Source organism: Vicia villosa, linkage group LG5, assembly GCF_029867415.1.
Source record: "Vicia villosa cultivar HV-30 ecotype Madison, WI linkage group LG5, Vvil1.0, whole genome shotgun sequence".
Lineage (NCBI taxonomy): Eukaryota > Viridiplantae > Streptophyta > Magnoliopsida > Fabales > Fabaceae > Vicia > Vicia villosa.
The window spans coordinates 52,452,514-52,524,602 of record NC_081184.1 but is presented as its reverse complement, the minus strand read 5'-3'; the positions used below and the strand labels follow the sequence as shown (position 1 = coordinate 52,524,602).

General features: G+C 35.8%; 1 protein-coding gene, 3 long non-coding RNA genes and 1 pseudogene across 4 annotated transcripts; 1 reads left to right on the top strand and 4 right to left on the bottom strand.

The window, feature by feature from the left end:
• Positions 1-11,444: 11,444 nt before the first annotated feature.
• Positions 11,445-12,378, bottom strand: LOC131606626 (uncharacterized). Its single transcript, XR_009284928.1, has 2 exons — positions 11,915-12,378; positions 11,445-11,799 (listed from the first exon to the last, which is right to left on the bottom strand). It is a non-coding gene; the product is annotated as an uncharacterized LOC131606626 (long non-coding RNA).
• Positions 12,379-16,122: 3,744 nt separating this feature from the next.
• Positions 16,123-17,134, bottom strand: LOC131606625 (uncharacterized). The gene is made up of 2 exons (XR_009284927.1): positions 16,593-17,134; positions 16,123-16,477 (listed from the first exon to the last, which is right to left on the bottom strand). It is a non-coding gene; the product is annotated as an uncharacterized LOC131606625 (long non-coding RNA).
• Positions 17,135-44,656: 27,522 nt separating this feature from the next.
• On the bottom strand, positions 44,657-45,556 carry LOC131604666 (uncharacterized; annotated as a pseudogene).
• Positions 45,557-46,010: 454 nt separating this feature from the next.
• LOC131606624 (uncharacterized) lies at positions 46,011-47,635 on the bottom strand. The gene is made up of 3 exons (XR_009284926.1): positions 47,258-47,635; positions 46,324-46,714; positions 46,011-46,067 (listed from the first exon to the last, which is right to left on the bottom strand). It is a non-coding gene; the product is annotated as an uncharacterized LOC131606624 (long non-coding RNA).
• A 15,568-nt stretch (positions 47,636-63,203) lies between these two features.
• LOC131606623 (protein HIGH ARSENIC CONTENT 1, mitochondrial) lies at positions 63,204-65,218 on the top strand. The gene is made up of 6 exons (XM_058878814.1): positions 63,204-63,381; positions 63,461-63,541; positions 63,666-63,739; positions 64,379-64,449; positions 64,552-64,605; positions 64,695-65,218. The coding sequence occupies exons 1-6, from the start codon at positions 63,365-63,367 to the stop codon at positions 64,806-64,808; spliced, it is 411 nt and encodes a 136-aa protein (XP_058734797.1). The 5' UTR covers positions 63,204-63,364; the 3' UTR covers positions 64,809-65,218.
• Positions 65,219-72,089: the final 6,871 nt, after the last annotated feature.

The following is a 72,089-nucleotide window of genomic DNA, read 5'->3' as shown; positions in this document are numbered from 1 at the left end:
CTTTGTTATTCATCCGTTTGTCTATCCTACCGTACTTGAGCCCCGTTACAACCCAAAAGACCTCATAAAGTGTTTGGAATCTGTTTGTGTAGTGAAGATAGAGTAAATTCAAAATTAAGAGTTGATATTGCATACTTTGGTACTGTGAGTGCAAACACTTTAACCCCGAGAGATCTGGTGGGAGTGTGAAAAGTTTGCAGGTAAAGAAGTCCTCTGATATGAAAGTGTGGTAGATAGTTCGATTCAGGAAATCAGAAGCTTGATCAGGAAGGAAAAGCCAGGTTACGAAAAACACAGGCTGTGTTGTGGAGAGAGAAATTCGTGGGTGACCTCTGTTTAGTCTCAATACATTACTTGAGGACAAGCAATGAGATAAGTTTGGGGTTGTGATCGGTCACCATTTCTATTAAGTTATGTCTTTCATCCAGCACAAATTCATCATCTCGGTAACATATTCGGTTGTTTTATTGCTTTTTAAGTTAAGTTTATCATATTTATTAATTTATAGTATTTCATTGCATTTGGTTTAAAGTTTATGTCAAAAGATCTTCTTTATGCTTCGATTTGGTAGTGTTAGTGTTGCAGGTTGATGCATAGGTTCAAACGGACTAAAAGCTGAATGTTGGAAGCTCTGGAAAGCCAAAAGTTGAAAAATCAGGATCAACACGGGCGCCCGTGTTAATCAACACTGCCCGTGTTGATGGGCCTGCATCAAAGAAAAAAGCTACGTCAGCCAGTGAATCAACACGGGCACCCGTGTTAATCAACACGGCCCGTGTTGATAGGCCTGGGCAGAATTTCAACCTTACATCAGTCAGTGAATCAACACGGGCACCCGTGTTAATCAACATGGCCCGTGTAGATGGATGCGGACAGAAACTTCACTTTTTGATCTGTTTTACTCTGTCTTGTATTAAGGGTATTTTGGACTTTTTGTGGACACTAAGACTGATGCTAATACTATTTAAACAAGGTTTATGGAAGGAGTGAAGGACTTTTGACAGATTGGAGAAAAGAATACAATAGAAGATTGGAGAAAGCAAGGGTTTGGGAGAGAAGAAGATCTTCATGAACGGAAACAATTGAAGATTCAATCTTCTCCAATTTCTTGTAATGTCTTTATTCATTATTATGTTTTCTTTGAATACTAGGAGTAGCTAAACCCCCCAATGCTAGGGGGTGGCTCTGATTTCAATTTGTAGTGACTCTGAGTTAGCAATTGCAATAACAATCATGTTTTTCATTGTTGATTTATTCTCTTGATGTTTCTAATGCTTTTACTTTTGGACAAATTAGAATTGATGTATGATTATCGTTTAGGTTGGACAACCATTGATAATGCTTTCATGAGAATATGTTATAATTGATATTACCTAGGACTAGGATTACCTTATAGTAACCGGATATTCTTGATAACTTAATTGCTTGATTTCATTGTAAATCTCTAAGGACTTAGGGTTTAGGATGAAGGATCAAAAGGTTTTTTCACTAAGGACTTAGGATCAAACAACTTAAGAACCGGTAATTGATTACTGAAAACAAGTTGTTGCAATAGAGATTTTAAAGTTGTTACATTGTCAATCATCCACTATCCCTAGCATGTTACTCATATTTGTTAAAAAGTCAATTTCATTTACTGCTTATTTTACTTTTCGCTAAGTGATAATAACCAAACAAAACCCAATTGAAGTTTTTGTTTAATTGAACTTTGAATTGAACTCGTCATTCCTGCGTAGTCCCTAAGATCGATATTCGGGGAATTTTCCCTATTATTACAAGAGGCAAAATAGTACACCTGCTATTTTACCGATCAGAGATTTTTGAGTATGTAGGCAAAATCTTGAGTTCCCAAAATGCCCTTGAAAACTCTAACTTTGACTTTTGTTGACTTTTCGATTTTTGATTGATTTTTCTTGATTTTTCTTGGCCAAATGACTTCAATGATCATATGTTGATAGTATTGATCTTTAAAAGTACATGGTTGACCAAATTTCTTAAAAGGCAAAGCCAATCTTGTACAATTGACTTTTTCTTGATGAAGGGTAATCTTGGATTTCTGTGATGAGTCAAGCCCTCCTCCTCAAATGAATGAAGTGAATGGATTTTATTGAGTTATTAGAGGTCTTTGAATCATGTTTTGATTTGTGGAGTCATGTCCTGATTAAAAGTCAACTGTCTAGAAGAATTAGGTCAAAAACCCTAAATGTGGACCAGATGAAATTGATGACTGTGGATCTTGAATTGAAGTACAAATTACATTGGGTATTGATATAGGGGTTATTTTAAGAATATGGGATCTCTGAGATCATGTCTTGAAGCTCTTCAAGTATTCCCAAAAGTGATCCCTGACTTCAGCCCTTGATATGCTCAAAATCCTAGTTTGGTGACCTGGGTAGATTTGAGGCCTGATGCCTGGGGATTGGAGGTCATAGGTGGATGGATGAAAAATCTTGGGCTTTATGATTGTGTTTGAGGATCATGTTGACCATTGATTGATCCTTAGCCTGAATCTCATAGACTGGAAACCTTAATAGAATACCTAGTGAATAGGTAATTGCTCTGGGTATCCATACTGATCTGACTGGGAGATTGTTACATGTCAGGTGATGTGACATCTTAGGGGAGGTCAAAATTACGGTATGACAATCAGCCACTACGTTTTTCAGTGCCTTTCTTATCCTTGATTTCCAAATCGAACTTTTGTAAGAGTAAGATCCATCTAAGAAGTCTTAGTTTGGCATCTTTCTTACTTAATAGATATCTAATCGCAACGTGATCATTATAGATGATGATTTTTGCTCCTACTAAGTAAGATCAAAATTTATCTAAGGCGAACACCACAACTAAGAGTTATTTCTCTATGGTGGCGTAGTTCATTTGCGCATGGTCTAGGGTTTTACTCGCGTAGTAAATCGCATGAAGCTTTTTATCCTTTCGTTGTCCAAAGACAGCGCCTACAGCATAGTCGCTTGCGTCACACAATATCTCGAAAGGTTTGTTCAAATCTAGAGGTTGCATAATTGGCGCTGAGATCAATGCTTGTTTAAGTGTTTCGAAAGCACTCAAGCATTTCTCATCGAAGATGAGTTCAGCGTCTTTCATTAAAAGTTCAGTTAGGGGTTAAGTTATCTCAGAGAAATCTTTTATGAATTGTTGATAAAAACCAGCGTGTCCCAGAAAACTTCGTATTTCTCTAACGGTTTTCGGAGTTTGAAGGTTTTCTATTACTTTGATTTTTGCTTTATCTACTTCAATCCCCCTGTCAGACACAATGTGTCCAAGTACAATCCCTTTGTCGGACCATGAAATGTCATTTCTCCTAGTTAAGTATTATATGTACACTCACGCATCGTTTGAGTACCATTTCAAGGTTTGATAAACATCCTTCAAAACTTTCTCCATAGATAGAGAAATCCTCCATAAAGACTTTCATCATGCCACCCAAAAAGTCAACAAAGATCTCCATCATGCAACTCTGGAAGGTTGCTGGTGCATTGCAAAGTCCGAACGACATTCGTCTATATGCAAATGTACCATAAGGACATGTGAGCGTAGTCTTTTCTTGGTCATCAGGGTGGATAAGAATTTGGAAAAATCCTGAGTAACCATCAAGATAGCAGAAATGGAAATGTATAGCTAAACGTTCAAGCATTTGATCTATGAAAGGTAAAGGAAAATGGTCTTTACGAGTGGCTTTATTTAACTTTCTATAATCGATGCACATTCTCCATCCAACTTGAGTGCATTGTGCTACAAATTCGCCTTTCGTGTTAGTAATTACGGTAACTCCTCCTTTCTTGGGTACGACATGTACGGGCTAACCCATTTACTATCGGATATTGGGTATATGATTCCTGCCTCTAATAGCTTTTGCACTTCCCTTTTTACTACATCACTCAGTATAGGATTGATTCGTCTCTGATGTTCTCTAGAGATCTTACAGTCTTCCTCCAAAATAATGCAATGCATACAGATAGAGGGACTTATTCCTTTCGGATCCGAGATGTTATAGCCTAAAGCAGTAGGATATTTTCTTAGGACATTAAGTAATTTTTCAGTTTCTATTTGTCCTAAATCAGCGTTAACTATGATAGGTCGTTCGAGTTCTTCGTCTAGGAATTCGTACCTTAGATCTGTAGGTAGTGTTTTAAGTTCTACAGCAGGTTTCTTAGGGCCAGGAATAGGATCACGAGTCAGTGCTAGGAATTCACTTAGGTTATCGTCTTGGTATTCCTCACGCCAGTTATCATTTTCGAAAATAGGTGGTATCGGAATTTTCAACACTTCAGAATAGGTGTCTTGTTGTTTCTCCATTTCTTTAACACATTCATCAATGACATCTAAGAAACAACACGAATTGTCTATAGCAGGAGCTTTGAAGAATTGGGAGAGAATAAACTCTACTTTTTCTTCACCAACCTCAAAAGTTAGTTTTCCTTTCTTCACGTCTATAATGGCTCCAGCTGTGGCTAGGAATGGTCTACCTAATATAATAGGGATATTGGAGTCTTCCTTTATGTCCATTATTATGAAGTCGGCAGGAATATAGAATTGTCTTATACGAACGGGAATATTTTCAAGCATACCTACAGGAAACTTAACTAATCGGTCAGCTAATTGTAAAGACATCTTGGTTGGTCTTAATTCGCCTAATTTGAGTTTTTCGCAAATGGATAAGGGCATTAAACTAACACTTGCTCTTAGATCACATGGGCTTTGTCTATGAAAAAATTTCCAATTACACACGGTATAGAGAAACTACCAGGGTCTTTCAGTTTTGGAGGCATGTTATTTTGAATTATAGCACTACACTCAGCGGTTAACGTAATTCTTTTGTTTTCTATGATCTTTTTCTTATTGGGTAGGATTTCTTTAAGGAATTTGGCATATGAGGGCATTTGAGTAATAGCTTCTGCGAAAGGTATAGTAACGTTTAGTGGTTTAGAAGTTCTACGAATTTCTTGAATTGCCCTTCATTTTTTGTCTTAACTAGTCTTTGAGGATATGGGATTAGTGGTTTATATGGAGGTGGAGGCACATAGGGTTTTTCTTTATCTAATGCCTCTTCACTATTGTTTTCTCTTTCGCTTTTGTCTTCCTCATCTTCCATTTCATTCTCAAGTAGATTCTTCGGCTTTTTAGTCTCTTTACCAAGTTTTTGGTACATGGTCGGGTTTTGGAGTCTTGGGTCGATTGGTTCATCTAATGCAGATCCACTTTATAGTGTAATAGCATTAGCGTGTCCTTTAGGATTTGGTTATGGCTGTCTAGGAAAAGTACCGGTAGGTGCAACAGTACTTGCTTATTGTTGTGCTACTTGGGAGATTTTAGTGTCTAATATTTTGTTGTGAGTCGCTAGGGCATCAAACTTGTTTGCTAATTGCTTTAATTGTTCGCCGGTGTGAATATTTTGGTTTAGGAAATCCTTGTTTTGTTGAGCTTGAGTAGCAATGAAGTTTTCCATCATGAATTCGAGGTTAGACTTCCTAGGAAGGTTAGGAATGTTTGTGGCGCGTTTTTGATATCCTGGCGGAACAACAAGTGCTTGGCCAGGTGCAAATAAAGAATTGTTATTCTTGTACGAGAAATTAGGGTGGTTCTTCTAGCCAGGATTATAGGTATTGGAATATGGGTTACCTTAAGCGTAGTTAACTTGATCGACTGAGATTCCTGCCAATATTTGACATTCGGGGGCAGTGTGTCCAGGAACTCCGCATAATTCATAGTTTGGAGTTACAGCAGCCACGGTAGCCACGGGAGGTAAGGTCAACTTATCTATCTTTTGGGTAAGAGCATCTACCTTGGCATTAACTTTATATAGGCTACTAATTTCGTACATTCCGCCATTAGTTTGAGACTTCTATAAACCAGTTCTTTCGCTTCCCCATTGATAATGGTTTTGAACCATGTTTTAGATAAGTTGATAGGCTTCGTCATATGGCTTATCCATAAGTTTGCCACTAGCGGCGACATCTATTGACAATATTGTATTGTACAAAAGTCCAGTGTAAAATGTGTGAATAACTAGCCAGTCTTCTAATCCGTGATGTCGACACATTTGCATCATGTCCTTGTATCGCTCCCATGCATCGTAAAGTGAATCAGTATCTTTTTGTCAGAATCTATTGATTTGGGCTCGTGACGCGGCTGTCTTGCTTGGAGAAAAATATCGAGCCAAGAACACGGTCTTCAACTCTTCCTGCGTCGTGACGGAGTTTTATGGTAAGGATTGCAAGAAAGTTCAAGCTCTATCTCTTAGTGAAAAAGGGAACAGACGTAGTCTTATAGCGTCGTTACTTACACCATTTGCTTTCACTGTATCAGCAAACTGAACGAATTTTGTCAGGTATTCGTTAGGATCCTCGGTAGGATTTCCAGAAAATTGGCTTTGTTGAATGGTTGATATCAATGATGGTTTCAACTCGAAATCGTTTAAGGTTCATTGCAGGGGCAGCAATGCTCTTGTGAGGCTCTTGTTGTGATAGAGCAGTGTAACCTCTAAGTGAACGGTTTCGTGGTCCTTCAGTGGCCATGTCTACTTCTAGTTTGGATTATGGTTAAGTTTAAGGTTCAGATTCTGATTCGGAGATAGATTCAGAATCAGATTTAGAATCATACTTGAATTCTGGTTTAGGAAAAGAAATTGCGTGGTTAAGACAATAATTCCTGACTGCTTGTCTTACACTAAGGCGACGTTCAGGTTCGCTTTTCGGATGTTCAAGAGCTTTTCCTTGTGAGCAAGTGTTTGGCATACTACCGACGAAAAAGAAAAAGAAAATTCGTTGCTCTAGTCTATACGTGCAACAGAAAAATCTTACTAAATGACTAATCAGTCCCCGGCAGTGGTGCAAAAACTTGATCGGGACTTTATAAGTCTATCGGGATACTAATTGCAAGTGTACAGTCTAGTTGTTTTAGTTTTAAAAGATATTGAACCCACAGAGGCTGAGGATCAATATAGTACGATCTTATGTTTCTTATGCTACCTAAAGCTATCGATTTCTTTATTGTTGGGAATGGAAACTAAATATGACTTTAATAATAATATGCTAAGAGTACTGGTATGTAATAGCTAGATGTCGAGGTTTAATAAATTATCAGCCTAAATTAAGTTAGAAACACTTTTTAGAATACGTTATTTGTATTAAAAACCCTCTTCTCACACTATCATGTTTATTAATTTAGATTATAAAATCAACCCTAAAGTTTGCTCTCGCTAAATCATTTAATAACTGAATTTACTTTTTGAAAATCGAATATAATCAACTCTAAAGCGCTCTCGCAGTATTTAGAATTGATGTTTTGATATCTACTGTCTGGTAAAAGATTTCAAACTCTCGTTTTGATGATTTTAAACCTTAGTTTGCAGTTTACTTTCATAACAAAACAATTTAGCATTAATTTTAGAAATCAAAACCAGAATTAAGTTTAATTAGTGTTTTTAAGCTGAATCATTATCGAACCTTTCAGTTCAGTGACCTTACATACCAGCGCGTGGGAATTAGCTAGACATGCTTGTGAATTTAGACATAAACAAATAGTATTGAGATATAAATTCAGACATGGTAATTGAACAAAATAATATTGAAAGCATATAAATTAAAAACCTGGAAATTAAATGTATACTAGAATAATTCTTCGAGTACCAAAGTATTCTTCAATACCGGAACAAAACTCTTCTTCGATTACACTTGAAATCCAAAAATAACAACTAACCTAAGGTGCAATAATCCCTCAATGCAAGGAATTATTGCTTTGAATGGTAAAGTAAAAGTTGGAAATAAAGGGTGCAAAGAAATTGAAACTAGCAGTAAGAATTCAAAAATAGCAGAGGATTGAGTAAACCAAAATATGACGGAAGGGAGAGAGCTTCAAAAATCCTAACCAACACTCTTTTATAACCAATTTGTATGACCTAGGCTCCCTAGAATCTAGGTAGCATGACTTCTTTCGTGTGAGATTTGGTCCTGATCGTGTGAGGATTTGGGCTTTCTTTCAGTGCATGGGCTGCTTCTGTTTTCAACTGAATTTATCTGTGTGCCATTCGCAACCATGGTATGCTGAGGGGCACACCTTTCTTTTCCATGCCAGATGTAACAGTCCATGTTACGGTCGTAACAGCTCTGCTTAACAGCTTCTTAGCAGACACTTCTACTTCATAGCAGAAGTATATTGTTTTTGGTTGTTTTCTCTTCATTTCATTAGGTAGCTTCATTTTGGCTTGAATATTCGTAAATACCTGAAAACACAATAAAATACCAACGTGAAGCAATATATTTGATAAAAAAGGAGAAATAATTCATGTAAATTAAGCCTAAAATGTGATATGATTTGGTGTTATCACCAAGCCACACTAAAACCTTAAAAAGCCCTTATGATTCTTGCCTTTTTATTTTTAATATGATTTTTGAATTAATGCATAATTTAGTCTTTTGTTTGCAGATTGCTGGATGAGTGTCAAAGTCTCTCACCTTTGTGTGTTTTTCATCTATTGATGAATTTTGCTGGGTGTGATTCATGATGTGAGCTTGTATTATTTTAAAATGATTAACATGATTTTTGTACTTAGGATTGGTTTTGTTTATATGTTGCCCTTGTAGGATTGTGGTAAGTATTTACCTTGTTGTGCGTTTTTGTTTTAACCTTACATTTGTCTTTCGTTTTAAAAAACTTGTTGATTCACGATTCTTTGGTTTATTACTTTTAATTCATTGAGTTATTTGATTTTTGTTTGAGGACAAACAATTTTAAGTTAAGGATAATTTGATAAGTGCAAAAGTGTAGTTATTCTTGTATATAGTTTTATGGTAATTATCGTCTCTTTTTCCTTAACTTGTGCGTGAATGCGTATGTTTTTGTTATATTTGTACATATTAGGTATTCTTCGAGTTTTTGATTCATTTATGTATCATTTGATATTTTTTTATTCATTTATAGGTATTGATGCTTATTTGGAGCATGAGCAATAAAGTGTCGAAGATACCGCTTCAAACACGCAATTTTGAGCAATTCATCAATGAATAAGGCTCAAATTAATGAAGAGGAAATCATCAATTTTGTTGATATTTAGTCATTGTAAGATAGGAAATTGAATAAGCTTTCCAACTCTTCGAACCGGGCACAAATCGGAGTTACGGTTCTCTAGTTTTGGCAAAAGCACTAGTGCTGATTTTTTCATGACTACACAAACCACGTGAAGCGCGCCTTACGGATTTGGAATTCAATAAATAGGAGAAAAATCATATTTTTTTAGGTATGGGTTGGATATTTTCGAGTCCCAACACTATCACAACCATTTTTTAGTAGAGAGAGCTTGAAAACAACAATGAACCTTTCATTTTTTAGTAGAGGGATATATGGTGATTCAGACGAGTATCATAAGTTGAGTTTAATGGAGTGATAGGTTTAATTTTGTGACGAGTAGTTTACATTTTTTCCGGATTAGTTTCTCCTCTCGAAAGTGAATTTATTTTCTGTTTATAATTTACTTTTTCGCACTATACTTTAAAACCCAATCAAGCCGAACTCAAGAACTAAGAATCTGTCAACCAAAATTTCTTTCCAACCTATCCTTGTGGAGACATTAAATTCTCTAAATAACTTTTGCAAATATTTTTTTGCTTTCCCTCTACCGCTTCAACAATGACCCTGAATCATATGGTACTTACACCATTTTCTTACATCGTTTCTCATGAAGTATCTTCGGGAAAAGTTTGGCTTTGCAGTGATTTTGGTGTGGTAAACATCTTGTACAATTCTTTCCCTCCTGGTGTTGAGTGAGGTGAAGTGATCCAAGGGTTTTTAGGTGGGTTTGAAGAAAAATTTCTCAAGAACGGGTATGGTGCTCTGATTCTTCTTACATTCTGATGATTCTGGCTTTCATCTTTGCTCCTTAGAGTCTTTGGTTATTTGTTTTGGTGTTTCTTTCCTCTCTTTTGATATAAATCTTTCCCTATCCATAATTTCTTCCATTGAGGATGTATACTTTTGCACTAGGGATTCATTTAAGTGCCCCACCTTTAAGTCGTAGTGGAAAGTTCCTACAAACATCTCCTAGTTTGGATAGCTGACCTTGGTGGTTTCTTCATTGAAGCATGCCAAGTATTCTTCCAAGGTCTTGGAGTAACTACATACTTTTAATAGACTCATAATGGAACCTTTATGTTCTCGTTGGATGAGTAGTGATGGATCAACTTCCTCGTTAGATCCTGATAATTGGTGACGGAGAACCTTAAAAGGCTAATGTCCCATAAGAGAGATGATTCCATCAGTGATCCTGCCATGATATTGCATTTGAGAGAATAGGTAGCTTCAATGACGGTAATTTATTAATAAAAATAATGCACTCTTGGAGATCATTCTTTCCATCAAGCATAGCTAGGGAGGGTGGTTTGAATTTGTATGGACTTGTGTGTCCTAGATCTCCGTCGACATGGGGTGGGGGTCCACCAAGTCTTCTTGATCTTCAATGATAGGTTGAATTTATCGTTGTTGCAGGTCATGCACATTTTCTTGCAATGTCTCATTTTGGCATTGTAGGTCTTCCATATCAGTCAATATTTCTGATATGGTAACTCGGTCATGGTTGTGATTACGATTGTTGTTATTGGTGGTAACCCTCATCATTATGAAACTAAATTTAGTTGTTGTTGGAATAAGAGAATGTGTGGCCTAGTTCAATTTTAACAGGTCCTGCGATGGGCGTCAAATGGACATGCATGATACACTAATTTGATAACTCCACTGATGTTAGGCTAATGAGAACCGCAAGGGTCTATTTATGTATATCTAGGATATCAAAATTTTGTCTTATCAATGTGGTGTTCGCGGGTTTATATAGGGTTCTCACTTTCCTGGGTCCTTAATGACTGGTTTATTTGCTATTATGGTCAATGTTTCATTGTCCACCTGAGAGAGCTTAATGAGAATAAAGATCTTTGTCTTTCCATTTGAGGTCAACCTTTATGTGACTTGAATGCTCTATCTATGTGAAAAATGGATAATAATTAGCGGTGAGTTGTATCTTGTCGTGGACCAGCATTTTTGACTTGTCTTGTTAATGTTAACCTAGTCAAGCCCTCTCTTGCGTATGGGCTAAGTTAGGGATTGTTTCGAAATGGGTTACTTCTTGTTCGAGTAGGGAACTGTCCTAAAGGTATCATAATTAAAATGAATAAAAGGTACATTATTCCTTAAGCATGAGATACAAAGAAGATAAAGTGATTTAGAGGAGGGTCCAGAATATTCATCATACAAATTAGCTTTTAAATTTATCATAAAATTTGAAAAGTAAGAGAAACATTATTACTCCCTCCGTCCCAAATTATTTGTCGCAATGTCCCACTTCACACGGATTAAGAAACAATAATAAATGAAAGAGAGAGAATAATGACTTTACCAAATTATCCTGATTAACTATTAGTGTATTCGAAATAACATTAATATTAAGTGAAAAAACAATAAATTAAGAATATTTATTAGAGGGTACAATTGGAAGATTAAATATAAAATTGCATTGGTAATGTAAAGTGACAACTATTTTGGGACAAATTATTTTTTCAAATGTGACATTTATTTTGGGACAAAGGGAGTATAATTTAAATTAAAATATAAAGTACAAACATTATGACGTAAGAATAAATTTATATGTTTATTAGTGATATAATTACTTTTAAACTTAATCCTCGGCTATCAATCTATATTGACAATAATAGTCAATACATCTCATAACTAAAGGTAAAGTCTTCTCTGGACAATCAATGTGTTCAACGCAAGGAATGCGAGGAGGACCACGCCGACCTACATTTGTATTGTAAAAGGAATGAAAAACAATTAATGTTACTTAAAGGTGATAGGTATGATATCATGTATAAGATATATTGCAAAGTTTGAAAAACGTTTGAAAAGAACATACCACCATTGGTTACAACAAAAAATAGAGAAAAGATCTGAAGAACATAAACAAACATAATAATTTGAGCCATATTTTCCTCCTTTACATATGTATAGTAAATATAACTATTTTGCACGCTTTATAGAAAAGTTTCAGTCTTTGTCAACTTCAAATAAATAATATTAAATGTTGGGACTTATAAAAAGCCAAATATAAAATTAGAATTAATATTAAATATTTCGTATAAAATTTTGATGAACGTCCAAGTTTAAGATTTTTATTAAACTACATTATATATTTTATTTAACTTTTAGCTTTTCGTAATAGAAAGAAGCAAATCTAAAATAAAGAAAACAATAATAGATGAAGAAAAAATAAGTTGTATGATGTGAAATAAATATTTTTAAATTAAAAGTACTATGGGATGATTTATTTTTAATTTTTTTTATAACAAAGTTAATATTTATCAAAGTGTTAATGCAAGAAAATCTGCAATTGGCTACGGCCAAAACCGTAACCAATTTGTAGCTAACCTGTAGCAAATAAAGTTAGTTGGTGATTAACTTGATTAACTAATATATATATATATATATATATATATATATATATATATATATATATATATATATATATATATATATATATATATATATATATATATAATCCAACACAAAATTACAACTAAAAATTTAAATTTCCTAGCTAAACCAAAACTAAACTGTAGTAAAATAAGGATTTTGTGTTTCTATTTCTAACTATACAGCTACAACATTGCCACAATAAAACCATAGTAAATCTCTAGCATAATTTTATTAATTGAACTAATTAGGCTATAGGTGGTAAAAAAACTATTTTTTTTTAAGATATCAAATTTCAACTATTGATTTAAATAAACTGAACTAAAATTTTAAAAACTATTAATAGAATTTTTCATTAAACAAACTTAATTAGTATAATGAAAATTATGCTTAATTATTAGAATGAAATTTATATTTAATTACTAAAATGAGAACATAACTAAAACTAAAATGTAATTTCATATTTATATATCTTCATCTTGTATGGCTAACCCACTAACCAAGCTTAATAGAATGAGAAATGCTAAAAATACTCTCTTTTTAACATTCTCTTAAATCTCACTCTTTAATTGGTTGAAACATGTGTGAGTCCTACCACTTTATGTGAGACCTATTTCCAAAGTGAGGGATCCACATATGTTTCGACCAATAAAAAATTGAGTGTTTGAGAGAGTGTTAAAAAGAGAGTATTGCTATACTTTATTTAATACATTGCAATTTCAAAATGCATCCCTATATTTTATTTTACTTATGATTAATGATTCAAAACATAGAATTCATATAATATTATAACAGATTAAAAATATTTTAAAACACCTTTCTCGAAGTTTTGAAATCTTGGGAATTTTCTCAAAAAATATATTTCATGGTCCTCTGGAATGGTGAAGTTTTGCATCAAATCTGCAAGTTAGATGAACATACTAGAAAGGATTCAACCACTAAAATATTTATTTAATTTCTCACACAAACAAAAACATGTTAAGTGATCTAAGGTGTTGTAAAACATTCATCACGCATATGTATCTATAGTGAAACTACACTTCAGTAGACTATACTCTAACTATTATTAAATGCTCGCATACACATGAAATAAAAAGAGATTTAGTGGCCTACCGTGGCGTAGCCAAAGAGTGGTTGAAATTTCCAAGACATTTTAAATTGAAGGTAACTTTGCGAATGTTTTTTCAACTAACAAATGTTTTGAATTTTAATACCAAACTAACCAACCTAAGGCTCAAATTAATGAAGAGGAAATCATCAATTTTGTTGATATTTAGTCATTGTAAGATAGGAAATTGAATAAGCTTTCCAACTCTTCGAACCGGGCACAAATCGGAGTTACGGTTCTCTAGTTTTGGCAAAAACACTAGTGCTGATTTTTTCATGACTACACAAACCACGTGAAGCGCGCCTTACGGATTTGGAATTCAATAAATAGGAGAAAAATCATATTTTTTTAGGTATGGGTTGGATATTTTCGAGTCCCAACACTATCACAACCATTTTTTAGTAGAGAGAGCTTGAAAACAACAATGAACCTTTCATTTTTTAGTAGAGGGATATATGGTGATTCAGACGAGTATCATAAGTTGAGTTTAATGGAGTGATAGGTTTAATTTTGTGACGAGTAGTTTACATTTTTTCCGGATTAGTTTCTCCTCTCGAAAGTGAATTTATTTTCTGTTTATAATTTACTTTTTCGCACTATACTTTAAAACCCAATCAAGCCGAACTCAAGAACTAAGAATCTGTCAACCAAAATTTCTTTCCAACCTATCCTTGTGGAGACATTAAATTCTCTAAATAACTTTTGCAAATATTTTTTTGCTTTCCCTCTACCGCTTCAACAATGACCCTGAATCATATGGTACTTACACCATTTTCTTACATCGTTTCTCATGAAGTATCTTCGGGAAAAGTTTGGCTTTGCAGTGATTTTGGTGTGGTAAACATCTTGTACAATTCTTTCCCTCCTGGTGTTGAGTGAGGTGAAGTGATCCAAGGGTTTTTAGGTGGGTTTGAAGAAAAATTTCTCAAGAACGGGTATGGTGCTCTGATTCTTCTTACATTCTGATGATTCTGGCTTTCATCTTTGCTCCTTAGAGTCTCTGGTTATTTGTTTTGGTGTTTCTTTCCTCTCTTTTGATATAAATCTTTCCCTATCCATAATTTCTTCCATTGAGGATGTATACTTTTGCACTAGGGATTCATTTAAGTGCCCCACCTTTAAGTCGTAGTGGAAAGTTCCTACAAACATCTCCTAGTTTGGATAGCTGACCTTGGTGGTTTCTTCATTGAAGCATGCCAAGTATTCTTCCAAGGTCTTGGAGTAACTACATACTTTTAATAGACTCATAATGGAACCTTTATGTTCTCGTTGGATGAGTAGTGATGGATCAAATTCCTCGTTAGATCCTGATAATTGGTGACGGAGAACCTTAAAAGGCTAATGTCCCATAAGAGAGATGATTCCATCAGTGATCCTGCCATGATATTGCATTTGAGAGAATAGGTAGCTTCAATGACGGTAATTTATTAATAAAAATAATGCACTCTTGGAGATCATTCTTTCCATCAAGCATAGCTAGGGAGGGTGGTTTGAATTTGTATGGACTTGTGTGTCCTAGATCTCCGTCGACATGGGGTGGGGGTCCACCAAGTCTTCTTGATCTTCAATGATAGGTTGAATTTATCGTTGTTGCAGGTCATGCACATTTTCTTGCAATGTCTCATTTTGGCATTGTAGGTCTTCCATATCAGTCAATATTTCTGATATGGTAACTCGGTCATGGTTGTGATTACGATTGTTGTTATTGGTGGTAACCCTCATCATTATGAAACTAAATTTAGTTGTTGTTGGAATAAGAGAATGTGTGGCCTAGTTCAATTTTAACAGGTCCTGCGATGGGCGTCAAATGGACATGCATGATACACTAATTTGATAACTCCACTGATGTTAGGCTAATGAGAACCGCAAGGGTCTATTTATGTATATCTAGGATATCAAAATTTTGTCTTATCAATGTGGTGTTCGCGGGTTTATATAGGGTTCTCACTTTCCTGGGTCCTTAATGACTGGTTTATTTGCTATTATGGTCAATGTTTCATTGTCCACCTGAGAGAGCTTAATGAGAATAAAGATCTTTGTCTTTCCATTTGAGGTCAACCTTTATGTGACTTGAATGCTCTATCTATGTGAAAAATGGATAATAATTAGCGGTGAGTTGTATCTTGTCGTGGACCAGCATTTTTGACTTGTCTTGTTAATGTTAACCTAGTCAAGCCCTCTCTTGCGTATGGGCTAAGTTAGGGATTGTTTCGAAATGGGTTACTTCTTGTTCGAGTAGGGAACTGTCCTAAAGGTATCATAATTAAAATGAATAAAAGGTACATTATTCCTTAAGCATGAGATACAAAGAAGATAAAGTGATTTAGAGGAGGGTCCAGAATATTCATCATACAAATTAGCTTTTAAATTTATCATAAAATTTGAAAAGTAAGAGAAACATTATTACTCCCTCCGTCCCAAATTATTTGTCGCAATGTCCCACTTCACACGGATTAAGAAACAATAATAAATGAAAGAGAGAGAATAATGACTTTACCAAATTATCCTGATTAACTATTAGTGTATTCGAAATAACATTAATATTAAGTGAAAAAACAATAAATTAAGAATATTTATTAGAGGGTACAATTGGAAGATTAAATATAAAATTGCATTGGTAATGTAAAGTGACAACTATTTTGGGACAAATTATTTTTTCAAATGTGACATTTATTTTGGGACAAAGGGAGTATAATTTAAATTAAAATATAAAGTACAAACATTATGACGTAAGAATAAATTTATATGTTTATTAGTGATATAATTACTTTTAAACTTAATCCTCGGCTATCAATCTATATTGACAATAATAGTCAATACATCTCATAACTAAAGGTAAAGTCTTCTCTGGACAATCAATGTGTTCAACGCAAGGAATGCGAGGAGGACCACGCCGACCTACATTTGTATTGTAAAAGGAATGAAAAACAATTAATGTTACTTAAAGGTGATAGGTATGATATCATGTATAAGATATATTGCAAAGTTTGAAAAACGTTTGAAAAGAACATACCACCATTGGTTACAACAAAAAATAGAGAAAAGATCTGAAGAACATAAACAAACATAATAATTTGAGCCATATTTTCCTCCTTTACATATGTATAGTAAATATAACTATTTTGCACGCTTTATAGAAAAGTTTCAGTCTTTGTCAACTTCAAATAAATAATATTAAATGTTGGGACTTATAAAAAGCCAAATATAAAATTAGAATTAATATTAAATATTTCGTATAAAATTTTGATGAACGTCCAAGTTTAAGATTTTTATTAAACTACATTATATATTTTATTTAACTTTTAGCTTTTCGTAATAGAAAGAAGCAAATCTAAAATAAAGAAAACAATAATAGATGAAGAAAAAATAAGTTGTATGATGTGAAATAAATATTTTTAAATTAAAAGTACTATGGGATGATTTATTTTTAATTTTTTTTATAACAAAGTTAATATTTATCAAAGTGTTAATGCAAGAAAATCTGCAATTGGCTACGGCCAAAACCGTAACCAATTTGTAGCTAACCTGTAGCAAATAAAGTTAGTTGGTGATTAACTTGATTAACTAATATATATATATATATATATATATATATATATATATATATATATATATATATATATATATATATATATATATATATATATATATATATATATATAATCCAACACAAAATTACAACTAAAAATTTAAATTTCCTAGCTAAACCAAAACTAAACTGTAGTAAAATAAGGATTTTGTGTTTCTATTTCTAACTATACAGCTACAACATTGCCACAATAAAACCATAGTAAATCTCTAGCATAATTTTATTAATTGAACTAATTAGGCTATAGGTGGTAAAAAAACTATTTTTTTTTAAGATATCAAATTTCAACTATTGATTTAAATAAACTGAACTAAAATTTTAAAAACTATTAATAGAATTTTTCATTAAACAAACTTAATTAGTATAATGAAAATTATGCTTAATTATTAGAATGAAATTTATATTTAATTACTAAAATGAGAACATAACTAAAACTAAAATGTAATTTCATATTTATATATCTTCATCTTGTATGGCTAACCCACTAACCAAGCTTAATAGAATGAGAAATGCTAAAAATACTCTCTTTTTAACATTCTCTTAAATCTCACTCTTTAATTGGTTGAAACATGTGTGAGTCCTACCACTTTATGTGAGACCTATTTCCAAAGTGAGGGATCCACATATGTTTCGACCAATAAAAAATTGAGTGTTTGAGAGAGTGTTAAAAAGAGAGTATTGCTATACTTTATTTAATACATTGCAATTTCAAAATGCATCCCTATATTTTATTTTACTTATGATTAATGATTCAAAACATAGAATTCATATAATATTATAACAGATTAAAAATATTTTAAAACACCTTTCTCGAAGTTTTGAAATCTTGGGAATTTTCTCAAAAAATATATTTCATGGTCCTCTGGAATGGTGAAGTTTTGCATCAAATCTGCAAGTTAGATGAACATACTAGAAAGGATTCAACCACTAAAATATTTATTTAATTTCTCACACAAACAAAAACATGTTAAGTGATCTAAGGTGTTGTAAAACATTCATCACGCATATGTATCTATAGTGAAACTACACTTCAGTAGACTATACTCTAACTATTATTAAATGCTCGCATACACATGAAATAAAAAGAGATTTAGTGGCCTACCGTGGCGTAGCCAAAGAGTGGTTGAAATTTCCAAGACATTTTAAATTGAAGGTAACTTTGCGAATGTTTTTTCAACTAACAAATGTTTTGAATTTTAATACCAAACTAACCAACCTTTCACCATATTTTCCAAACTAACCATATTTCTAACCCAAAAAATGGATTAAAGAGGAGGCGCCACATGTAATGGCGCTTCCTTATTTTTAAAATTTTTTCAATCACATGCAGATTTGACGTTACTTGCGGATTTACCTGCAGAAAAAAGTATTAAAATTTTCTGCAGGTAAATCTGCAAGTAACGTCAAATCCGCAGATAAATCCGCAGGTAACTCGAAAAACTTAAAAAAAATATAGGAGGCGCCATTACAAGTGGCAACTCCTCTTTAATCCATTTTTTTGTTTGAAGCATGGTTAGTTTGGAAAATATGGTGAAAGGTTGGTTAGTTTGGCATTAAAATTTAAAAAAGTGGGTAGTTGAATTTTTTTTCTAACTATACCCAACTTGTCCACAAAGCATATCATTTTTTCCAATAACTAGAATTTTTTTCAACTAACCACTTTTTTAAAATTTTAATGCCAAACTAACCAAGCTTTTACCATATTTTTCAAACCAACCATGTTTCAAACAAAAATACTGGATTAAAGAGGAGGCACCACTTGTAATGGCGCCTCCTATATTTTTTTTAAGTTTTTTCAGTTACCTATGAATTTGAGGTAACTTGCGGATTTATCTACGAAACATTTTAATATTTTTGTCTGCAGGTAAATCCGCAATTAACGTCAAATCCGCAGATACTTGGAAAATTTAAAAAAATATAGGAGGCGCCATTACAAGTGGAGCCTCCTCGTTAATCCATTTTTTTGTTTGAAACATGGTTGGTTTGGAAAATATGGTGAAAGGTTGGTTAGTTTGGTATTAAAAAAGTGGTTAGTTGAAAAAAATTCTTTAATTGTAATAATAGTTAAGAAAATTGAAAACCAAGTGTCATGTCGATGCCGTGATTTCATTAAATGAGAAAGGGTTCCATCCTCAAAAATAGATAAAGTAAATTATTTAATTCCATAAATATGATATTCAAACCAATGACAAACAATAACATGCATACTAAATTCAACAATGAAGAACAAATGCATAAATTTATGAATGAAATTCAAATTACCACATCCAGTTTGGTACTTGTGCATAGAGGTGACAAAAAAGTCCTAAATGATAAAGCCCTAACATTTAGACCCCTTACATGGTCCTCTTTTTTCAGGCTCTATACAAAATGAATATTTTCTTGGCCCTTTATCAATAAGCCCCTTTATATTTTTGTTTTTTATTAGGCCTAAGTAAGTGACTCAAAATCTAATTTATTTGAAAAAAAATATTTGAGTTTTTTTGATTACGTAACTAAAAAAAATTTTGAAAAATAAAAAAAGTATTTTAAAGTAATATTTTTTACACAAAAGAAAAAATTGATTTTATTTTTTTTCAATAAAAAATTGTTTTTTCTGAAGAGTCAAAAAATCGATTTTTTTTTTAAAATAAAAAAAGTCAATTTTTTCCGAAAATAAGAAAAGTTGTTTTTTTTTTGAAAAATAAAAAAAAAAGTTAATTTTTTTAAAAAAAATAAAAAAAGTCGATATTTCTGGAAAAATAAAAACGTCGATTTTTTATCAAAAAAAAAGTCAATATTTTTCCAAGAAAATAAAAAAAAAATTATTTTTTCTGAAAAATAAAAAAGTCAGTTTTGCCAAAAATAAGAAAAGTCGGTTTTTTTCAAAAATAAAATAAACAATTTTTTTGAAAAGGAATAAATCGGCTTTTTTTGAAAATAAGAAAAGTCAACTTTTTTCAAAAATAAAGAAAACTCAATTTTTCTGAAAGTAAATAAAATTGATTTTATTCAAAAATAAATCAAGTGGATTTTTTTCAAAAATAAATTAATTGACTTTTTCAAAAATAAAAAATATCGATTTTTGTCGAAAATTAAAAAAATAAATTTTTTTGGAAATAAGTAAAGTTTTTTTTGGAGAATTAAAAAAATTGATTTATTTTGTATGTTAGGCATGATGTTGCATCTTGTGCCTACTTGCGTCTTTTTGTGCAATAGGGAAAGTCAAAGCATTTGTAGTTCCTCTTAAAAAATGTTTTAAAAGGAAAATACCAAAGTGGCAATAATGTTTTTGGATGCTAAATTTTAGAATTACAAAGTATGAATTTGAGTTACTAAGCTTTAGAAATGCAAAGCATAAATTTGAAATGCTAAGTCTTAGAATTACAAAGCATGGTTAAAAAAATGGGCTAAGGTTTAGAAATGCAAAGCAATGTTTTGGTGTTAAGTTTTAAAAATACAAAGCATAAGGGTTTTTGAATAGCTAAGCTTTAGAAATGCAGAGCAAATGGTTGGGTGCTAAGTTTTAAAAATACAAAACATAAATAAAGTTTAAATAAGGAAACATAAGATGGTGAGTACCTTGACAATTTTAGTCAATACCATCTTATTCCTTTGGATTGGAGGCACAAGCAACATCAATGGAGAATCAAGCAATTTGAATATCTCAAGCAACATCACGACAAAGTATTACAAGTAATTTCAAGCATCATTTGAATCATAGCATAGTCAACATCAAAGTATATCAAACATAAACAAAGTCAATCCATCACATGAATATGGTAATGTCAAAAAGGGGAACCCTAAAAGAATCATCAACATGACTCAAGAATAAACAAGTCATCAATCATATAAATCACAAGTAAACCAATACAAGTGAATTCATATAAAGTATACAAGCATCATGGTGAAAGATTATAAGCCCAAACAATCAATATGATCACTTACCAGGCTATAAACATCAAGCAAGTAAGTATGGATACGTATCAACCATATATGGACAAGCATCAAGCAATCATGATAAAGGATCATTTAAGAGCTTATGAACAAACATCAAGACAAAGTACCTCAAGAGACATCAAGCATTAAGATCATACAAAAGGTAAGGCATACAAGATCATGGTCAAAATGTGTCAAGCATATACATCAAGATCTAAATGTCAAGGGACTATGGTGAGAATAACACATCATTAGGGCAAGACTACAAAGCATATCATAAACTCATGGACAAGTATCAAGAAAATAACTCATGTTAAAAGATCTCAATCATACAAGCATGGAAAGATCAAGAAAAGACATTAATCACATGAACATGGTAAGATCAAAATGGAAGCCCTAAAAGATTATCATGTATAAACTCAAAAATAAAACAACTACAAATATCAAGTCTTGGAATCAAGTTCAAGCCAACAAAATATATGGAATTAGGGTTTACGATAGAAATACATATTTAGTCATATTTTTAACAATTTTTAAAAGAATAAAATATAATTAATTTATGGTGTAACACGGTGGGAGAACTGACTTTAATATTTATTTTGCAAACAAATGTTGCGGTGAGCAAGAGTCGCCACCGACTTTTATTTTGTCCAATTTCAGGAAAGGTAAAAAAGTATAGGAAAGGCATTTTAAGAAAAGAGTTTGGATTAGGGGGGTAAGTTATGAAAAGGGAAGGTATGAGCACCCTTTTCATCCGTAGTTATCTACGGGCTCTTAATTTGCTTAGCTCATTTGTTTTGTTTGAAAGTCAAAGTGTGTGTGTGTGTGTGTGTGTGTGAGTTAGATTCGATTATCTTATCTTGAATTAAGGTGAACTACGATTGTTTTTAGTCTTACCATACACACCTAATTACTAACAGTTAATATATTTACAGAAAATAAATTGTGGAAATTAAATCCTACGCTATCACATGGCTTCGGGGTGGGGTGTTACAATTTGCCAAGTGGGAAATAAAAATTATTACAAACCCCCAAAATGAAATTAAAGCGACAGTAAAATATATACGAAATTATAAGTATAAAGCTTGTAAATACCCATGAAGCCTCAATGATAGCACCTCGCAAAAATTAAGAGAATGTCAGGACGGATATATAGAATGATGCATGAAAAATAGTAGAGAAATGTTAGCAATTAATCGAGAAGATAACAAAAGATATCTAAGCAAATATTAAATATTTTTTTGATATTTTTAATAATATGGGAAGTTAATATTAGACTTAAATTAGAGAGATAATCTAACTAAATTTTAGAAACATAAGTGATTTAGCAAAATGTACAAGGAATAGGCCTATGGCCCAAAGGATCCTAAACCTAATTGATTTAAAATGGATGAGTGAATAAATAAATAAATTGGAAAATAATAACCAATTACCTCCCTTTGATTTCATTTACTAAGTCTCCGATCACTTAGTCATTGACACGTGGCGAGGCAATAAAGTAATAATAACAAAAATAAAAGGATGAATAACATTTGCATCAGGAAATCAAAGCAATACGTTTCCAGTATATTCACAAAAGAAACACCCAGAACCAAAACACAATATGTTTCTATACCTTTGACCAAATCAAATCCTACAAACCATTTTTTATCTTTATATAACAACCTCTACTCAAACATGAAAAGAAACAAAAAAATTAAATGAAAAGGAAGATCTAACCTTATCGGCGATGGCGGTCGGACCGGACGGCACGGGGAGCTCGAGAATGGTGGTTACGCCAGTGTGGAGGTCACGATGATATCGGCGGCTGCTACGCGGTGGCACCGGATCTAGATGGGATCAGGCCGTAGTGACGGCGGATCCGGTGATAGCCCATGGAGATCTATGGTTGTGATGGTGGGATCTCGTCGAAGAGCTTACGGTGGCTGTTCATGGAGGCCATCGAATGTGATGATGCTGATGAAGGTCGTTGTTCGGAGATAATGATGCATTGAAGGTATAGTCAGGTTGCGTGTGGCGGGATCTTGCTCGGTAACAACATCTTTTGCTTATGATTCTCTGCACACAAAAGGAAAACAAATTTTGTACATGTTAAATTTGTATAGGCGGAAGGATAGAAATTGTTTTTGTTAATGGTGATGACGTCGTGGTCGTGGATGATGTTTCGAAACTGTGAAGTAGTTGGTGTGTTGTTCTGAACGTTTGTTGAGTCATCGTATTCTCCCTTTTCTGTAGATAACAAAAAAACAAACTTTGATGAGTCAAAAACAGCAGAAGGTCGGAGGGTTGCGACGGTGTGGTTTGAAGGCGGAGGCGTGGCCATTCAGCTTCACTTGCTATTCTTTTCTGCAAAAAAGAAAAAAACACAAATTCAAACAGAGTTGTAAGGTAGATGATGATGTGCGATTTGTGCGAGGAAGTGCTTTGGTGTGTTGACGCGTTGAAGGTTCGAATCGCGTCGTGATGATTGTTATTGCCGACAATGCTTCACGGAGCTGAGTGATTGATGATGATCCGAAGGATTTGTGCGACATGGTTATTTTGTCGGTATTGAGGTGGAGTTCCGAGGATTTCATCGTCTTGCTTTGATGTTCTTCTTATTTTTGCCCTGCCCACTAGACAAAAACAACAGCACAACTAATCAAAGAAACAGAGAGAAGACAAAAAAAACAGCACAACCAATCAAAGAAACAGAGAGAAGACTAAGTGTATTGCAAGCGGCTCCTTGTGAATGCTTCCGAATATATTTTCTCTTTTTCAATTATTCTAATCTTTGGTTATTATGGGATGATATGGTGTTGGAGATTTCGTGAAATTGTTGAGTGTCTGAGTTTGATGCTGGACTGTTCTTGTGGGGTATGATATTGTATGTTGTGGATCCGTTTCGTAGTGGACTCGTCAACGACTACAATTTCAACTTGCTTCTTTGTTTTACCTGAAAAGTATGACTTTTGTACAAACAAATAAAAAAGATTTTTATGTGTGAAATAAAATGTACCAAGGATTATTTTATTTTAAGGGTTAGAACATGTATTTACAATATTTCCATTAGATTATTAGCGGAAAAAATAAAAGAACCATTAGTTAAACATCACATAGTTAAAAGTTAAAACAATAAACAAATTAATATTAGACCAAAAATAATAAAATTAACAGAATGGGGCCTTATTTAGAGAATTGTTGATGGAAAATGTTAGAATTGAGTGCTGTATTTATATAGTGAAATTTAGGTCAAAACGATCCTAAAAAGGAAAAGATCCAACCCAGAGGCCCTTTCTTGATGACCAAGATTGAGAACCTGGACGTAGAAATGCACCAAGCGAGAATTGAACCCGTGACCTTTTGTTTGCAAACCTTACTTCCTAAGTAACTGAGCTATATTATTTATTTGAAATAAAAAGCCAATTGAAAGTGTGTGAAGCATAGACAAGCATTCTTCTATTTCTTAAAATATAACAATTTAAGAGTAAACTACTATATTTTAAAATAGACCTTAGATCGAATATTTATAAAATTCAGGATGTTAATGTAAATGAATCCAAGATTTTATAAAATCCAATTTTAAAAATAATTTCGAAAAATTTTGTCACTAAAAATTGTGGGAAAATTTTGGGGTATGACAGCTGCCCCTGTTCAATCTTCTTAAACCTGAAGAGGTAGATTGGCGTATTCGCCACTCGTGATCTGAAGGTGGAAGAGGATTGAACACTAGAATACCCAGAAATTTGCGCTTGCTGATGCAAGAAATGAAGATGGAGATGAGCTTGAAGATGCCATCGAGGATGGGCTTAAAGATGCCATCCAGATGTAGACGGAGCGTTGTCGGAGATGGGCTTAGAGATGCCATCAAGATGTTTGTCTAAAGTAGATGCTTTTCAGACTGAATCATATGCATTGATTGTATATGAAGGAGAGATTCATCAAAATGAAGTAATGTCTTACGGAAGACTACCTAGAAAGGTTCCTGAATATGGTAGATCATTGACAGATGTAAAGGAGATTAGGCTTTAAACAAAGCTCGGGAAGAACTGTCTTAGAGAAGACTGACTGAGAAGTTCCTTGAAAGGGCAAGATATGTCTTTGAAAAGATTGGATAAATATTAGAAGAATATTACCTAAATAAGTTGAGATATGTCTTAAACAAGACTACCTAGAAAGGCTCCTAGAAAGGATATGATATGTCTTAAACAAGACTTCCTAGAAAGGCTCCTACAAAGGATATGAAACGTCTTAAACAAGACTACCTAGAAAGGCTCCTAGAAAGGATATGATATGTCTTAAACAAGACTAACCTAGAAAGGCTCCTAAAAAGGATATGAAACGTCATAAACAAGACTACCTAGAAAGGCTCCTAGAAAGGATATGATATGTCTTAAACAAGACTAACCTATAAAGGCTCCTAAAAAGGATATGAAACATCTTAAACAAGACTACCTAGAAAGGCTCCTATAAAGGATATGATATGTCTTAAACAAGACTAACCTAGAAAGGCTCCTAAAAAGGATATGAAACGTCTTAAACAAGACTACCTAGAAAGGCTCCTAGAAAGGATATGATATGTCTTAAACAAGACTAACCTATAAAGGCTCCTAAAAAGGATATGAAACGTCTTAAACAAGACTACCTAGAAAGGCTCCTATAAAGGATATGATATGTCTTAAACAAGACTAACCTAGAAAGGCTCCTAAAAAGGATGAGAAACATCTTAGAAACGATTACCTAGAAAGGTTCCTAGAAAGGATAAGGAGTTCTTTGATTGTTTTCGAATTATCTCTTAAGAATAATACAGAATTAAGCATCAAGATTGTATTTGTGTCTGGACTGAGCGCTAAGATTAAATCGTTGATACGATCGTCTTTGCATCGTATCTGGATGATAACGTTCTTTTGATTGTGAAATGACCTGAAAAAGCAAAAATTAGTTTTATGCAATGTCATGATGCATGTATTGTGTAATGTGGTTCTCGAAATAAATGAGAATGTTGTATGTTATGTATGTAATGTGAATGAGATTCTCGAAAAAAACGAGAATGCTGTATGTTATGTATGTATTGTGAATGATGCATGGATGGACTATATAGTCGAAGCATATTGGTAACTTTGTATAGAAATTGTTGGTTGAGAAAATAAATCTCTGTATGCTGCCGGAGATGATGACAAGGGGATTGAGAATTCCTGTCTTCCGTTCGAGGATATCCAGCCGGGGATTCTTTGATCTTCTCTTAGGGATGAGAGTAACTTGAGTTATCTGATCCTGATGTATCCTGGAGACCAGGGAGAAGAATAGTCTTCTGATGTACTACCTGATCAGGCTCAGTTGTGAGTGTTAACTTAAATGGGGATAGCGAGTTTGAATAAACCCTGTTGGAGAAGAAGATTATGTCGGAGAACCGGCAGTGTCGGAGCTGTAAGCTCCGTTGGGGAACCAAGTCTCTGTTGGGAAGAGAATATTTGGAGATAACTCCTCGAGGATTACTCTGTGGGGATGTTTTGTGAAAACAACTTTGTGGGGAAGATTCCCGGGAATTTCAAATTTTCCATTGCCCCACGTCTTTGAGTACTTGCTATTGGAAAACACTTTTTAACCATATATGGTCCTTCTCTTGTGGGAGCCTACCTGCCCCTGGATTCAATAACCCGGTATGCTTGATACTTGAGATTACGGGAACTAGAACTTTGCATGAGAGACTGATACTAACACCATGTGATACTGGTAGCTAAACAACTCTTGCTGAGATTGGGGACTAATGCAACATGCCCCCAGTGATGGACTAGCATTTATAGTTATTCAACTCCTTCGAGAGATTCTATGAATTGTGACCAGATTGCCCCTGGATATCTAAATGCTTACTCAACAGAGTATTTCGACTGCTTTTGTGCCCCTGAGGGTGATCAGAATTTAAGATATTCTTGCTCGGACTCAACGGAGTTCTGAAGACAACTTGTCCCTTGAGAGGATTAAACTTTTCATCAGCAGCTCATGATGGAAGCTTTCCTGGTGTCAAGTACTTGTTCATATGCAAATAATGTTTAGTATGAGAAATATAATTCTAATGCAAAGTTCATGTTTGTCTTGAAGTTTAAAGAAGATTTTTTTTTAAAGGATGTCAAAACATCGAATCTTTTTTTTTGTGAAAGGTGGTGTGATACCAACTCAAGCGTTTTAGCAGAACTCCTAGGAATCAGTTTACCGTATTCTCGTTACAGCATGCTTTCGAATTAACCCTGCTTCAATTAGGACTTTTGAGGGTTGTAACGTGGCCAGGTTCACGGTTTTTAGAAAAAAGGATTTTTAGGCTCAAAATTTTATTAGTGCCCACCCCCTTCGTAATGTTCTCCAACCTAAGTTCAGTTAACTTGATGCGAGCATTCATCCTTCAAGAGGAGTTTGAGACGATTGAGGAATCGAGGAGGTGTTTGGACATGGCAGCACTTACCTTTTATTCTTGGTGTCTGATCACACGATATTGAATTTATAGTCATGCAACTTTTCCTTTTTGTTGAGGATCTTTTTTATTTCCCTAACTTTTGCCTGGACAAATTCTTTTGAATTCCGAGTTTGAAGTCCAGCGGGATGTCCTAACTTTTGCCTAAGTCACTTGTTTTCAAGTTGTTGACTCAGCGGGCTTTCTTTTCTCTCTTTTTTTTATTCTTTTCTTTTTTTTTGAACAAGTCGTATGAGACGTCTTTGATTTGTTGGAAAGATTGTGACTGCCTCATTCCTTTGTTGACGAGGATATACCATTGTGGTATCGTCATATTTTGACCTCCTAATGTGAGGGATAACCATTGTGGTTTTGACTTTCCTCAATCTTTTGAAGGATAACCATTGTTGTATCCTTAGATGCGAGCTCCTGATGAATTTTAAACGCTCAATCAGGTTAACTAAACACTACACTGCCCCTAGGTTAAATGTGAGGGTTTTTTCGTATAGAAAAGAAACTCCTACTTCAAGGCTCAAGGGGGTTAACGAGGGTTTATCATCCTTATATCTCCAGTGTTTGGGAATTTGAAACAATGCCTGTACATCATCAACAGGATTTTACTCGAAAGCACACCATTTGAGATTATGAGTATTATGTGTTCGTCGTTCTCTCTTCGGAGTTATCATGCTTTATCATCGAGAGTTTGGTATCACAAGCAAAGAAAAACATGTTAGAGCGAGAGCGAATGAATTTTTTCAAGACAAACATGTTCAATGCATCATTATTATAGTTCAAAAACAAACAAGTATGACATATAAGCAGTATTGAAGCAAAACAAGAAAGATTACGCATGAACATGCATGATGATAAAGAGATTGTAAAAGTTGAGGAGATTTTCTCTGTATGGACTTATTGCTTCAGAAGATCCATTGAGTCGAAGGAGAACTTCAAATTTGGCTTTCAGGTGCAAATGATGATAACCTTTGTATCGATCAGGCTTTGAACCTTGTCTCGGAGTGGCTGACGATCATCAATCCAATGGTCAAGTTCCCCAGAGCGGGAGATAAATCAAGTGTTAATATCTGAAACTGAAGATTACTCTAGATTACTTCTAGGAAAAAGATTCTGACGAAGTCACACAAGAGTTGCAAGTGTCCAGCTCCAAGGAGAATAAAATAGTAAGAAGATGAGAAGCTTGTCCGTTGATAGCAGCTTCGTCTGAAGACCTTTGAATTTTCATCTTTGGACGTCCTTCTATAAGAATCAAGCTCACCATATCCAGTGGATCATAGCCTATGATTCGGAGTACGGTAGTTTTGAGCTTAAAGGCATGTGGCTAAAGGAAAATAAAAATCCTCTTGCCATTTGATAGGAACTGTACCCTTAAGTTTGAAGGCATCTGGCTAGAGGAAAATAAATCCTCTTGCCCCTTGACAAAAGTTTAGGCTCTTGATAGTCCTTCCATAGTACCTGGAAAGTATGCGCCATGAATCCCTAAGATCCTTGAAAAAGGTCAGTCAACATGTTAGGTAAAAGCATAAGGTAATATGGACAATTAAGTCCTACACACAAAACCTGCAAGGAAATCAAATCGTTAGGGTATGAACAAATCCTGCAAGAAGATCAAGTTGTTAGGGTATGAACAAATCCTGCAAGGAGATTAAGTTGTTAGGATATAAGCAAATCCTGCGAAGAGATTAAGTTGTTAGGGTATAAACAAATCCTGCAAGGAAACCAAATGGTTAGATAATGAATACAAACAAGTCACACAAGTATCGTTAGGTTTAAAGGATACATGAACTTCATAGGTAAGTACCCTCCCCGCTGAAAGTTAGTTGGTTCAACCTATCCTAGATAAAGATCGGGTTCTAGAGAGCTAATATCATTGACCTTTCTCGAAGGCACTATTTCAGTTCAGTAATCGAATCACCGACCAAAAACATCCTGAAAGTCCAGTCCATATGAGTGTAGCTTCGAGTATCAACCAACTTCAGTCGGAACCAAAGCCAGCCACCTCGCTACATCCTATTGGCCAAAGTCAAGTTCAACTAAGGTTCTAAGGGAAAATTAGTGCTTAATGACACCACACGGCAGCCAAATATTTCCCCAGACCGGATCCCAAAGAACATCAGGACAAACCAAAGTATCACACTAACGATGGCTACCATATCAACCATAGCGGTATATGCCGTATAGTCTCCTTGGTCTCATGCCATATACCTATGGTACACTAGATCCGGGTGTAGGATCTTTCACACAACAAAATACCCAAGCAATGCCCTAAAAAGTAAAGCAAACAAAACAAGGAAGTATTAAAGTGAACTAAACTCTAAGGTAACCCCTCTTTTTAACTAATCCCCAGCAAAGTCGCCAGTTCTATAACACAGTGGGAGAGCTGACTTTAATATTTATTTTGCAAACAAATGTTGAGGTGAGCAAGAGTCGCCACCGACTTTTATTTTGTCCAATTTCAGGAAAGGTAAAAAAGTACAGGAAAGACATTTTAAGAAAAGAGTTTGGATTCGGGGGGTAAGTTATGAAAAGGGAAGGTATGAACACCCTTTTCATCTGTAGTTATCTACGGGCTCTTAATTTGCTTAGCTCATTTGTTTTGTTTGAAAGTCAAAATGTGTGTGTGTGTGAGTTAGATTCGATTATCTTATCTTGAATTAAGGTAAACTACAATTGTTTTTAGTCTTACCATACACACCTAATTACTAACAGTTAATATATTTATAGAAAATAAATTGCGGAAATTAAATCCTACGCTATCACATGGCTTCGGGGTGGGGTGTTACAATTTGCCAAGTGGGAAATAAAAATTATCACAAACCCCCAAAATGAAATTAAAGAGACAGTAAGATATATACGAAATTATAAGTATAAAGCTTGTAAATACCCATGAAGCCTCAATGATAGCACCTCGCAAAAATTAAGAGAATGTCAGGACGGATATATAGAATGATGCATGAAAAATAGTAGAGAAATGTTAGCAATTAATCGAGAAGATAACAAAAGATATCTAAGAAAATATTAAATATTTTTTTGATATTTTTAATAATATGGGAAGTTAATATTAGACTTAAATTAGAGAGATAATCTAACTAAATTTTAAAGAATGATGACAGATAAAACCTAAAGGGGGATGTAGGTTAGAAACATAAGTGATTTAGCAAAATGTACAAGGAATAGGCCTATGGCCCAAAGGATCCTAAACCTAATTGATTTAAAATGGATGAGTGAATAAATAAATAAATTGGAAAATAATAACCAATTGCCTCCCTTTGATTTCATTTACTAAGTCTCCGACCACTTAGTCATTGACACGTGGCGAGGCAATAAAGTAATAATAAAAAAAATAAAAGGATGAATAACATTTGCATCAGGAAATCAAAGCAATAAGTATATTCACAAAAGAAACACCCAGAACCAAAACACAATATGTTTCTATACCTTTGACCAAATCAAATCCTACAAACCATTTTTTATCTTTATATAACAACCTCTACTCAAACATGAAAAGAAACATCAAATTAAATGAAAAGGAAGCTCTAACCTTATCGGCGTTGGCGGTCGGACCGGACGGCACGAGGAGCTTGCAAATGGTGGTTACGCCAGTGTGGTGGTCACGATGATATCGGCGGCTGCTACGCGGTGGCGCCGGATCTGGATGGGATCAGGCCGTAGTGACGGCGGATCCGGTGATAGCCCGTGGAGATCTTTGGCTGTGATGGTGGGATCTCGTCGAAGAGCTTACGGTGGTTGTTCATGGAGGCCATCGAATGTGATGATGCTGATTAAGGTCGTTTTTCGGAGATAATGATGCATTGAAGTTATAGTCAGGTTGCGTGCGGCGGGATCGCGTTCGGTAACAACATCTTTTGCTTATGATTCTCTGCACACAAAAGGAAAATAAATTTTGTACATGTTAAATTTTTATAGGTGGAAGGATAGAATATGTGTTTGTTAATGGTGATGACGTCGTGGTCGTGGATGATGTTTCGAAACTGTGAAGTAGTTGGTGTGTTGTTTTGAACGTTTGTTGAGTCATCGTATTCTCCCTTTTCTGAAGATAACAAAAAAACAAACTTTGATGAGTCAAAAACAGCAGAAGGTCGGAGGGTTGCGACGGTGTGGTTTGAAGGAGGAGGCTTGGCCATTCAGCTTCACTTGCTATTCTTTTCTGCAAAAAGAGAAAAAAAACAAATTCAAACAGAGTTGTAAGGTAGATGATGATGTTCGATTTGTGCGAGGAAGTGCTTTGGGGTGCTGACGCGTTGAAGGTTCGAATCGCGTCGTGATGATTGTTGTTGCCGACGATGCTTCACGGAGCTGAGTGATTGATGATGATCCGAAGGATTTGTGCGACATGGTTATTTTGTCGATATTGAGGTGGAGTTCCGCGGATGTCATCGTCTTGCTTCGACGTTCTTCTTCCTTTTGCCCTGCACACCAGACAAAAACAACAGCACAACCAATCAAAGAAACAGAGAGAAGACAAAAAAAAACAGCACAACCAATCAAAGAATCAAGAGAAGACTAAGTGTATTGCAAGCGGCTCCTTGTGAATGCTTCCGAATATATTTTCTCTTTTTCAATTATTCTAATCTTTGGTTATTATGGGATGATATGGTGTTGGAGATTTCGTGAAATTGTTGAGTGTCTGAGTTTGATGCTGGACTGATCTTGTGGGGTACGATATTGTATGCTGTGGATCCGTTTCGTAGTGGACTCGTCAACGACGACAATTTCAACTTGCTTCTTTGTGTTACCTGAAAAGTATGACTTTTGTACAAACAAATAAAAAAGATTTTTATGTGTGAAACAAAATGTACCAAGGATTATTTTATTTTAAGGGTTAGAACATGTATTTACAATATTTCAATATAATTATTAGCGGAAAAAATAAAAGAACCATTAGTTAAACATCACATAGTTAAAAGTTAAAACAATAAACAAATTAATATTAAAAAAAATATATTAAAATTAACAGAATGGGGGCCTCATATGAAAATCATCGGCCAAAAAAATGTTTAAAAGAAGTTTTTGTAAATGGAAAAAAGCTTATGAAAAATTGTGAGGAGGTGAATAGTGGGTGGCTATTAGAAAATTGTTGATATTGTGTAAGCAAGAAAGTTAGAGAATTATTGATGGAAAATGTTAGAATGGAGTGCTCTATTTATAGAGTGAAATTTAGGTCAAAACGATCCTAAAAATGAAAAGATCCAACCGAGAGGCCCATGGATCTTTCTTGATGACCAAGATTGAGAACCTGGACGTACTTGTGTCCAGGTGCGTCCAGGTGCAAAAAAGATAAAAGAAACATAGAAATGCACCAAGCAGGAATTGAACCCGTGACCTTTTGCAAACCTTACTTCCTAACCAACTGAACTATATTATTTATTTGAAATAAAAAGCCAATTGAAAGTGTATGAAGCATAGACAAGCATTCTTCTATTTCTAAATATAACAATTTAAGAGTAAACTACTATATTTTAAAATAGACCTTAAATCGAATATTTATAAAATTCAGGATGTCAATGTAAATGAATCCAAGATTTTATAAAATCCAATTTTAAAAATAATTTCGAAAATTTTTGTCACTAAAAAGTGCGGGCAAATTTTGGGGTATGACATATGGTATGGATAAAGGATGAAGATCTCATAGTGTTAATATCAAAGCATCACTAAGAAGTTGTATTAAACAAATTAATTTAAAGGAAAACATATTTCTTTATTATTTTTTTGAATATATTTAAAATAAATGTATAAACGTTGAATGTATTTAAAATAAATATATAAACATTAAATATAACAAATATAATATATTTTTATTATTTTCATGTTGAGGTAAAAGTAAAATCAAAGTTTGATAAAGAAATTAAATCAAGAAAATAAATGATGAAGAAATCAAAAGAAATGAATTATAAAGAAAAAAGAAAAAAAGAATGAGTGATAAAAAGAAAAGGTGGAGGTTAAGGGGTCTTGAACCCCTGACCTTGAGGTTACACCTCAAAATAAACACCATTGTGCCACTGGCTGCAGGGTGTTAATGGGACTTACTCATAACAATATATTTATAACCAAGTGTTAAATGACATAAAAAATAAACAAACAAAAGGTTTGGGGCGAGAGGGATTCAAACCCCAGACCCTAGTTTCACAAACAAACGCGCTTACCACTGGGGTGGCTGTTACATCCATTAACCCAAGCGCATCCAAACATATTTTATTATAATCATGCTTCATAAATGTAAAAAAGGAAGAAAAAAAAAACAACAAAAGGTCTGGGGTGAGGGGGATCCAAACCCCATACCCCAGCTTCACATGCATGCGCTCTCTACCACTTGGGTGGCTGTTACATCTGTTAGTTAAAACACAATCAATTAATTATATTTTAAAACATATTTCTGATTTTAAAAAATGGCGCCACCACCTTCTTCTTTTTCCTCCCATCATTCAAAAATCATCAATGGAACATTCATATTTTTGCATCAAACATAACAAATTAATATACACTCTGAAGTGAAATTTCACAACTCAAATATGCCATTTAACTTTAATAACACTCAAAGAATAAACCATAATCCATCAAACTTCATATGAAACCTAAAATTTCAAAATGAAATTAAATTGTATATACAATCAATCAATGCCAGATAACTCAGGGCTTTTGTTCCTTACATTGAAACCCAATGCTATCAAGAATCCATTAAAATGATGCTTGTATGATAGAGCTCAAAGTCCATAAAACCGTACCTTGTATATGGAGATTGATATAGTTATTCAAGAACTTTCAAAGGTGCAAAGTGGTACCGCTAGCTTACCTCTTACTTTGGCTTGAAACTTTTTGAATTGCTCTGACCAACATAAGTTGCAAGTGCGAAAAAGTGAGACTTGGGTGGAATGATTTGGTGATTACAATGGTAATCTAATGCATACATAAACTTATATATGATGTATGAAAGGTGTTTAGATGTTTGGTTTACAAAGAACTTGCAAGGATTAAGAATTTCGAAGAAATGGTTTTTTGAGCTCCAACGGAATTTTGAAATTTGCTTTTGAGTTTGTGAGGGTTTTTAGAGGCATTCAAGGTGTGGTTTGAGGTGTAATGAGGTCCTCTTTTTACAGGGAAAGTTTGAGGGCAAGGCTTTAAAAGATATGCAAGTTGTGAAGTTTATGGTTTGGTTGAAATGTAAGTGTGAAGTTCATGGAGTTCCATGGTTTCTAGACATGGTACAAAGCTTTCTAAAGAGGCTTGCAGGTCATAAGGATGTTGCTTCTTGCTTTGATGTTGAGTGTGATTAGAAAAAATAATTGCAATGCTCAATGCAAGAGTTATTGGGAGAAAGGTGATTAAAGCAAACTTTTCCAAAATATGAGATCAACCTTTAGTGAAAAAATGGTTTGATACCTTGGATGATGCTCAAATTAGTTGTGGAATACATCAAATCCTTCTATAAAACTCTCATTTGTTGAGTTTAGAAGCAGTCAAGGACCTGTAATTCAGAGATCCTCAAGATTTTCTTGGTTGTGGATATGAAATGGACATGTAAATGAACCTTAAGGTCAGCTCTAAGATGCCATATTCATCTCTTCTAAACTTCTAGCTCAAGCAAAATAAATTCATGCTGTTGGACTTTTTGGAAAGATGAGATCACCCTCTACAACTTTCATGTTGGGCACTTGAAGAAATTCAATTTGGATCATAGAAAAATTGGCCAACAAAATTGGAAAAATAAATTTCTAAGTGTTTGAACATTTTAATAATTTTGAGACATCAACTTGATTACTTCATATCTTCAAAATCTTATGAGCTTTTTGATTAATTCCTTCTATAATATTGAAGTATTAAATTCCATATTTATGTAGATCCTTTGGGCATGAAAAATGATGGCTTGATGAAGAAGTTTAAGCTTGCAAAGTGGGCTACTTGAACATGAGTTTTCATAACTTAGAAAAATTTTCAAAACCCTAATTTTCATCTTTTTATTATTTCTCTTGATTTTATTGATTAAAATTGATCAAATGAATCTATTAACCATATTTTCATGATATTTGACTTGAGAAGTCCATGGTTGACAAAAATCTCAAAAGTCAAAGTGTGACGTTGAGCGGTTGACTTTTTCATAGATGAATTCCAAATCTTCCACTATCAATATATCAAGCTTCCAATTGAGACATATGAGGGGCTATGAGGAAGCATATAATAACTTTGAATCATCTTTCAAACCATTAGATCATGCCTTGATAAAAAAGTTAACATCCCAATGATCTAGGTCTAAACCCTAATTTGTGCACTAGATAAATTTGGTGTTGATGATTTGGAATTGATGCACACTTGAAATTGAATATTGATGAGTGGAATTGTAACACCCGTATATTTTAATTTTTAATTTAAATAGAAATTTAATTAATAATTAGAATTATTGGTGGTTTGTGGGATTAATTGGAAAAGGATGGTTTATGGTGTTGGGCCATGTGTGATGTTAAGGAATGAGGGGGTGTTATGTTAGTAAAGTTCCTATTCTAATTAAAAGGTTATTTTATAAAATAATAAGGAATTGAGAATAAGAGAAAGGAACGTGAAAAGAGTTTGGAACACGAAGAACGTGAAAGAGGAGCAATGGAGGGAGAGATCAATCAAGAACTCTTGGCTAAGGTAAGGGGGGACTCTCCGGTTATCATCTATTATCGTGTTCTTAGATAATAATATTGATTAGGGATGTTGTTGAGTCAATTGGATTATATGTTAGGTTTAGGGAGGTTTTGAATTGATGAAAATTGCATGGATTATTGATTGATTATGTGTTGTTTTGATGTGTGATGATAAATAATGATGCAATTGATGATTAACTGCCTGTATATGATGTTTAGAGTCAGTTTTGGACTCAGAATGGGTGAGATCGCAGGATCTGACACAGACCTAAAAGTCTGTGAAATCGCCAGTTCGCGCCGCGTCCCAGCGTTGGCGCCGCGAAGGCGTACTTGTTTTCTCGTCTCCCACCGCGTGCATATGTTGCGCCGCGAACGCGTTTGTGTGGTTCAGGTCGCGCCGCGAACCTTGGTTACGCCGCGTGCTGTAGCGATGATTGTTTTCTTGGGAAAGTTAAATGATGTGTAACTTTCGAATCGTAGGTCCGTTTTTAGTGTCGTTTCGAGCATGATGAATCTTACGAGATAGCCTACGTGTTTAAATGATGGAATGAGGTGTGAATCCAATTATTTTTAAATATGATTTTATTTCTTGGTGAATGATGTATTGTACATATATGTGATGAGATGTGTTAAATACATGCTATGTTGAAATATTAATCATGTGACAATTTGTTTAATTGGATGATGTATTGTTGACATATATGATGAAATGTGACAATATAAGATGTTGTTTTGAAAAACATCATGATGTGATGATTTGTTGAGAATTATATGATGATGATTGATTTGTTTTGGAATGATGTGGATACATGTGTGTTCTTCTTATTGATGATGATTGATGTGGACACATGTATGTTCTTTATTTATGATGATGGTGATGATTGATTGTATTTGAATGATGCTAATGTATATAAACATACTTTGATGATGATGATGATGTTGATGATGATGATGAAATGAGTATTTGATGATGTTACTCATAGACTTGACGATGGTATAAGTATGTTCATGTATGTTTGCATTCATTCATATTCATTGATGATGTTGTATCCATGATGATGTGTTGGATCAGTAAAGGGCATGATTCCCATTGTGTGGAATCTGTGCTGGCAGGGCCGTATCTTGATGATGTTGGATCGGTCATGGGTTATTCCCATTTGATGAGGTTGGTACCACATGCATAGTGTCAGTTCATACATATGCATACTTTTATAACATGATTGGAAGTATTCCAGTGTTATAAATATTGATGATGCGTTGGTTGTGTGTTTTGTTGAATTAATGTTGAGTATGATTGTCTGTTTAAAAGATGTGTTATGTTGACATTTGTGTAAACGATGGATGTTCCTGATAATCTGAATATGATGAAATTGGGTGAATGATATAACTATGATGTGTTGTTATTTAAGATGCAATAACATTTGTTAACTATGATGAGACTCACCCTTATTGTTGACATTTTCAGATTGAGGATAGCTGCTTTCGACTTGGTGAGGATTAGCTCATAAGTCAGTGTATTAATGTAGCGTCAGGTGTCATGCTCTGATATTGTAACACTAGGGGAACGCTAGCTTAGAGTTTATGATGATACTCTATCGTGTTGTTATTGTATTAATTCTGTGGGATGTTGCATAGATGATGTTATGCTTATCCGTACGATGAATTTTCCGTTGTGTTAACATGAGATGTTTATGTATTATGATGAATTGTTCCTTAGTGAAAGCATGACAATGGATTTATGAAAAATTTGTTTTAATTGGAGTTGTGGCACCCTTGTTTTCATGTTTTACTCTGAATTATTTTATTAATTTCCGCGGGGTTTAGAAGGGTGTTACAGGAATCACTTGATCATATTAGAAGCTTGAATCATTTTGAAATTCACAAACCCCTGATTAAACCAATCACTTGAGCTCCTTGATCCGACATACCTATCTATTTTAAGAACCAAACAAACAAAGACATATCTTTTGTATCTTAAGGTTAGTGATGATGCCCGAGGATCTCTTGATGCTTTGATGAATTAGATGATGATAATCAAACTTTTTGAATTCAATGCAAATGAAGCGGGATCTTAGGGTCAAAAATTGAGGTATGACAAGCGGGATACCCATTTTTGCCTAAGTCGTCCTTTCGGGTTATCGACTTAGCGGGTTATTCTCTTTTTTTCATTTTTATCCCTAACTTTTTCTAGGAATTTTCTTTTTTATGTCCACCAGGATGCCCATTATTTCCTAAGCCGCCCTTTCGGGTTTTCGACTTAACGGGTCTTTTCATGGGTAGTATTTTTTGACTGAGTTTGAATTGATTGGAAGTGGAACGTCTTCCCCATCCATGTCTATCAAGATTAGAGAACCTCCTGAGAATGATTACTTCACGATGTATGATCCCTCATAGTTGGGAGTCCACTTTTCCTTTGGATAGGAGTGAATGAACATGATCTTCCTTACGACCACGTCACCTGAGTGGAATTTTCGAGGTCGAATCTTCTTTCATATTCTTTCTTGAGCCTCTTCTGGTACAACTGACCATGAAAAATGGTTGTTAACCTTTTCTCCTCAATTAGATTGAGTTGGTCAAGTCTAGTCTGAATCCATTCATCCTCATCAAGCTTGGTATCCATCAAGACTCTCACTTTGACTCAAAAATTAAGGGTATTCTTCAGTTGGGGCTGGAAAGGACCAGGTAACTTGAAAATTAAGTTCCCTCACTTTGACTTCTTAGTCCGGATGATGAAGAGTAACACTTTTTATAGGAGGAAATGGAAAGGAAATGAAAAAAAATCACTTATAAAGAACCTTGTGCAAATACAAAGGAGTCACAAACAACCAGAATATTCGATCAAAGAAATCAGACCCTTTAACTCCCTCTAAGCTAATAAACTAATATATTTATGTAGTACCAGTTTTATTTGGAATTGGAATAGGTTTGTGCTATGCAGGATAGCAAGACTTGTATTCCTATATAATTAAAAGGCCTAACAAGAGGTTCATGTTATGGCCCAACAAGATATTTTGGTGAACCAAGCTTAATACCACAACTTTAAGCCTACATAAGCTTAGCATTACTTGTTAGTGTCTAGAAGGGGGCGGCCCACAAAGCACACGACCCAAAAGTGTCACAACCTAGAAGGCGGGAAGGATATAATGTTGGAGGCTTAGAAGTGTCTTATGTAACACCCCGATAGCTCAATTGGTAGCAGGAATTGCTATGAATATGTACTTAACTCCTAGGTACATGGTTCGATTCCTGCGGGAGGCAAAAACAATATTTCCTGGGCAGCCGATAAGCGGACCTAGGGGGGATTATTGATTAAGCCGGTAACATGCTCGGTTGGCCGACACGGTTGATGCGCGCAGCGGATATCGGGGTGTTACATCTTAACTTAGAAGGCAAGCCTAACATAAGACGTGATTTCAAAAGTGTCATCCTAAAAAGTAGACGACGCAGAAGGGAGGAAACCTATAATTGTCTCGGTCTAAAAGGTAGGTGGTGTAACAGCCCGATTTTATTCGTTATTATTTTAGTAATTATATTATTTGATGTTATTAATAGTTATTTATTTAGTTAGTTATTATGTGATATAATAATTATTTAAGTATTTAATTATGTGTGTGTTTGTGTTATTTGGCTTAATTAAGTAATTAGAGAGGTTTTAATGATTTGGGCCTATGTGGTAGAATATAACATAATAGATAGATTATGGGTTAAGCCCACTAAGATAAGAGATAGTAAGAGTCGAGATTAGGGTTGGAGAATCATAACTCATTTTGGGGGGAAAGAAGAAATAGAAGAGAGAAAAGCTCAAAGGGAAGAGCACTTAAGAGAATAAGAAAAATTATAGAGGAAGCCTCATTTTTCGCAACAAGATTTAGCAGAAAACCACCTTGGAAAATCGGGTGTATCTCTCAATCCACCGTTGGATCGTTTCGATACTTCGACACGGTGTTCCTGACTCGTAAAGTTAAGTTCTGACCAGAGCGATTTTCATTTTGAGGGTTTTAAGTTCATCTGATAAGCCGATTTATGAACTGGTTTTTAATTGTGTCTCCAAATGATGTTAGGAAGGATTTTTTTTGGAGAAAAGCTTAGAGCTATGGTGAAAGAGTCCAAACTTACCAAGGTAAGGCTGTGTTTCTTTCATAATAAAGGATTGTATGATAGTATATTATGGTGGGTAGATTCTATACTTGATATCCATGTTCTTCTATGTGCAATTTTGGGTATTTGATGGTTTATTAGAATGTGATGATATAAATGTGATAAGTTGTGTGCAATTGATAATCTATGTGCATTAGATTGTTGTGCTTGTTGTGGGTAAACCATTGATAGTGAAATAATGGGTTTAGTTGTGGAATTGAAAATGCTAGGGTTTATGTTAGATTCTCATAAAATTGACTCTAATCATGATATGTGTGAATGAATATATGATATTTGAATGTATTTTGTTGGAGATGATTATTTCATGTATGTTGTTCAATTGGCAAACTACATGTAAGTATGTGTGTGTATGTAACGAACTAATGTTACATGAGGATAACGTGAGTTGCTATTGTTACCTTATGTTAACTGTTGATGTTGATTACATGATGAATGTATGATGTGAAATTGGTGAATAATTCAATGTGTGAATTATGTGATATGCTTGAATGTTAAGATTATATGGATAATTCTTAATTGCATATGTGTTGATAATTGTATGTATACATGATGCTTGAATTTAGCGAATGTGTATGTTGTTGTTGGTGAATACTATGAGTATGATGCATACGTGAGTAAAGGCATGTTACTTGAATCGTATTTATGTAATATGTGAATTGATGTTGAGCGATAATAACATTGTTGGCATGATATATGATATGATATTCATGATGAGTGTGAATGATTATATGCTAAATTGTTGTGCCTTGTTGTGATTGTTATTCATTATGTGTATTTTATACAATTGATGGATAATTCATTGTGTAAATTATTGTGGTATGCAGTATGTTAAGATTGTATGGATAATCTTAATTGCATACGTTTTGGTGATAATTGTACATGCATACATAATGGCTTTGATCCTTGTGTGGAAATACAGGCGGGGCTTTGTTTCCTTTGTGGATTCAGGAGCGGTGATACTATGTGTTCACATGTTGGCTTTGATCCTTGATTGGAAATAAAGGCGGTGAAACTATGGGTTCACATGTTGGCTTTGATCCTTGATTGGAAATAGAGGCGGTGAAACTATGGGTTCACATGTTGGCTTTGATCTTGTCCGGATCGGGAGCGTGGCTAGATTCTATATGAATCGGAAGCGGTGGAATTTTGGGTCCACATTGGTACCACATGCATTTGTATAGTTTGAGTTGCATAATGAGTCGCATATCGAGTTGTTTTATTGATGAATGGTTGTTATGTTAAGTTGATTATGTTGTTGTTTAAGTTGAATTAAGTTGATTATGTTGTTGTTTAAGTTGGATTTGTGGTTGTGAATTCATTGCTATGTTTTGTTGATGTTTTATCGTGATGATAGTTACGTTGATTCTCGTTGTGATTATGAAGGAAATGTTGTAGTTGTAGATGACTTAGTTGTGAATTTGAATATGTTATTATGATTGATTATTAACATTGTTGTTGTGATGCAAGTTGCTTTGAGATGAAGTGGTGAATAGTGTATGATTTTATCTTCGCTATAAGTATTATCATACATTCTTTTATACTGTTTGATATCTCACCCCTTCTGCTGATGTTTCTCATACCATGGGAAATGGGCAGGTACTCAAGTATAGCGGTGGAAGTTTGTAGCTTCATCGAGTCTAGTTGGTGTGTCGCTCTGATACGTAACACTCGGGGGGTGTTTACTTTGTTGTTTCATGTAGTTAATATATAAGTTGTTGAGTTCTAAGTTGAATAATGAGAAGTACTATGATGTTTTAAAGTTGTTTTTGATTGAATAAAGATGATTTGTTTATAAAGTCGAATGTCATGATTCTGCTGCATATTAAATAAAAGTTGGTTTGTTCTTAGAGCTGATATAAGTCGTTTGTGATCCTCTGAGATTGAAGTGCTACGTATCTGATTATGTGTTGTTTATATGAAGTAAATGTGATATCCCAAATGCTTGTTGATAGTTTTTAAAACACTCTGATTTCTGCATTATAATTTTGGGTAAAATTTGGGGTGTTACAGGTGGCCTAGAAATCTCCCTATCTAAAAGGAAGACAAGTTAGAAGTCAAGCTCTCAGAAGTTTTCCAACCCAGAAGGTAGGAAGCCTAATAGACAAGAGACCCTAAAGGTAAACATGATTGGACCATGGGCTAGTATGTAGAGATTCAGGTCACCCTAGTTCTTAGAAGTTGGGTGGCCTTAGAGATGGACACACCCTATTGTAGACCGTTAGAAGACTAGGACATGTTGGATCCCTTAACAATTATAGCAAATAGAAGGTTCTATGTTCTTTAGGACCCTATGACCTCATTAGAAAACTCTCACAAAAGCCTCATATTCAGGATCACACTTTCTAACCCTAAAAATACAGCCTCCAATAATAATTAGTGACTTGAACATCAAAGTGTTTGTAGATACTACCTCCACCGCCGAAGTACGGTGTTAAGATACCAGTCATATCAAAGTCATCCCGATATTTTAATCATCATCACCATCAAAACTAACATCTGAATATTCACTGTCCCTACTAGACCCGAATTTGATATTGGACTAACAACCAATTCGAATTGAGTGAGATGAACCTAGACAAAATTAGTTTTTTATTTAATAAAAGAAAGTCTTCACAGTTGCACATGAAGTGAAATGTTTATCTTAAATATTTAGGTTACGCAACCCAAAATATTAAAATCATAGTCAACTCGTATGCTCCTTCTTATAAGGGATCAAACACTATAAGAAAATATGTGATTAGCTACGACCAAAACCATAGCTAATTTGAAGTAAATCTCTATCAAACTGATTTAGGCTGAGATTAGTTGTGGATTAACTACTATATGTGCCGTAGCTTAGATTGAGTGGCTAATTATCTAGACTAAATTTTCCTAGCAAAATTCAAACTAATATTTTACATTTCGTAGCTAAATCAAAACTAAACTGTAGCAAATTATCCGTCTTATATTAATATTTTCAAACTAAATAGCTGCAACATCGCCACAAAATTTTCATAGTAAATCTCAAGCTAAATTAGGCTCATTCCAATTTTTAGTCTTCTAATCAAAACCAGAGAAGCTATAAATTATTAAAAAATTACTAAAAATTTCATATAAATTATACTTAATTACTAAAATATTTATAACAATACTTAAAAGCAATTTCATAAATAACCAAAAAACAATTTTATAATAGACCATTTAATCAATTCTAAGATACTTATTTATCTTCATTTCAAAGAATATTCAAACAATCAATGCTTATCTGATCTCCACACAACCAAATACTTGATTAAACGACCGACGTTCACATGAAGATCTTTCTCTCCTACGAAAAGAAGAAGGATGCAGAAGACCTGTTCCAGACATGCTCGGAGCAATAAACATCAAAAGAACAAGCTCCCACTATAAGTAGATCGATGAACCTGATGCCACCTAAACAACAAACAAAAAATTAATAAAATAGCACTAGATTATAAGCAAGTTTCAATACCGTAACTTTATTTAATAATTTCTTTAAGACTCAAATAATTCATTCTGCATGAAGTTAACTTAAATCTTTTGCTAAGAATATTACTAGTATCGGTCAATGCAATAACTCAAAGATAAACCTAAAAAACAAAACTCATAAGTCACTTTAGAAGCCGATATCAAGATACCTCCATTCTCCTCACTCAGGAGTTCAGCGGTGATTTGATTCCAGCATTTCACCCGCACTTTAGCAGCAACAACAGGGTTCGACAAGTCATTCACATTCTCTTTAACAACAGGGTATGACACGGTTCAGCCCATGCATCATTCGGTACAACATCTGCATGACTTGACATGCTTTAATATTTTCACCATTATCAAGCGGCAACATAGTCACACACATCACGCAATCACAACAATAATATAACACATAACAACATTATATATATATATATATATATATATATATATATATATATATATAAGAGTGCATTTTTTCTAACTAAAACAAAAACTTACAATTAATTAAAATTATGCACACTTTATGTATGCACTTGTTATATCTTAATACTAAATCATGTGAATGTTGCCAAAATCTGTGAGTACAGTGTGAGATGAGTTTGAAGTGTACCTAAAATGTCAAATAAATTTGAGTCATATTTTTCATAGTTTGTTATTAAATATTTATCACATCAAAATTTCAAAATGAATATAGACCACACGGGTTCCTTCCAGGAAGTGATGATTTTGGTTAACACTTGAGACAGACATCATTGTTGTTTTTCTCAAACAGTACTAATGTCTATGTTATTGGAATCTGACGTAGACAATTTTTATTGCTCCTCTGTCTAATGCATGAACTAATGTCTATGTACTAAAGTTCAACTCATTGAGCCATTCCTAATTATAGAGGTTTCATAGATTGTTATCCTTGTTTGAGATTGTTGCTGCTCAAATAAAGTCTGTATTCGCTGCAATGTACATAAAATCCTTAATAAATGAAAAGAAAAACAAACCTCAAATCAACATGTCTCTAAATTTTTTGTGTCTCCTCATTCCAAAGTCAATGTGATTAATCCAAAATAACTATAATATATGATGCGTTTAATTTTAACCTTGACAGAGCTTCCAACTTCCTCTAGTTTCTGCATTAACAGCAGCTCCCAAGAACGAGTAGAATCGTAAAGACTTGGATGGAGACATCTACAATGACAGAAGACAACGTGAAATCCAAAGATACCCAAAAATAGAGGAAAATTTTGAATAGTTTCTACCATCAAATGCGAAGAATCTTCTAATGTAGACGCTTGTCTTGAAACTATCTTATTTCTTATGTTTGATAGGCGCATAATAACAGCCTGGAAACAGTTCAAAGTGAAAGAAGAAATAAGGAAAGAAACGCGCACACAAACACACAATTTGATCATACAGAGCAAAATACGTTCTTGAAATCGTTAGGATTTGCAACGCCGAGGATTTTAACATCGTCACTGGGTGGCCTTCTAACTTCAACATTTTCAATTCTAAGAGAGTATACACCAAAAAGGGATTGCAAGTACCCTATGAAGTATGAACAAATATAATTAATCAGATACTAGAAATTAAAAATAGCAAACATTATCACATAATTACGTATAGCATAAGGTCTTGTTTGGATAAACAGTTAATTTACAACTTATAGCGTAAGCAATGTGGTTACATACTTTACCAAGTAAAACTTGATAACTTTTCAGTGTGACACTATGATCCCATGCTTTGCCAGTATCTTCATTTGAAAACATCCTCGTGTTTTTTCTACACCTGTTAAATTTAAAAAGTAAATATATAAATCGAACTATTGATTTGAAATTCGAAGGAGAAATATAATCAAACATGTAATCCGTGTCAGCATCAGAGTCGGAATTCCAACAAGAATGAGAAGGCTGAGACCGATTTCCAATACGATGTGGCCTTCGACTTCGACATCTCAAGAAAATTGAGAACCAATCGACTCAGATATGTAAACAAAAGCACCAAATAAAAACTTTTAGATCTCAAAATCTAACAAACCTAGAGCAAAAAAAATCAACAACAGCAAGTAAATCGAGTAGTAAAAATTTACCTAAATCGAGTAGTAAAAAATTGAGGAATCGAATAGAGTGATTTGAGCTTCGAATCGAAAGCTTGAGGTAAAGAAATAAGATAAGGAATACAAAAAGAGGGCAGAGTATTCTAATTAGTTTTACCTGAGGCAACGTTCCACCAAGCAATGATGAACACATTGTTGTAAAAGCCCCAACATGTATAATGTACCTGCAATCACAATCAAGAAAAATGAATTTGAAAACTATTGAACACTTGTCTGGCTTTATGAAGAATCATAATAGAGTGGTCAATATATAAAAATTATGCTTCCCATTACAATCCATTATCAGCAAATGGAGAGGATATAGGGGTGTTAGGATTGATATCATAGTAAGGTACTAAACCAACAACAACAACAAAGAATACTATCAAGCAAGTACAATCATCATTTGAGTACAGTAAAAGTATGAAAACATACACATACATGTTCCTCCACAAACACATACATCATCTCTCTTGAAGTGTGTCATAAACCAGCACACACATAGCACTGTTTCATCTGCTTCGCTGCTGGACAGTTTACAACAGCGTGACCTTCCTCACAGCAATTATAGCATGCACCCCAACTACTATCTTGAGGGTCAAAATATCTCGGACCCCACTGGTAGAAAATAAACAGAGTGATATACCTAACTAAGCATTCCTCAACTTATAGTATTTTTAAAATCAATCACATTTCAGATCAAATATATCAACTTACAAGCAACTTTTATAGAACCACATTGTCACCTATCTGAACCGAACTTGCTTCTAGTTCCACAGACTCATGATTCTCTGATTATCTCTTCCACCTCTTGATCTGCAACTGTAATAACCTACAAAAAAAAGAAAATCATTAAAAATCCAAAGTATCTCACGCAAATCATTAAGAAAATTCAATTCGATATAAAATCAATAAAATAATAAGAGAAACCATTTTTTTCAAAAATTAGAAGAAGCAACACAAGGAATAAGACGTACACTTGAATCCCCAGAGTCCAAAGATAGGGACTTGAATTATGGTATACACATCAGCAGACTCTGCACAATGTTTAAACATATAATTCTTTCAATTTATTGGTCAATTACCTTTTATTGTCATCTTATAGAGCACCGACACTTCAAATTGAAAGTGTGTATGCTTTCAAGACTCAAGACAACATCGACACCAACACAAGCAATTCTATTCAATTAATTTCATTTCCTCAAATTATCATTAGAGATATCGTGTCAGACAATGAATGGATTATCAATAGTATCATCAATATCATACACATTATTAGCGGCTATAATCAGTTATTTCATTTTTCCTGTCATCAACGTAACAGAAACATACAACATAAACAATTTACATTATTAGATTTCAAATTCCATGTTACCTTTTTTGAAGCTCGCACTCTGAGTTTGGAACTTGTTAACGATTTGTTCAAGCAGCTTCACAACTTCTCTTAGAGCATTTCGTGACTCTTGAAGCTTCAATTACTTTTCTTCAACTGGATACAAAAAATCAAAACTGAAAGAACCTGAAATTGACAAAATATGAATTATAGATGTTAAACAGCTAGATTAGGGTTTCATATGAAAATAGGAGCAAGGATGAGAGAATGTGAAGATCGATTGGAAATGGAGAGAGGATAATAGATCAATATGACTAGGACAAGATCGAATTGAGAATGAGACGAAATCGATCGCAGACGGAGACATCGATCGGAGATGCACACGAGGTCGATCAGAGATGCACACGAGGTCGATCAGAGATGCACACGAGGTCGATCGGAGATGCAAATGAGGTCGATCGGAGATGCATACTGTAACACCCTTCTAATACCCCGCATAATAATAGACAATAATCAGAGTTAACATGAAAAAGGGCATTACAACTTCCAAATAATTCAAACAATAATACTCATGGCATGCCGTAAAGGAGAACGTCAACCAAGTTTATTCAGATTCATCATGTTAACACAGCGGAATTATCTTTAACATCTGAATAACAAACAGCCAAGTCATAGACTTAAAGCATCAACATACAAATCCATCCAAATTAAAAAGTTCAACAAATAATTCTAAACGACGCCCCCAGTGTTACACGACCAGAGCATGACACGGACCCAACTGACTCTAACGAACTACTTGACGAGCTAATCCTCACCAAGTACGAGAGCTACTCCTCAATCTGAAAAATAACAACAGTAAGGGTGAGTCTCATTCACATTTAACTAATGTTATAAGATATAAATAATAAAATATCATTTCACATGCCATTCACCCAGTTACAGTTATGATCAGATTCAAACCATAGAATCAGAAGGCAAACAACCAACTTAACACATATTATAACATTGGACAATCTTCCATTCATGTTATAATAGTAAAACAACCTAATGCAATGCAACTACATGCATGTGGTACCAAAAATCTGGGATATAACCCAACTTACCGATCCACCATCATCAAGGATACGGTAACACCCACTCACTAATTCCTCACAATGGGAATTAGCTACCACTGATCCACCATCGTCAAGGACCAGCCACATAATGATTATGAATGCATGCATCAACCATAACATGCTCATCACCCACATACATCAATTAATGTCATAATCATCAATAAGACACATATTTATACCAACAATACATGTACAATAGACACCAGTTACAACCACAACATTATACAGGTAAACATTCATTAGTGTACCTATAAACATATCCTACCACAAACAATTAAGCTCGGTGTTTTAAAAATAGTTCGAGCCATGACTCAAAACACCATTTGATTATATAAACTATCTGATTAGCTTCACTGTACTCGAAACGGCACCAAAATCCGGTTTACGGTTTAAAAGTTACACCTCTTTAAAACTTTTCAAAATGGACAGTCGCAACAACTAACAGCACGCGGTGCCACACACGGTTCGCGGCGCGGAACGAATAGGAACTACGCCTTCGCGGCGCAAACAAAAGTTCGCGGCGCGGAACGAATAAAAACTACGCCCTCGCGGCGCGGTCATATGCTCGCGGCGCGTACTGAGCGCAACAAAGCTTCCTGGCCTTTTGCCAAGCTGTTCGCGGCGCCAACTCCTGGACGCGGCGCGAACTGGCGAATCCCAGCGCTCCGAATAGCAGAAAACAGCCTGCGATTTTACCCTTCCTTCACCAAATCATTACCAATTCAACCCATTCCAATCAGATTTCGCATACAGTACAACAAACACATATTATAGCACATTATAATACATTCAAACCATCCAAATAACATCATTACACGAATCAGCATATTCATTACGTGTAAATCCTCCCAAAACCTAACATTTCTACAACCTAAGCACAACCCAATTGGTACGGATAACACGATCAATTCTATCATATTATCTATAATCCCATAATAGAAGATAAACGGAAGAGTCCCCCCTTACCTGAAGGTTGATTCTTCGTTCTTCCTCGGTCGCACTTCTCCGTTCCTCTTCTCTTTTCACGTTCAAACTTCTTTTCCCAATACTGTAACCTTCTCTATTCTACCACTCCTTCTATTTTATTAAGAATAAAATAAAATTATTTTAATTAGTAATAGGGCCTACCAATGCACCTCCTCCCTTACTAACCACAACTCAAGCCCAATTGCTTAATTCCTCATAATTCAATTAATTTAATTAAATTAAATTATGAAAATAAATGGAGTGTTACAACTCTCCCCCACTAAATAGTTTTCGTCCTCGAAAACATACCTTAGGCAAATAACTCTGGATAGGAATCCTTCATCTGACTCTCCAATTCCCAAGTCACATTCCCACCTGCTGGTCCTCCCCAAGATACTTTGACCAGTGCTATCTCCTTGCCACGCAATTGTTTCAGCCTTCGGTCTTCAATCCTCATAGGCAAAGTTTCAACTGTCAGATTGTCCTTTACCTGTACATCATCGACTTGGATCACATGAGATGGATCAGCAATGTATTTCCTCAACTGTGATACGTGGAATACATCATGCAGATTCGCAAGCGTCGGTGGCAACGCAATACGATACGCCACTTCTCCCACCCTCTCCGTAATCTGGAACGGACCAATGAATTGCGGAGTCAACTTCCTTGATTTCAGTGCTCTACCAACACCAGTTGTGGGGGTCACCCTCAAGAACACGTGATCTCCTGCTTGAAATTCAAGTGTCCTCCTCCTTTTATCATGATAACTCTTCTGACGACTCTGAGAAGTCTTCATCTTCTCCTGAATCATCTTGATCCTTTCTGTCGTCTCCTGAACAATTTCCGGTCCAATCACGGCACTTTCGCCAGATTCATACCAACATAAAGGCGTTCTACACCTCCGACCATACAAAGCTTCAAACGGAGCCATACCAATGCTCGAGTGAAAACTATTATTGTAAGTAAATTCGATCAAGGGTAGATAACTATCCCAAACACCGCCTCTTTCCAACACACAAGCACGCAACAAATCTTCTAGTGATTGAATAGTTCTTTCCGTCTGTCCATCCGTCTGCGGATGATAAGCAGAACTCAATCTCAGCTTAGTACCCAAAGCCCTCTGCAAACCTTCCCAGAATCTGGATGTAAACCTTGGATCTCTATCCGACACGATACTCGAAGGAATACCATGTAAACTCACTATCCTGTCAATATACAATTGAGCCAGCTTCTCCATTGGGTAATCCATTCTCATTGGTATAAAGTGAGCAGACTTTGTCAACCTGTCTACAATAACCCAAATAGCTTCACAATTCTTCACCGTCCTCGGCAACCCTGAAACAAAATCCATAGATATACTATCCCACTTCCATTCTGGAATAAATAACGGTTGCATAGCTCCATACGGTTTCTGATGCTCAATCTTCGACTTCTAGCAAGTCAGACAAGCATAGACAAATTCAGCTATTTCCTTTTTCATTCCAGGCCACCAAAACAGCTTCTTTAAGTCATGATACATCTTGGTAGCACCAGGATGAATACTCAATCCGCTACGATGTCCTTCTTCAAGAATACTCTTCCTCAATTCGGCAACATCAGGAACACAAACACGATTACCAAACCTCATTATACCATTCTCGTCGATTCTGAATTCACCTCCTTTATCTTGATTAATCAGAGTCAACTTATCAACCAACTCTACATCAGTCTTCTGACCTTCTCGGATTTCCTCAAGAATACTACTAGTCAGCTTCAGCATACCCAATTTAACACTGGTAGGAGTGTCTTCACATACTAAACTCAAATCTCGGAATTGCTCAATTAAATCCAATTCTCTCACCATAAGCATAGACATATGCAAGGACTTCCTACTCAATGCATCGGCAACAACATTTGCTTTACCCGGATGATAATTCAGTTCAAAATCATAATCCTTGAGAAATTCTAACCATCTTCTTTGTCTCATATTCAACTCCTTTTGGTCAAAGAGGTACTTCGAACTCTTGTGATCACTAAATACTTCAAACCTTGAACCATATAGGTAATGCCTCCACAACTTCAACACAAATACCACTGCTGCCAACTCTAAGTCATGAGTCGGATAGTTTCTCTCATGCACCTTGAGTTGTCTCGACGCATAAGCGACTACCTGTTGATTCTGCATCAGTACACCTCCTAATCCTGACAACGAAGCATCACAATAAACAACAAAAGATTTCGCCGGATTCGGCAAAATCAAGATCGGCGCACTAGTCAACCTCTTCTTCAACTCTTGGAATCCTTCTTCACATTTCGAATCCCAAACAAACGCTTGACCCTTCCTAGTCAACTTAGTTAACGGTAATGCTAACTTTGAAAAACCTTCAATGAACTTTCTATAGTAACCCGCCAGACCAAGGAAACTACGGATTTCGGAAACTGACCTCGGAGCTTCCCACTGAGACACTGCTTCTACTTTCGTTGGGTCAACGGCAATACCATCCTTAGAAATTACATGCCCAAGAAAGCTCACTTCGTTTAACCAGAACTCACACTTTGACGGTTTTGCAAAAAGTTTCTTTTCCTTCAATAGTTCCAATACCACTCTAAGATGATCCGCATGCTCTTTTTCATTCTTAGAATATATTAAAATATCATCAATAAATACTACCACGAACTGATCCAGAAAAGGATGGAAGATCCTATTCATATACTCCATGAAAACCCCCGGCGCATTGGTTACTCCAAATGGCATCACTGTATATTCGTAATGACCATACCTCGTTCTAAATGCTGTTTTCTGAATATCGTCCGTCTTCACCCGAATCTGATGATATCCCGACCTCAAGTCAATTTTGCTGAACACACATGCTCCAACTAGTTGATCCATCAAGTCATCAATCCTCGGCAAGGGATACCGATTCTTGATAGTAACCTTGTTGAGTTGTCTGTAATCCACACACAACCTCATTGAACCTTCTTTCTTCTTCACTAGTAACACCGGTGCACCCCACGGTGAGACACTAGGACGAATAAATTTCTTCTCAAGTAAATCTTCCAATTGATTCTTCAACTCATTCAATTCCGATGCCGACATACGATAAGGTGCCATCGACACAGGATTAGTTCCAGGAATTAGTTCAATAGCAAATTCTACCTCCCTCTCTGGCGGCAATTCTCTTACATCTTCTGGAAAGACTTCTGGAAATTCACATACTACCGGTAAGTCACTACTCACCGCTTTCTTTTTCACTTCCATGGATGCAATCAACATGAACACGACAGCCCCGTCCTTCATTGCTTCATCCACTTGTCTAGCCGTCATCGCTAAATCCTCAACACTGACATCTTCAGGAAAAATAACCGTCTTCGTGAAACAATTGATATGAACCCGATTAAATTGCAACCAATTCATACCCAAGATAACATCAAGTTGTTCCAATGGAAGGCACACTAAGTCCATTCCGAACTCTCTACCAAAAATATCAATTGGACAGTTCAAACAAGCGAACGAAGTAGTCACTGAACCCGACGCAGGAGTGTCAATGACCATACTTCCATTAATCTCAGATATTTCCAAATTCAGTCGCTTAGCACAATCCAATGAAATAAACGAGTGAGTTGCCCCAGTATCTATTATTGCAATTAAAGGAGTGCCATGGATAAAACACGTACCTTTAATCAACCGATCCTCTGGAGTAGTCTCTGAACCAGATAAGGCGAACACCTTACCACCAGCTTGATTCTTCCTCGGCTTAGGACACTTAGGACTGATATGACCTTCTTCCCCGCAGTTGAAACAAGTTACAGTGTTCCCTTTGCACTCAATAGCAATGTGACCTGCCTTTCCACATCTATAGCACTTCTTTTCCTCACTTTTGCATTCGTGAATGCGATGTCCAGGTTCTCCACACTTGAAGCACTTAATAGGGGCACTAGAGTCTCCCCCACTAGGATTCTTCCAGCCTCCAGCTTTCTGGTTACCCTTACCATAAGGCTTACCACGATCCATATGCTTTTTCCCTTTCCTGTCGACTAACTCGCGAGAGTGCGACGACTTCAGTTTAATATTGTCCTCTTCAAAGATTCGGCTGCAGTCAACCAAATCGACAAACCTGCGAATCCTCTGGTATCTGATACCCTGTTTAATCTCATCGCGGAGACCATTCTCAAACTTAACACACTTCGAGAATTCACTAGCCTCATCATTATTGTAGTGGACATAATACTTTGCTAGCTCCACAAACTTGGACGCATACTCTGGCACAGTCATGTTACCTTGTGTCAGCTCCAAAAATTCAATCTCTTTCCTGCCTCTAACATCCTCAGGAAAGTACCTCCGCAAGAATTCTCTCTTGAACACAACCCAAGTGATTGCAACACCTGCAGCTTGCAGTTCGTCCCTACTAGCCATCCACCAATCATCAGCTTCTTCAGACAGCATGTGAGTCCCATATCTCACCTTCAGATTTTCGTCGCAATCAATCACCCGGAAGATCCTTTCAATCTCTTTCAGCCACTTCTGGGCGCCTTCGGGATCGTGAGTGCCTTTGAACAACGGAGGGTTGTTCCTCTGAAAACTATTCAGCTGCCTGTCAGCACCAATTCCAGCTCCATTGGCATTCCCTCCCAGCACACCAGCAATCATGCCCAGAGCCTCAGCGATAGCATCATCGTTTCTTCCTCCTCTTCCAGCCATTGTTCTGCTAAATATCAAACAATATCTATTAGAACAAGAAGTATCGACAGTGTCAACCTTACACTAATCGCATACGAGGGATTAACCGACACTAAGACTCTGACTCAAACGACCGACAATGCTCTGATACCACTATTGTAACACCCTTCTAATACCCCGCATAATAATAGACAATAATCAGAGTTAACATGAAAAAGGGCATTACAACTTCCAAATAATTCAAACAATAATACTCATGTCATGCCGTAAAGGAGAACGTCAACCAAGTTTATTCAGATTCATCATGTTAACACAGCGGAATTATCTTTAACATCTGAATAACAAACAGCCAAGTCATAGACTTAAAGCATCAACATACAAATCCATCCAAATTAAAAAGTTCAACAAATAATTCTAAACGACGCCCCCAGTGTTACACGACCAGAGCATGACACGGACCCAACTGACTCTAACGAACTACTTGACGAGCTAATCCTCACCAAGTACGAGAGCTACTCCTCAATCTGAAAAATAACAACAGTAAGGGTGAGTCTCATTCACATTTAACTAATGTTATAAGATATAAATAATAAAATATCATTTCACATGCCATTCACCCAGTTACAGTTATGATCAGATTCAAACCATAGAATCAGAAGGCAAACAACCAACTTAACACATATTATAACATTGGACAATCTTCCATTCATGTTATAATAGTAAAACAACCTAATGCAATGCAACTACATGCATGTGGTACCAAAAATCTGGGATATAACCCAACTTACCGATCCACCATCATCAAGGATACGGTAACACCCACTCACTAATTCCTCACAATGGGAATTAGCTACCACTGATCCACCATCGTCAAGGACCAGCCACATAATGATTATGAATGCATGCATCAACCATAACATGCTCATCACCCACATACATCAATTAATGTCATAATCATCAATAAGACACATATTTATACCAACAATACATGTACAATAGACACCAGTTACAACCACAACATTATACAGGTAAACATTCATTAGTGTACCTATAAACATATCCTACCACAAACAATTAAGCTCGGTGTTTTAAAAATAGTTCGAGCCACGACTCAAAACACCATTTGATTATATAAACTATCTGATTAGCTTCACTGTACTCGAAACGGCACCAAAATCCGGTTTACGGTTTAAAAGTTACACCTCTTTAAAACTTTTCAAAATGGACAGTCGCAACAACTAACAGCACGCGGCGCCACACACGGTTCGCGGCGCGGAACGAATAGGAACTACGCCTTCGCGGCGCAAACAAAAGTTCGCGGCGCGGAACGAATAAAAACTACGCCCTCGCGGCGCGGTCATATGCTCGCGGCGCGTACTGAGCGCAACAAAGCTTCCTGGCCTTTTGCCAAGCTGTTCGCGGCGCCAACTCCTGGACGCGGCGCGAACTGGCGAATCCCAGCGCTCCGAATAGCAGAAAACAGCCTGCGATTTTACCCTTCCTTCACCAAATCATTACCAATTCAACCCATTCCAATCAGATTTCGCATACAGTACAACAAACACATATTATAGCACATTATAATACATTCAAACCATCCAAATAACATCATTACACGAATCAGCATATTCATTACGTGTAAATCCTCCCAAAACCTAACATTTCTACAACCTAAGCACAACCCAATTGGTACGGATAACACGATCAATTCTATCATATTATCTATAATCCCATAATAGAAGATAAACGGAAGAGTCCCCCCTTACCTGAAGGTTGATTCTTCGTTCTTCCTCGGTCGCACTTCTCCGTTCCTCTTCTCTTTTCACGTTCAAACTTCTTTTCCCAATACTGTAACCTTCTCTATTCTACCACTCCTTCTATTTTATTAAGAATAAAATAAAATAATTTTAATTAGTAATAGGGCCTACCAATGCACCTCCTCCCTTACTAACCACAACTCAAGCCCAATTGCTTAATTCCTCATAATTCAATTAATTTAATTAAATTAAATTATGAAAATAAATGGAGTGTTACAACTCTCCCCCACTAAATAGTTTTCGTCCTCGAAAACATACCTTAGGCAAATAACTCTGGATAGGAATCCTTCATCTGACTCTCCAATTCCCAAGTCACATTCCCACCTGCTGGTCCTCCCCAAGATACTTTGACCAGTGCTATCTCCTTGCCACGCAATTGTTTCAGCCTTCGGTCTTCAATCCTCATAGGCAAAGTTTCAACTGTCAGATTGTCCTTTACCTGTACATCATCGACTTGGATCACATGAGATGGATCAGCAATGTATTTCCTCAACTGTGATACGTGGAATACGTCATGCAGATTCGCAAGCGTCGGTGGCAACGCAATACGATACGCCACTTCTCCCACCCTCTCCGTAATCTGGAACGGACCAATGAATCGCGGAGTCAACTTCCTTGATTTCAGTGCTCTACCAACACCAGTTGTGGGGGTCACCCTCAAGAACACATGATCTCCTGCTTGAAATTCAAGTGTCCTCCTCCTTTTATCATGATAACTCTTCTGACGACTCTGAGAAGTCTTCATCTTCTCCTGAATCATCTTGATCCTTTCTGTCGTCTCCTGAACAATTTCCGGTCCAATCACGGCACTTTCGCCAGATTCATACCAACATAAAGGCGTTCTACACCTCCGACCATACAAAGCTTCAAACGGAGCCATACCAATGCTCGAGTGAAAACTATTATTGTAAGTAAATTCGATCAAGGGTAGATAACTATCCCAAACACCGCCTCTTTCCAACACACAAGCACGCAACAAATCTTCTAGTGATTGAATAGTTCTTTCCGTCTGTTCATCCGTCTGCGGATGATAAGCAGAACTCAATCTCAGCTTAGTACCCAAAGCCCTCTGCAAACCTTCCCAGAATCTGGATGTAAACCTTGGATCTCTATCCGACACGATACTCGAAGGAATACCATGTAAACTCACTATCCTGTCAATATACAATTGAGCCAGCTTCTCCATTGGGTAATCCATTCTCATTGGTATAAAGTGAGCAGACTTTGTCAACCTGTCTACAATAACCCAAATAGCTTCACAATTCTTCACCGTCCTCGGCAACCCTGAAACAAAATCCATAGATATACTATCCCACTTCCATTCTGGAATAAATAACGGTTGCATAGCTCCATACGGTTTCTGATGCTCAATCTTCGACTTCTAGCAAGTCAGACAAGCATAGACAAATTCAGCTATTTCCTTTTTCATTCCAGGCCACCAAAACAGCTTCTTTAAGTCATGATACATCTTGGTAGCACCAGGATGAATACTCAATCCGCTACGATGTCCTTCTTCAAGAATACTCTTCCTCAATTCGGCAACATCAGGAACACAAACACGATTACCAAACCTCATTATACCATTCTCGTCGATTCTGAATTCACCTCCTTTATCTTGATTAATCAGAGTCAACTTATCAACCAACTCTACATCAGTCTTCTGACCTTCTCGGATTTCCTCAAGAATACTACTAGTCAGCTTCAGCATACCCAATTTAACACTGGTAGGAGTGTCTTCACATACTAAACTCAAATCTCGGAATTGCTCAATTAAATCCAATTCTCTCACCATAAGCATAGACATATGCAAGGACTTCCTACTCAATGCATCGGCAACAACATTTGCTTTACCCGGATGATAATTCAGTTCAAAATCATAATCCTTGAGAAATTCTAACCATCTTCTTTGTCTCATATTCAACTCCTTTTGGTCAAAGAGGTACTTCGAACTCTTGTGATCACTAAATACTTCAAACCTTGAACCATATAGGTAATGCCTCCACAACTTCAACACAAATACCACTGCTGCCAACTCTAAGTCATGAGTCGGATAGTTTCTCTCATGCACCTTGAGTTGTCTCGACGCATAAGCGACTACCTGTTGATTCTGCATCAGTACACCTCCTAATCCTGACAACGAAGCATCACAATAAACAACAAAAGATTCCACCGGATTCGGCAAAATCAAGATCGGCGCACTAGTCAACCTCTTCTTCAACTCTTGGAATCCTTCTTCACATTTCGAATCCCAAACAAACGCTTGACCCTTCCTAGTCAACTTAGTTAACGGTAATGCTAACTTTGAAAAACCTTCAATGAACTTTCTATAGTAACCCGCCAGACCAAGGAAACTACGGATTTCGGAAACTGACCTCGGAGCTTCCCACTGAGACACTGCTTCTACTTTCGTTGGGTCAACGACAATACCATCCTTAGAAATTACATGCCCAAGAAAGCTCACTTCGTTTAACCAGAACTCACACTTTGACAGTTTTGCAAAAAGTTTCTTTTCCTTCAATAGTTCCAATACCACTCTAAGATGATCCGCATGCTCTTTTTCATTCTTAGAATATATTAAAATATCATCAATAAATACTACCACGAACTGATCCAGAAAAGGATGGAAGATCCTATTCATATACTCCATGAAAACCCCCGGCGCATTGGTTACTCCAAATGGCATCACTGTATATTCGTAATGACCATACCTCGTTCTAAATGCTGTTTTCTGAATATCGTCCGTCTTCACCCGAATCTGATGATATCCCGACCTCAAGTCAATTTTGCTGAACACACATGCTCCAACTAGTTGATCCATCAAGTCATCAATCCTCGGCAAGGGATACCGATTCTTGATAGTAACCTTGTTGAGTTGTCTGTAATCCACACACAACCTCATTGAACCTTCTTTCTTCTTCACTAGTAACACCGGTGCACCCCACGGTGAGACACTAGGACGAATAAATTTCTTCTCAAGTAAATCTTCCAATTGATTCTTCAACTCATTCAATTCCGATGCCGACATACGATAAGGTGCCATCGACACAGGATTAGTTCCAGGAATTAGTTCAATAGCAAATTCTACCTCCCTCTCTGGCGGCAATTCTCTTACATCTTCTGGAAAGACTTCTGGAAATTCACATACTACCGGTAAGTCACTACTCACCGCTTTCTTTTTCACTTCCATGGATGCAATCAACATGAACACGACAGCCCCGTCCTTCATTGCTTCATCCACTTGTCTAGCCGTCATCGCTAAATCCTCAACACTGACATCTTCAGGAAAAATAACCGTCTTCGTGAAACAATTGATATGAACCCGATTAAATTGCAACCAATTCATACCCAAGATAACATCAAGTTGTTCCAATGGAAGGCACACTAAGTCCATTCCGAACTCTCTACCAAAAAGATCAATTGGACAGTTCAAACAAGCGAACGAAGTAGTCACTGAACCCGACGCAGGAGTGTCAATGACCATACTTCCATTAATCTCAGATATTTCCAAATTCAGTCGCTTAGCACAATCCAATGAAATAAACGAGTGAGTTGCCCCAGTATCTATTATTGCAATTAAAGGAGTGCCATGGATAAAACACGTACCTTTAATCAACCGATCCTCTGGAGTAGTCTCTGAACCAGATAAGGCGAACACCTTACCACCAGCTTGATTCTTCCTCGGCTTAGGACACTTAGGACTGATATGACCTTCTTCCCCGCAGTTGAAACAAGTTACAGTGTTCCCTTTGCACTCAATAGCAATGTGACCTGCCTTTCCACATCTATAGCACTTCTTTTCCTCACTTTTGCATTCGTGAATGCGATGTCCAGGTTCTCCACACTTGAAGCACTTAATAGGGGCACTAGAGTCTCCCCCACTAGGCTTCTTCCAGCCTCCAGCTTTCTGGTTACCCTTACCATAAGGCTTACCACGATCCATATGCTTTTTCCCTTTCCTGTCGACTAACTCGCGAGAGTGCGACGACTTCAGTTTAATATTGTCCTCTTCAAAGATTCGGCTGCAGTCAACCAAATCGACAAACCTGCGAATCCTCTGGTATCTGATACCCTGTTTAATCTCATCGCGGAGACCATTCTCAAACTTAACACACTTCGAGAATTCACTAGCCTCATCATTATTGTAGTGGACATAATACTTTGCTAGCTCCACAAACTTGGACGCATACTCTGGCACAGTCATGTTACCTTGTGTCAGCTCCAAAAATTCAATCTCTTTCCTGCCTCTAACATCCTCAGGAAAGTACCTCCACAAGAATTCTCTTTTGAACACAACCCAAGTGATTGCAACACCTGCAGCTTGCAGTTCGTCCCTACTAGCCATCCACCAATCATCAGCTTCTTCAGACAGCATGTGAGTCCCATATCTCACCTTCAGATTTTCGTCGCAATCAATCACCCGGAAGATCCTTTCAATCTCTTTCAGCCACTTCTGGGCGCCTTCGGGATCGTGAGTGCCTTTGAACAACGGAGGGTTGTTCCTCTGAAAACTATTCAGCTGCCTGTCAGCACCAATTCCAGCTCCATTGGCATTCCCTCCCAGCACACCAGCAATCATGCCCAGAGCCTCAGCGATAGCATCATCGTTTCTTCCTCCTCTTCCAGCCATTGTTCTGCTAAATATCAAACAATATCTATTAGAACAAGAAGTATCGACAGTGTCAACCTTACACTAATCGCATACGAGGGATTAACCGACACTAAGACTCTGACTCAAACGACCGACAATGCTCTGATACCACTATTGTAACACCCTTCTAATACCCCGCATAATAATAGACAATAATCAGAGTTAACATGAAAAAGGGCATTACAACTTCCAAATAATTCAAACAATAATACTCATGTCATGCCGTAAAGGAGAACGTCAACCAAGTTTATTCAGATTCATCATGTTAACACAGCGGAATTATCTTTAACATCTGAATAACAAACAGCCAAGTCATAGACTTAAAGCATCAACATACAAATCCATCCAAATTAAAAAGTTCAACAAATAATTCTAAACGACGCCCCCAGTGTTACACGACCAGAGCATGACACGGACCCAACTGACTCTAACGAACTACTTGACGAGCTAATCCTCACCAAGTACGAGAGCTACTCCTCAATCTGAAAAATAACAACAGTAAGGGTGAGTCTCATTCACATTTAACTAATGTTATAAGATATAAATAATAAAATATCATTTCACATGCCATTCACCCAGTTACAGTTATGATCAGATTCAAACCATAGAATCAGAAGGCAAACAACCAACTTAACACATATTATAACATTGGACAATCTTCCATTCATGTTATAATAGTAAAACAACCTAATGCAATGCAACTACATGCATGTGGTACCAAAAATCTGGGATATAACCCAACTTACCGATCCACCATCATCAAGGATACGGTAACACCCACTCACTAATTCCTCACAATGGGAATTAGCTACCACTGATCCACCATCGTCAAGGACCAGCCACATAATGATTATGAATGCATGCATCAACCATAACATGCTCATCACCCACATACATCAATTAATGTCATAATCATCAATAAGACACATATTTATACCAACAATACATGTACAATAGACACCAGTTACAACCACAACATTATACAGGTAAACATTCATTAGTGTACCTATAAACATATCCTACCACAAACAATTAAGCTCGGTGTTTTAAAAATAGTTCGAGCCACGACTCAAAACACCATTTGATTATATAAACTATCTGATTAGCTTCACTGTACTCGAAACGGCACCAAAATCCGGTTTACGGTTTAAAAGTTACACCTCTTTAAAACTTTTCAAAATGGACAGTCGCAACAACTAACAGCACGCGGCGCCACACACGGTTCGCGGCGCGGAACGAATAGGAACTACGCCTTCGCGGCGCAAACAAAAGTTCGCGGTGCGGAACGAATAAAAACTACGCCCTCGCGGCGCGGTCATATGCTCGCGGCGCGTACTGAGCGCAACAAAGCTTCCTGGCCTTTTGCCAAGCTGTTCGCGGCGCCAACTCCTGGACGCGGCGCGAACTGGCGAATCCCAGCGCTCCGAATAGCAGAAAACAGCCTGCGATTTTACCCTTCCTTCACCAAATCATTACCAATTCAACCCATTCCAATCAGATTTCGCATACAGTACAACAAACACATATTATAGCACATTATAATACATTCAAACCATCCAAATAACATCATTACACGAATCAGCATATTCATTACGTGTAAATCCTCCCAAAACCTAACATTTCTACAACCTAAGCACAACCCAATTGGTACGGATAACACGATCAATTCTATCATATTATCTATAATCCCATAATAGAAGATAAACGGAAGAGTCCCCCCTTACCTGAAGGTTGATTCTTCGTTCTTCCTCGGTCGCACTTCTCCGTTCCTCTTCTCTTTTCACGTTCAAACTTCTTTTCCCAATACTGTAACCTTCTCTATTCTACCACTCCTTCTATTTTATTAAGAATAAAATAAAATTATTTTAATTAGTAATAGGGCCTACCAATGCACCTCCTCCCTTACTAACCACAACTCAAGCCCAATTGCTTAATTCCTCATAATTCAATTAATTTAATTAAATTAAATTATGAAAATAAATGGAGTGTTACACATACGACGTCGATTGGAGATGCAGACGAAGTGGATCGGAGATGAATACGAAGTGGATCGGAGATGAATACGACGTCGATTTGAGATGCACGCGAGATCGATCGGAGAGGAAGAGACGAAGCTAGATAGCAAAGGAAACGCATAGTTGGAATTTTTTTTATGAACAATTCTTTTTTTAAATGAAAAAAATATATATTAAAATTCTATACATACTTTTTTTCTACAAACTTGTTTTAAAAAATTGTAAAATTGAATCAATAAAGTATTTAATTGTTTTTAAAAATGATTTTTATATTTATTGTAAAATTGAAAATGTTATTTTTTTTATTTTTTATTCAATTAATTTTAATTGTAAATTACTTGCAAATTTATGTTTTTTTCTTAAATCATTTTTAACTTCAAACATAAAAATAAAATAAAAAGTAATAGAAAATATAGTAAATCAAGAACCGGTTTACAAAAATATAAGTATTAGCTAGAAATTTCATTGGTAGTTAAGGAATATCCAGTCAGTCTCAAATTAGCTTCAATATATAACTGTAGCAATATTTTGGTAGCTAATATGAATTTTTCTTGTAGAGAAATATTAGAACATTTTATTTTATTTAGTTAATATTAGTATATCAGTTGTTTTATTAAAATATTTTACAGAAAGTCAACTCTATCTCTCAAGCGCTAGAAAAAAAAAATTTTAAAAGATAGAAAATATATACTTGGTTTGCACGATAAGAGTTGACCTTTATATGTTATTAACAACTTGCAAAAGAATGTAACCAAAAAATACAACTTGCAACAGAAAAAGACACATTTAAGGTCAACGACTGAACGCTATAGAGAACCCAAAACCCTTAGCAATGCTAAGTTTTCATATCATAAATACCCTTCTTACAAATAATTATTTTGCATTGATAACTAATTTTTGGGAGTGATAATCTTTATTTACAAAGAAAAGAATGGATACCACAAAGGCGTAAGAGTTCAAATTATATTCCATTTTATATTATGTGTATTGTTTGATGTAAGCTCTGATTTACCTGTAATAAATGCAGGCATCAAAATGTGGTTACCTTAGACGTCCATGCAGCCAAAGATCTGCTACATTCATCTGGTTACAATTATCTTGATGTCAGGTAACAAATGATTTGAGTTTCTCCAATTTCTTTTTCATTTTTAATTTTCATATGAACCTCTAAAATGATTTTTAATAGAAGAAACTGGAGTCCTTATTTTTCATTCTTTTGTCCTTTTGAATAGGTCAGTGGAGGAATTCAACAAAAGTCATGTTGAGAATGCCATTAATGTCCCCTACATGTTCAAGACAGAAGAAGGTAATATTGTCAATTTAATAGTAATCACTTGTCTTTAGATTCAATTTTCTTCTCTACAGGCCACTATAAAGCACCAACACCTCTAAGAGTAAGCATGTCGCAGTAGTGTCTAACACGTGTCGGTATCCAATATTTATACGACACGTGTTGGAAAAATCAAACAATTGTCGGAAAAGTCAGACAAGAGTCCTCTAAAAATGTTTGTTTTCTTTGTTTCAACACTCATTGAATCAATGTCCGACACCCGTAGAAGACTCCTACCATACATATGACCGACAATTCAGACAAATGTTTCAAGCAAATTAGTTTTTTTCTTTGTTTTAACACACCTTTATATATTTTTAGACAAATCTTACACACATTTAAAAGAATTAAAAATGTATTTAAGCAATGTATCAATAAAGAATTAGAAACATTAATATTAATCAAAATATTTTGAATTCTTTTAATATATAATAGATATATAAATAAAGCTCAAATATTATCTTATATATAACAGTGTTGATGTCCTATATTTTTTACATTATCAGAGTTAGAGTGTCTCTGTCGTGTCTATCCCGATGTGAGTATCATTGGAATCCGTGCTTCATAGATAGGACATAATATATAGCATTTGATGCGTTTGCAAATGATTAACAGGACGGGTGATAAATCCCGATTTTATTAGCCAAGTAGAAGCAATATGTAAGAGTGAGGATCAGTTAATTGTGGTAAGAACTTTATAGCTTTTTAGTTCACTATGATATAAAACAATATGCACTTATCAGAACAGACAAAATAGGATTATGTATGATTGATTATAATGGATTCAGGCTTGCAATAGTGGTGGAAGATCAAGTCGAGCCTGTGTTGAGCTCCATAAATCAGTAAGTCTATATACAAAGTTCAAATATATTGGACCAATTCTAATTCCTTAATTATACCATATGCATAATGATGTTGTAATATAACGCAGGGATTTCAAAATATTGTTAACATGGGTGGAGGATACTCTGCGTGGGTGGACGCTGGATTTGCAGGTGACAAACCTGCACAAGAACTTAAAACAGCTTGCAAGTTCCGTCCATAATTTTATATATATTTCCTCAAATTGGCGATATGAACATGATATCTACTATAATATTTCAGTGCGTCTGTAAAGTAATTTTATTTTACAGTACTTTCTTTGTATAATAAATGGTACCCTTGTAATTCGAGTTGGGCCAAGGCCGGCCTAATAAATATTGAAGTTTAAGACGATATTTACAATAAATTTTTAATTTTTAATAATAATAAAATTATGAAAATTTCTACTAAAAAATTATGAAAATAATATTTTTATCAAAAAATTAACTTTTTGAGTTTTCTAAAATGAAAAATTATTTATTAAATTATCATAATAAATTTCGTTTAATATTTGAATTTCAACCTAAAAAAAATGAAAAATTTCTTTATCCACCTCCCTACTTTCTTGGTCACCCCTGACGAAATCCCCGAAATGCCCCTTGTTTCAGAAATGCATTTCCGAAGTCACTTATTTTATGAGAAAAACAGACTTCAGAAATGTACATCCGAAATATTGTTTTTTTTCAGAAAATAGGTGAATCCGGAAGTGCATCTCTGAATTCACCCCCCCTTTGAAGAATTCGGAAATGTACTTCCGAAGTAAGGTTTGAGACAGAAGAAAAATAACAAACAACAACGATTCGATTTATTTAAAGGATGAAGATTACATCGATCACATTACATAAGATTAAAGTTACATATTGTTAAACACGGGTAGGTGAGGATGAGTCAACATTTTGATAACGTCGGCCCCCAATCTTTGAAGTTTCGCATCCAACTCGATCGGATCCTTCGAAGAAAATCGGTCGAAAGTTGTCCACAAAACTGCTAAATCTTCGTCGTTCTTGACCTCGAATGGGGTGAACTCAACGTCTCCGTCGTCGTTAAGCGATGGCGAGCGGTACTCAAGCTTGACAACCTTCCGATTTTCCGGATATTGCAATAGCATGTTGAGTGACGTTATCAATTCCGTAAACGGCGTGTCGCGCGAGAAGCGGAATTGAACGGCATCGGGTAGCCACTGGTGAAGTAGACGAATGCTAGGTGGGGGTAGGTTTGTGTCATTTGTGTTTTGTGGTGTGAAGAGGATGAAAAAGAGTGTGTTGTATTTATAGACTTATTGGAGTAATAATGGCCCAACAAACCTTATCTTGCATTCAGTGGATGTTTCGGAAATGAAGTTCCGAAAATAGTCTGAAAACATGTATATTTCGGAAATGAAATTCTGAATTATGCAGAAACAGAGGTGAAAAATCACATTTTGTGCATTGCATTCTGTTTTGAGATAACAATAAGAAATGCATACAAAATAGGCATAACATAAACAATGACAACATTAAACATACTTATATTATATATGTATTGAATCGGTTTGATTTTACATGGTAAACGACAATACATACAAAAAATGACACGCATCGGTCATTACAAAAAAAACGGTCCGGTTAAAACTAAAATTCGCCGAACCAATCGGTGGCGCTTAAATCTAAAATTGGTATGTTCTTTTCACCGCTCTCTATTTTCTCACGCTCTTGCTTCATCATTTCTTCAAATTCCGCCATTCTTTCAACGAAAGGATCCGGCCAAGTCTCCGCCTCATTTGTATGATGTGTCATCCACTAACAAGAAGTAGCCGGTATAGGACACTCCGGTTTCAAAAAAACTTGCACGAACTGGCACGATCTTAGATATCTGATACATATAATGCGGCTTGACGCGTCCAATGGCAGTCGGCTATGAAGTGGAAATAATGTCTCATATAGTCCAAATCTCGTCAAATCAACACACACCCGATCGTACGCACTTGCTATTAGATGGCCCATATCGGGGAGTGACATCCACTTCGAAACCGGGGCGATACCACTAAGTGATGGAATAAGTGAATCATGAAGTTTCTCAAAGTTTTCTTGATTTTCATAGAGTCGGGCGTAGATGTCCCGATGCGAAGTCAACTCCGAAATAAGTTCCCGTCGAATTAAAGTGTGATTTTCTTCTCCTTTTCCGAGCAAACTCGCAACGGCCCGATATCCACAATTGCCGTCGCCTCCAACATCAACTATGTTATCAATATATTTGTGCATAAAAAGTGGCATCTCATCAATGTAGATCATGGGAGATTTTTTGATCGGAGGTGTGCGGGGCGGCTTCGAAATACGCGCTCCTTGGTTACCACTACACTTGGACTTTGGTGTTGGTGAATCCGGGAACAACGCATCAACATGTTCAAAGTAGGAAGGAGATCGTTTGGTTGATGTGTCTTCTTCGGTATTTTTCGGCTTTTTCGGAGCACCTTTCATTTTAACCGGTTGAGATGGCGGTTTCAAATCGGTGGTCTCCGGAAATGCAATTTTTCGCAATTGTTCTTTTATGTGCATTTTCATTGTGTCATCCGCTTTAGCAAACTTATCCATTATCACTTCCAACTCATCGGAGATGGTGATTTTGGAATCATTTTCTTTCGGCGGGTCAAAATCATTAAAACGGAGCTTCTTCCAATGGTCGATTACCTCATCCATGCGTATCGGTGAATTCAACTTCATCTTCTTAGAAAGTATACAAGCACATGGAAGGCCGTATGTATTTCTAATTGTGCACCCGCATTTAGAACTATCCGGACCCGTTGTCTCCGCCCGCTTCGTTTCATGAAACATAAAATTCAATCCCGAACGGGATATGTTGTAAATCAATTGCGAGAATAGATTTTGGCCCTTAAACCAGTGTTCCATAACCGTTTTGCTCCGACCGAAAGATGTTTGAATTTCATTGTGTTGATTTTCGAGCATTTGGTTCACGGTGTCCCATCCCCGACACAAATCTCCCTTGCTATCACCCAACCATCTCTTCAACACCGCATGTGTGGATTCAACTCGGTTAGTCGTAGTGCAACCAAGATGTCTTACTCGATCCGTCCAAGCACAAACAACTTTTTCCTTTACTTTGTCAAGGATAGTGGATTCGACATAATGACAAAAAGTCTTAATAGAAACGCACAAAGACCTAAAGTGTACCAATTTCTCGGTATACAACTCTTCGGAGTGTGCATCTAAAATCTCCTTCCATGCGGCCATAATCCTATCCACCACAACACCGGCTTTGATGACTTTACTGTTTTCATCTGGCCTATCTTTCATGCCAACTGCGGGTTTGAGCTTACTTCTCACGTTGCACGTTATGTGATACCGGCAAAGTAATGTGGTCGTTGCCGGGAAGACGGAATCGACCGCATTCATCAAAGCATTGTCTCGGTCGGTAACAATGACACTTGGCATAACCTTTTTATCAACCAACAAAGACTTGCATATTCCCAAAGCCCATGTAAAGTTATCTTCTTTTTCACATTCCAAAAAAGCAAATCCGACCGAATATGTCTTGTCCGTCGAGGTCACACCGACAATCTCTAGAAGCGGAAGCCTATACTTGTTGGTCTTGTACGTCGAATACATCACAAGAACGGTTGGAAATGTGTTGAACAATTTGATACTTTCGGGATGAGTCCAAAAAATTTCACGCACCGTAACTTTTTTCTCGCACGTTCGAAAGCTTGACACGTATTGTTTATCGCCTAATAGTTTCAAAAGTTGTTACATTTTCGACCGAGGGCCCTTTTTCAAGACTTTAAGATTGTGCCGTTCATTGTATACTTGCTTGATATTTGAAATGCTATCCGGTTTTTTTCGCTTCAAATCCGCAAGTATGTTTCGTGGGACAACCGACACGCCGTTGGATGCCCGTGTAGCTTGGCATCCAAGGCATGATTATGAATTCTATAAATGAAGCTTAAACGCCATAAATCATCAACCCTCCGAGTAACGCGCAACTTAAACGGACACCCACACTTTCTCGATCCCGTGTCTTCGTGTTTTAACAACCGGTTTGTTGGTACATACCTCCCACCCCTCTCGCAATTCAAAACGACAAAAGCTTTCCGTCTACTATTTCCATTGTCGGACCTTAAAATAACAATGCCAAATCCAAGTTTACTAGATTCGCTACGAACCCAATCAAGCAATTGTTCACGACAAGTGAAGCTCCGATCATTTGTAAATTGTTGTCATACATCTTTCACATCGATCATGGATTTAACATCGTTAATCGGATCGTTACTAACGTTGACATCTTCCGGAACTACTACGTCATCGTCGACAATGTTGTCCGGATTCACCATACCTAACATATGCAAAAATTAGCAAAATTGGTCAAAACTGTTTTTTTTACTGCCAGGCATAATTTCGGAAGTACATTTCCGAAATTTGTTAGGTAACTTATTTCGGAAATGAACTTCTGAACCATCGTAGTTTTCTTCACAGAATCATCAATCAATGTAGTGAAATAGGGGATGAAATGAGAGATGTTTACCTCAAATTGTAGCTTTCTATGCTCCCTTTAACGTGATCAACGGTTTGAAACTTGATTTTGAGACGAAAAATTGATTGATATTGATGGAAGTTTTTGAGAGGGTTTGAGTTTGTTTTGGAGAAAAATGATGAAATAGTGAAGGAGGGAAAATGGTATATGAAAACATTATTTCGAAAATGAACTTCCGAAATAATAGTTGACTGTTAAAAACACGTATTTTTTGAAATTTCATACATTTCGGAAATGCATCTCCGAAAAACACCAATTTTTTGGTGTTTTCGGAGATGCATTTCCGAAGTGTGAAAAAATCTAAAAAAAAATACTTCGGAGATACATCTCCGAAGCAGGGGCAAATTGGGGTTTTCGCTGGGGGTCAGCCCCATAGGGAGGTGGATAAAAAAATTTCTAAAAAAATATATTCATTTAATATTTATTTGAGACAATGTTGATTTTAATTAAAATTTTATATAAACTGACGATAGAATAATACTAGGAATAGAGAGAAGGACCACTTTATTGATGATAAAGTACAGAGATGCAACACTAATAGAGTTAGGAGACATTATATTTAAACTAATTTATTCCTACTTTATTGAAATGGGCCAAACTAGTAACATTAATTAATAAATAGAGTGAAGATTCATTTTGGTCACTAATAAAAATTACAAATTCTAAATTAGTCCTCCAAAAAAAAATTCGATTTAATCCCTTATAAAATTTAACCGGATCATATTAGTCTCTCTGCTAATATTTTTCTCAAATCGGTTTTTTCCTTCTTTTAAACTGTGACTGGACTGCTTGAATTTTATTTTTTATTTTTCATATTTTAAATACTATATTTATTTTTAAAGAATTCAAATTTAAAAATATAATAAAAAAGTCAAAATTGGTTTAAAAAAGAATTGAACCCAAGACCTTTACGTTACATTATATGTCTTTACCACTAGACCAATGTACATATTGGCAATAAATAATTATCATGATCTATAGTCATATTAAAACCATGATCTTTTAACTTATATTTGTATCTACAGAGTTCAATAACATGTTTATATACAATGATTTGTCATGTTTAACAAGTAATTTGTCATTTTAACAACAAAAATATCATAAGTTTTAGCAAAATTGTTTAATTTTAAAATAGAGAGACTAATAGTGTAACACCCCTCTAATAACCCGCGGCAATTAAATAATTATTAATCAGAGTAAACATGTAGAGAGGCATCACAATTCATAAAATGAAGAAAACACACGTCGGTACATATCATGCATTCACTGAAACAACTGAAATTATAACTCATTAAATAAAATCATGTTTTACACAGCGGAATCAAAACATAGAGTCAACATTCATCATTAATGTATCCGACTCAATCAACAAAACTAATTAGAGTTATAATCAACTCAAAACAAACGTGTTCCCCGTGTTACATCTACCAGAGCATGACACCGACACTATAACTAGAAACCGACTTATGAGCTAATCCTCACCAAGTCGCGCCGCTATCCTCAATCTGAAAATGACAACAAGTAAGGGTGAGTCTCATCACAGTTAACCAATGTTATTGCATCATAAATAATAACATATCATAGTTATATCATTCACCCAATTGTTTCATATTCAGACAAATCAATCATTTATACATCCACAGATAAACAGACAGTCAACATGTGACATATATCATCATGCTATAAACAAATCATGCACATGTATGAAACTGACACTATGCATGTGGTACCAATCATCACCAGTGGAAATCATCCACCGACCGATCTACCATCATCCAGATACGGCCCTGCCAGCACCAATTCCACACAATGGGAATTCTGCCCCTCACTGAATCCTCTCATCATCTAGGATTCAGCCCATGTTTATGAATGCATGCAACATATATATATAACATACTTCATCATCATACTATGAGTAGCATCATCTATACTCATTTCATCATCATCATCGTTATCAAGCATGTTCATATATATATTCACATCATTCAAATACGATTAAAACATCAGTAAACCACAGAATCACATCACCAGGTTTACACAGTACCAAACAGTATACAAACAGGCATACCAATCGAAAGTTACACATCATTGAACTTTCCAGAAAAATCACAAAAAAAACAGAAATTTGCACACACAGCGTCCATACGCGTATCATGATGCCCATACGCACCCATACGCGTATCACTATGTCCCATACGCGTATCATACGCATTTCACCAGAACTCAAAATGGTCTAGAAACCAACTCATACGCGTATCAGTCTTGCCATACGCGTATCACCAGAATAATTTTCCTCTTTCACAACTCCCATACGCGTATGAGCATCCTCATACGCAAAACACCAGTACGTGGTATTTGGGACAGGGCAACTGCGTATCATACGCGTATAGCCCATTGGGAGTGTCCCCCATACGCGTATGACCTCATCCCATACGCGTATGGCACTGTTTCATACGCGAAACACCAGAAAATGCCCAAAACCTGCAGAATTCGTAACAGTCCAAAACCCATTCGTTTTTACTCATACCAGTCCACGATTTTGAGTCTAAAAACCAGAAAAATTGCATCTAAACAGCATACGAATTCGTCCATAACCATAGTATATGATCCCATAATCAATTTCATTCATCATACCCTAAATCTATCAGTTATTAGGGATTAACAGTTCAATTTCAATGATGAACACAGATGAAAATTCAGAATATAGAATCAATGGATCCAATCATACTCCTAATCCATACTATCACCTATAATACGATAAAAGAGATTAAACGGAGAGTCTCCCCTTACCTCAGATAAAAGTCTTGGTTCTTGGTCTCTCCCTCTACAGTTCTCCTTCACGTTCCTTGTTCCCAATTCTGTTCTTTCACGTTCTTTCTTTCCCAATTCCCAATTCTGATTATTTTATGAAAAATAATATTAAATTAGTAAGGGCTTTACT

Coding starts and splice junctions, on each gene's coding strand:
- LOC131606623 (XM_058878814.1), top strand. Junction 63,740..64,378: donor CATGTTCAAGACAGAAGAAG/GTAATATTGTCA, acceptor AATGATTAACAG/GACGGGTGATAAATCCCGAT. Junction 64,450..64,551: donor GTGAGGATCAGTTAATTGTG/GTAAGAACTTTA, acceptor TAATGGATTCAG/GCTTGCAATAGTGGTGGAAG.